This window comes from Lemur catta, chromosome 4 (assembly GCF_020740605.2).
Source record: "Lemur catta isolate mLemCat1 chromosome 4, mLemCat1.pri, whole genome shotgun sequence".
NCBI lineage: Eukaryota > Metazoa > Chordata > Mammalia > Primates > Lemuridae > Lemur > Lemur catta.
In genome coordinates, this window is record NC_059131.1 from 69,109,437 (window position 1) to 69,163,818 (window position 54,382).

General features: G+C 48.8%; 1 protein-coding gene across 1 annotated transcript; it reads right to left on the bottom strand.

The window, feature by feature from the left end:
* Positions 1-9,967: 9,967 nt before the first annotated feature.
* FBLN7 (fibulin 7) lies at positions 9,968-48,149 on the bottom strand. The gene is made up of 8 exons (XM_045548899.1): positions 47,941-48,149; positions 32,161-32,320; positions 27,634-27,804; positions 17,555-17,680; positions 15,289-15,426; positions 14,141-14,278; positions 11,918-12,056; positions 9,968-11,025 (listed from the first exon to the last, which is right to left on the bottom strand). Exons 1-8 carry the CDS (start codon positions 48,022-48,024, stop codon positions 10,653-10,655), a joined length of 1,329 nt encoding a protein of 442 aa, XP_045404855.1. The 5' UTR covers positions 48,025-48,149; the 3' UTR covers positions 9,968-10,652.
* Between the last annotated feature and the right edge of the window lie 6,233 nt (positions 48,150-54,382).

Sequence of the window (54,382 nt, forward strand, 5' to 3'; positions counted from 1 at the left end):
AGGGGTTGGACAAGATCTCTGGGGTCTCTTTTATAAGGGCATTAATTCCATTCATGAGAGCTCTACCTTCATGACCAAATCATCTCCCTAAAGCGCCATCTCCTGATGCCATCACCTTGGGGATCAGGCTTCAACACATGAATTTGGAGGGTGGGGGGACATAAATATTCAGACTATAGCAGGGGTGAGAACAGTGCCACTGTCAGCTGCAGGAACATAGCTGGAGAGGTGGAGGACAGGGTGTTGGGGGAGGAAACGTGGGGAGGAGGTATTTTTGATCCTGCAGATTCTGAGGAGAGAATGCCTTTGATTTTGTTTGCCGTCCTCTAGGCTTATCCAGAGTTGGGATTAGGAGTCAAAAATCCTCCCTTACCCTGGAGTCAATGAATCTCTTTATGAAATATGCTGATTGAGCCCCTTGTTTCATCTTTTACTGCTGAAGTAAGTAGAATTATTTCATTACTAGTTGTAAAATTAGTCAATGTCTCTTTCAGAAAAAACTAAAAGGCCACAATGTTTGAAAATCAGCCTCCTGAATGTCCCAGTGTGACTCTGCAGTCATTGCAAAATCGCTTTCCTCTCTGACTCTATATTTAGCTGCAATTACCCCAATAAAGTCATTTTCTTGCTCCAAGATTATTGGCAAAGAACGGGATGGCTAAGCTGGGATATGGACTCTTGAAGTGAAGTAGGTGTCTGGTTGGAGTTGGTGGCTGTCATGCTCCCCAGAATGGGGACGACTCCCAGTGAGGCGAGGTGACTGGCCTTCAGCTGTCAGAACAAAGTAACGCTGGGTGGCGTTCTCCCACTGTTCTGGAGGCTATAAGTTAGAAATCAAGGCATCTGCAGGGCCACACTTCCTCTGAAGGCTATGAGGGATGAGCCTCCTCTGCCTTTCCCCGGCTTCCCGTGGTGGCCAGCAATCCTTGCTTTCCTTGGCTGGGAAAGCGTGACTCAGTCTCTGCCTCCATCTTCTCTCCCTGTGTGTCTGTCTCTGTTTTCTCTTATGGACGCCAGTCATTGTAAGATGACCTCATCTCAACTAATTACACCTGTAAAGACTCTTTCCACATAAGATCACATTCACAGGTACCATATGTTAGGACTTGAACATATCTTTTGGGGGGACACAATTCAACCCAGAACATAAACCTATTATGCTCCCAAGGCCGGAGGTTGGGATAGAGCTGAGGCTTGGCCTTGAGGACTTCCTCAGACTCGCCCGTAATGCTGGGAAGGTTACTCTAGTCTCTGAGACCAAACCGCTGTAGCCCCAGTTTTGCAATTTAAAAAATAATTTTTTTTGTAAAGCAGGTGTAAGCAGTTGAATGTGTTCCACTCCTCAGTCCATAGCATAATCTCATCAGTGATGGAGAGAGTCTCTTATTTTGTTTATTCCGTTTCTGCCCTGAATCAGTCAGGATAGTTATGCTGGAGTAACCAACAACCCTAAAATCTCTGTAGCTTAAAACAACAAAGGACCATTTTTTGCTTATGCTTCTGTGCATTGCGTGTCAGCCGTTTTGCGTGATCGCTCAGGCACCTGAGCTGACAGGGCAGCCTCCACGCTGAGTGGGGCCAGTTGCCATAGGAGACGAGAGAGAACTCCGGGGTCTCAACATCTGCAAGGCGGCGCTTGGCCGGCAGGAGACCCGCACTTCTTCTGAGCCAGCACTAGTCGCACTGCCACGCCCAACCACAAGGGGGCAGACGCGCCAGTCTACAAAGACGGCGAGGAGGAAGTATTTGGCCAAATTTGCTGTCTGCCACACACGTCAACTGTTTCGTGGCTTGTGCACTGCCTTGCCCGTGGGGCAGGCCGGCGCTGGAGCTGCCTCAGCGAGCATGCAGACAAGATGCCTGCTCTTCTGGAGCTGGGATTCCAGCAGGTCTGGTCCATAAGGATGCTTTTGGCTGCAAATAAGAACTCCCTCTGAAACCCATTTAAACCATACCCACGTTATCTCACCTAACAGGAAGGCCAGGGCAGGAAAGAGTCCAAGCGTATTTCACCTGGGAACCTGGCCTCCTTTCCCTTGGTTCTCCCTTTCACCAGGAGGCTTTTTCCTTACACTGGCTTCCCTCGTCAAAAAAAAATGTCTTCCAGCAGCAACCGTGATGACATATTTCCTCTCATTCAGTGCAAAACAAAGAGACCACTGCAATCATGCAATAAGAAAGCCCTTCCCTTCACTCTGCCTGGGACAATCCCTGACACCTAGCAGTCACCCTAGGAATGCCCTTCATGCTGGCTCTCGTAGCGGGGGTCTCTGCTGCTCTTGGGCCAAGTGTGATTCATTGTAGTGGCCTTTGGCGTCTGGAGGGTGAGGGGTGAGCGGTCACCTTCCTCTGCGACACAGGCTGGAATGAGGTATTAGTTAGCTAGAAGTGCCGTAACAGACTACGGTGGGCCTGGTGATACAAACAACAGAAATTTATTCTCTCACAATTCTGGAGACTGGAAGTTTGAGATCAAGGTGTGGGTGGGGTTGGTTTCTTCTGAAGCCTCTCTCCTTGGCTTGTAGATGGCTGTCTTCTCCCTCCTGTGTCTTCATATAGTCCTCCCTGTGTGTCTGTCTTCTAATTCCTTCTCATATGACACCAGGCATATTGGACTAGGGCCCACGCTAAAACTCATTTTAAAGACCCTGTCCCCACATGCAGTCACATTCTCGGGTACTGGAGGTTAAGACTTCAACATCTCAATTTTCAGGGGGGTGGGTGGGTACAATTCAGCCCATAACAGGGGTAGAAGGGGTATGAGCAAAACAGGCTTCTTTCCAGAAGGTGGAAAAGGGCCACGGATACTGGATGGGCAACCAACAGGGTCCACACCCCGAGGAGAGGGAAAAATCCAGGTAAACAGAAGCAATCGTTGCAGGCAGTGAAAAGTGCTTTTAAGGAAAATGAAGCAGGGTGGGGTCACCAAGAAAGGTGGGGACGGGACAGCAGCAGTGGGGAGGTGGTTGGGGAGGCCTCTCTGAGGAGGGGCATTTGAGCCTCCACCAGGTGGAGAGTTGAGGGAAGAAGTGGCAAATACCAAAGGCCTGAGGTGGGAATGGGCTTGCAGGGCCAGGGACAGGAAGAGGGTCAGTGCATTTGGGCGTGTCATGAATAATGGGGATGAGCTGAGGTCCACAGGGTAGGCCGGGGCCAGGTCACTCAGGGCTCTGGGCATTTGGGGTTGCACTCTGAGACTCAGCTGCACTGGGGAAACACAGAGACTGAGATTGAACGTGAAACGTGTGGAATCACCACACAGCCAGGGAACTGCAGAGATACAGCTGCCCCATGGACACAGACTGCCCAAACCACCAAAAAACCAGCTTTGGCATGAGAGAGACTCCCTAGAGGGCAAGATTCTTGTTTGTACCAGCTTTCAAGGCCCAGTCCCAACCAGGTGTGCCACTCCCCCTGCACTGAAGGCAGGAATGAAGGAAGGCACACAGGAAATGACCTTCCTACTCAGGACCGCAGCAAGGGGTGAGGAGAAAACTCTCCTAATACTGAGCTTGGCCTAAACAGATGAGTCTAAGAAGCAGAGATCTTTGTCCACAGAAATATGCCTGACCACGCAGCCAACTGTGAGGAAGGAAGGCGAGCTATTGTACACATGCCACCGTGCGGCTGCTGTGAATCTTGGCATAAGCGAGCAAGGCATATCACAGAGCCAACTTCCCTCTGAAGAGTGTATCTAAAGAGCTTCCTGGAGATAAGGAACTAGATTGCTAAGATCTAATTTTTCAATAGAAGGCAGTCAGATTCAGAACATTCTGTGAGCTCAAATCTAATTTTTATCAAGTCATACTCTCTTATTTGCAACTCAGCTAACATTTTCGTGGCTTTGCTGATGCAGGATTTTGTAGGAAATCCTCTTTGTGAAAGGGGGTATGCCAGGATGTGGCCCACATTTCCCATCAGGTTTCCTCTACTAGGAGTCATTTCAAGTGCCACCTTCTCCATGAATTGGTCCTGACCCTTGCAGTTGTCCCTGACTTCTGACCTTGGAGAGCCTACAGCACCATGCATGTTGGATTTTAACTCGGTTTCTGCCATTGTCAAAGGTAACGCCTAGTGACATATGTGAAGATCTTACTTCCCAACCTGAGTGTAAATCCTCTCTGAGGCAGGGATCATTTGTCTGAAAAGGACCCAAAAGAGCTTATGCAAGAGGACTAAAGGACACAGGGCTCTCTCATAAAATCCAGAGGCTGATGCCAGATTTCAGGAAGCACTGGAAGCCTAAACAGGAGACCAGGAGCAGCAGTTTGAAAACATGGCCATAAAATCCTTTGAAACCTTTCAACTCATCTCAGCTCAGTGAGTACTCAATGGTCCCTGTCCGCTTCTCTTGACTCAGTGGCTGCTTGTGACTACTTTGACCAAGACAGTATAGCAAGTCTATGTGACTTTCAAGGTTGAGTCATAAGAGACCGTACAGCTTCCCCATTGTTCTCTGGGACACCCATGCTAGGAACCCAAGCCACCATGTCAGAAGTCTGACCACTCTGAGGCCACCCTGGGAAGGCTAAGCCACATGGAGAGCACAAGGGCAGATGTTCTGGCTGTGAGTCCTTTGCTTCAAGTCATCCAGCCCAGGCCAGCCATGAGAGTGAGTGAATGACCCTGAGGTACTGCCAGCCCCCACACATGGAGTCTTCCCAGCAGAGGGAAGCAGAGGCATTGCAGAGCAAATGAAACCATCCCCCGTCCTCTATCTGAAGTCCTGGCCCTCGGAATCCATGATAATCCATAATAAAATAATTGTTTTAAGCTACCAAGGGTTGAGACATTTTATCCAGCAATAATAACCAGGACACAAATTAGGCCTTGTCCCTCCGAGTCCCCATGGCCTGTTGTTTGCTTTCTTCCCACATCAGCATCATTGTTCTGTCTCCACAGACAAGATGTCTTTCCTTTGTGCACATGAGCCCAATATGCTCATTCAAGGCTTTACATCACCACCTCATTCAACACTCAAGTGAGATTCTAAGTCGTAATTCCAAACACTGAGGATGTGGGATGCAACTGTCACTACACATGATTACAGTGTTTGCAACATCCAAGTTACAGAGATGATAAGTAGTCGGCCCCCCATGGCCTCAGGGTCAGCATCCATGGAGTCAATCAACCGCAGATCAAAAATATTCAGAAAAATTATAAAATAATACAAATTTTTAAAACAATACAACTATTTACATGGGATTTACTTTGTATTAGGTATTATAATATAGGGATGATTCAAAGTATACAGGAGGATGTGCTAGGTTATCTGCAAATACTATGTCATTTTATATAAGAGACTTGAGTGTCCATGAATTTTTGTATCCACAGGGGGCTCCTGGAATACCAAGGGACTCTGTGGGATGACTATTTCTACATATAATATGCACTTACTATATACTGACAACCCTCCTCCACTGCTTTTATTTTCATAGCACTCATCCCTCTCTGACATTACATACTTTTCTGTTCACATGTCTATTGTCTGTCCCCTTGCTAAAATGTAAGCCCCATGAGGTCAGTGTCTCTGGCAATCTTATCATCCATTGTATCTTCAGCAACTGGAACAGTGCCTAGAACACAGTAGACATTCAGGAATATTGATGCAGCTTATAAACACTTAGAGATTGTCACATGTACAGGCTAAGAGTTCCAAAAGCTCCTCTTTCCATTCCTGCAGTGAGCACTTGCTAAAGTTGAGGCAGTGGCTTGTGGAAAGTGACTCACTCGAGTTTCTGACTTCCTCACATCTCTCCTTGGGCATATGCTCAGATTCTCAATAAACCCATCAAGTTTACTGTGACTCTGCAGTGGTATTCTGATTTTGGTTTATTTTCCTTTTTGTTTGCTAGCGTTGGAGGTGTAACCCTTTAAAAATAAAGCGATTTTTAAAAGTCACCCCAAATCCTAGCTCACTTTCCATTGTTCAAGAGCTCATGATCCACTTGGCCTGCCTCTCATTACCACCTGGTGGCTGTTGACTGCTGCTCAGAGGCCCAAAGCAGGTAGGTGGACTCTCTGTAGAACAACCTCCCACTTGGGCCTCCGTGTTCTTCCAAAGGAGGGTTGGGTGGGTGGGGCGGATGTGAGAACCAGGGGAACCACTGGGGCCTTCTTTGATTTAGGAACAGGAACTCCCACACATTGCTGCTGGGGATGGAAAGTAATATAATTCTTACAGAGGAAAAACTGTCCCCAGAGATACAAAGGCAAAAATACAAAAGACATAGGTACATTGCTGTAATATTTTTAATAGCAGAGGACTGAAAACAACCCAAATGCCAATCAAGAGTGACTGGTGGCATAAACAATGGTATGTTCTCACAATGGAACATTTTATAATGGAGAATATACTATACGGTTCTATGGATTGATATCCCATATATTAAGCAAGGAAAAAAAACAGATTAAAGGAAAGTGTGACATAGTATGCTCTCATTTATCACTTGTTTATATTTTTTTAAATGTAAAGGCAAAAGGGGAAAAATTGATTATCTACGGCAGAAGGAGGAAATAGGGCACTGGCTCAGAAGATAGACTTCTCTGAATACATCTTGTTGTGTGGATAATTATGTAGCTTACATAATTATCAAACATTTTAAATTAAAAAGCAATCTCTAAAAATGTCAGCAAAATGAAGTAAATAAACATAATCTTGATTATAGTTTGGAGCGTACCACAGAAAGAGTAATTAAAATAGCAAGTTCACTGTGTACCCCTAATGGTGTAAACCTTGGGGGCAAAAAGAGTTGCAAAAGAAACATTTTAACTGTTTTCAGTAATCAGAGTTTTATAGAAGTGTCGGCATTGTGAAGGATTTAAGGATTTTTAAAAATGTGTAATTATTTTGGTGATGTTGAGAAGGAGGTTTTCATAATAAGAGAAAGGAGAACAGATATAGGATCAATGAAGTTATGTTAAAACAAACACAAGAAAACTGTAGTCCTGAATTGAATTGGAAGTATCAGCATAAACTCATGTAATGTTTTATCTTTTTAAAAAATACAAATAATACCATATTTCCTATCTTTAGCCACTAAAGCCAAGAAACAATGACCTAGCTACTAGCAATAAGCACTCCTAGCACCAGATTTTGTTCTCTAATTACCATTCCCCATGAGAAGGAACTAGGGATTCTTGGGAAAAAATGGCTAATTTCAGGGCTGGGGCAAAAACAAACAAGGTAGCTAGAAAACCATCAAGGAAGACTAGGGCCATTTCAAAAGAAATCAGCCAACTTGAAGCAGTGCCCAAGGACCAAAGACAGAACAATATGAGCAACAATAAGGATAATAACTGCAATTATTAATTAGGATAATAGCACATGTCAAATATATTTCAGTCATGAGTTTATAATGCATGCAAAGAAGAAAACAACTCTCACTGCACATCTTGGAAAGATGACAGGGAACCACCTCATTTTGAAAACTGGAAAATAAAGAGGAAGGGAATCAAGAATTCATCCTGCCTCTCATAGACAAACCAAATATCAGGGTAACAAAATAAATGTTGAGAAGAAGTTTCTTTTTATAAACTGTGTCAGCCAGTAAACAAAGAAAAAAACAATAGCACTAGAATATTCATTACAATCCCTAAAAAAGTAATGGATCTATGCAATAATCATCAATGGCTGCTAACATCAGAAAAGAGAGGCAATCAGATATGTGCCTTCTACTGGAAGTCCTTATCAACGCCAGTGAAAGTAGTCCTGCCAAAATAGATCTAACTGGAATCTGATCAAATCTGTGGATTCATAAGAAATAGGAAGGACAGAGGAACATGTTAAAAGACACCAAAGAGATGCACTCAGGAAAACCCAGATTGTGACAAATTCTACAGTATAAACTACACAATACTCTGTCTTCTAACAAACCTCCAGATTATTCCAATATATGCTGAAATGTGAGACCCTCTGCTACAGATTAAAAAACACTTAAGAGGAATGTCAATAAATTACAGTGCATAGACCTAATTTGAGCAAATAAAGAAATCATGAGCCACTCAGAGAAATTTGAACAATGGGTGAATATTTAAAGGTATTAAGGAATTGCTGTTAATTTTTAGATGTGAATGGTATTTAAGTTATCCTCTTTAAAAAGGTCATTATCTCTTAGAGCTACATACTGAAATATTTACAGATGAAAGGATGTGGTGTCCGGGATCTACTTCAAAACCACCTCGACGTGGGGTGAGGGTAGATGAAACAAGATTGCTCCGTGTGTTAATTGCTGAAGCTGGTGATTCAGACATGGGGTTCATTATACTATTCTCTCTACTTTTGTATATGTTTGCAACTTTGCATATTCAAAAGTTTTAATGCCCCCCCCAATAATATGAAACTATATTACTCAGAGCAGCAGTCCCCAACCTTTTTGGCACCAGGACCAGTTTCATGGAAGACAGTTTTTCCATAGACAGAGGGGGCAGAGCTCAGGCAGTGATGCACGTGACGGGGAGCAGCTGTAAACACAGATGAAGCTTCGCTCTCTGGCTCACCACTCACCTCCTGCTGTGCAGCACACAGCTACTAAATTTCATGGAAGACCGTCCCCAACAGATAGTGAGGGTGAGAGAAAAGGGAGGCGGAGCTCAGGCAGTGATACGAAGCCCAGTTCCCAACAGGCCACGGATCAGTACTCGGCCACAGCCCAGGGAGTGAGGACTGCAGACCTAGGGTACAAATTAATTCCTGTCAGCTACTAGCTACTCTGACCTGGGACAGATTGGAGCTATGAAAGGGCAAAGGAGAAGTTGGTTTCCATGGGGGAAAGTGAGGAGAGAGGGTATAGAGAACAAGACACTACTCAGGGGGCAGGGGTCCTAAGCACTCAGGCCTTCATATTTGGAGCCATGGGGACTGGGGCTCAGCGTGTGATTTCATCAATGGGAAGCAGATTTGATGACGGCAGCCCTTGGTGACGAAAACTGTTGATTTAGATTGGGTCTATTTGGCATCAAAGTCATCATCATATACCAGTCTGGGTGGAGTCCCTGCTCTGTAGACTCCCAAATCATTCCTGACCTGCTGGGAAGTAAGAGGCTTGTCCCTCTGAACCACCCCCAGTCCCAGTAGGAAGAGCCCATGGCTGTGACATCTCACACTCAGGAACCTGGCCAGGCCCTTGGACTCTCCCACCTGGTGGCATGCCGGTTTCTGACCCAGCATAGCAACATTTGGAAACGTAAGGCTGTGGATCATGTTTTAATAAAGCCTTGTAACAACCCTTGCAGATGTGCAGGCCCCTGTTCTGTTGTTAGAAACTGAGAACACAGCTGAGCCCATGGGAGAAGAAAATTTTCAAAAACAACTCTTGACCATGTCTCACTCTTTGTCCAAAAAAACAGGATAAGGATAAACCATACTAGAAGCCATGTTGATATGACCTTGATCACTGAACTAGAGACACACTTGCTCTGGCTCCTTCTCATACCAAGACAACTACAAATAATTTTTAAAGAAAATATATGTGATGAAATCTCACCAGTAGATTCACATGTATTTGGATATTGAAACTTCCTCTCTCCAGAACTTACCGAGCCAAAAAAAAAACAAAAAGAAAGAAAGAAAGAAACTTCCTCATAGCTCAGCTACCAGCTACCTCTTAAATTTTAACTTTACCGGGCTGCCCCACCCCACCCCATGCTCAGCCCTGGCCAGTCTTTTCTTTCTTCGGTCACCTGGAGGGCATTACCTGTGGTTCTTCCATTAGAAGTAGGTGGCCCTGGAATCAGTGACGACAACTTGAGCACTTTCCTAAACTCTCCATGGCCAGATGTTGTCCTTACCAATCTCCCAGGTGGCCAAAACAAATTTATATTGGCGGAACAATCCCAAACGTCACTTGTGTCCTGTGTCTTATTCATTTATTCCAGTGTATCCAACCCAGGCAGGAAGACAGCCAGCTCTCCCCTCCTGGAAGGAACTGGGCTATCTCATGCTCAGGGAGAAGTCAGGTGGGCAGGGAGGAGCAACAGACTTTATTTCTTCAGTTATAATATCAGATATGTAGTTGAGATAGGATTTCTCAAAAGGGAGGTAACCCAGGCAGAATCCATGCTTTAATGATGGTTCCTTGGTCTAGAAGGATTGCATGGAGTTTACAGGCCCTCCCGTGACTCTCTGATGAGAAGGCCAGCAGGCGTGTCAGGGGGAAGGCAGACAACATATTGGGTGGGGTCGTGGGAGGAGACGTCACCCCCTATGCCACATGAGCAGAGGCGTGGCTGGACTCTCAGCATAACCAGAACCACCTCATTCAGAGCAAGCTTGGCTGTAACAGTGCAGAAAGGCCAAAAATCACCTGACACACACCGCGAGCTTTTCCCTTCCCAGCTAGTTGAAACTCACACCATTTGCACAGCATTTTGAAAAGCTGCCCATCCCCCAAAAAAGGTTTGAGAAAGTTAGTGCATCATCTAAGGGAAGGGGCTCAAAGCAGAAAAGAATGTGATGGCAGCAGTTTGGGTTTTGTGGCTGCCCTTCTGTGCCCCGCCATGGGACAGTGTGCAGCACTGCCCTAGAAGCCTGGGTGAACAGGCATGTGGGCAGGGACAAGGCAGGAGGGGAGAGATGTCTGTCACAGGCAGTGCCCAAAGTGGAGTCTTCCAGGAAGAGAAATGAGCCAGATCTCCGTACCCCCATGGCACTCTTAGAAGTCATAGGGGGACACGAAGATGGTGACCTTGGACACATGGTTAGCCTGGAAGGAGCGGTCCAGGTATTCTGACATGTCAACGTCCACCTCCAGCGTCTGAGGCCCCGCCAGGGTCTGGACGAGGATCAGCTCCCCCGTCTGCCTGTCTGAGCGCTGCATCACAAAGTGGCCGCGGCTGTTCCCGCCCACGATCCCAAACCGCAGACTGTTGGGCCCGGGTCGGCCAGGAGCTGAGGCCGTGGCCATGCGGAAGAGTGTGATGGGTGGCTTCAGGTTGGAGGGCAGAGACAGGTAATGGAAGGAGATAGTCTTGGGCAGGTGGCGGCAGGGTCTGCTGTCCATGGGGCAGGGGTTTCGCTCGCACTGGCTGGAGCAGAGAGGAGACACAGAGGCAGTCAGCCTTGGGGAGACTCGAGGGGCTGCTCTGACCTGATTGCCCCACCTGCCTGCTCTCAGAGGCCACCTAGGTGACCTTTCCCAGCCACAGGTCCCTCCCCCAGGAGCTACGGAGCTGCAGGCAAATGAATGTGGCTGGAGTCAGGCCAGGGAAGGGGTGTGGCCCGACCCCCTCTGTATGTAGTGTGTGTATGTATATACGCTATCACTATAGTTTTCACAGAAAAATAAAGCCTGGGAATATTAAATATTAAATAGCAATGGCAGTTATATGCTGGTATTCAAACCAGGTGCCCTTTCTACACGTGCTACATGTGCTGAGGTGAAACCCCAGCAGGCAGCTGGCAGCCTCCTGCAACGTGGTGTTGCACAGGTGGTGAACTTTCCAAATGCGACACTGATTCTTAACGCAGGAAACCCTGTCTTCCTTAACCGTTTAGAATCAGGCTCTTATGGAAATGCTTTTGCTAGTTCTCTATCTTATCAAATGTCAAAGACAAATACAATGTTGCGTATTTGGTGATTCTGTACCTCATGATTATGCAGGTCAAATATCACATCTAGCTGTTCATCTAATGGCTGCAACCCCATCATCCTCTACGCAGCAGGGGAGCACTTGGTACATTACTCCCCTCAGAACTAACTGGGTTCTTACTGCATTAGAGCAGCAATGCATTAAATGCAACCACTAAACGAAAATGGAAGCTCAGAGAAGCCAGACTCCCAGTCCCTTGCCTCTTCTCTTTCCTATGACATATTGACCTTCTCTCTAGAGCTTCTAGGAAGAATCCAGCCCTGCCTCACTTGGAGACCTGGGTGAGGGATGTCTGTGCCCAGGCACGGGCAGCCCCGGCTGTACTCACAATGGAGATGTCTTCACATAGCTCACATTGCCGCTGCCCTCGGGGCACTCGGGGCTGACGCACTGGAAGCCTCCACCAGTGTTGATGCACGTGGTCCCCTGGGGACACATGTGCTGTGGGCCCATACACTCATCGACATCTGAAATACAGGACATACGACGAGGTGAGAATCTCCTCAACTGTCCCTCCGTCACAGACAGAACCCGGGAGGGGACCTCATAAGCACTGGAACTTGGTGCTCCACGCATGGGGAACTTTCCAGATACCCAAGGCGTATTCTTAAAGCAGGAAGCCTGTCTTCCTTAACGGTTTGGGATCAGGGTCCAGCGGAAGTACAGCAGAACGGAAGTGCTAGGGAGCACCCTCCCTGCTATCTCATCCTCCTCCCTGGGCACAGCAGGTGGCGGGGTGCCGGAGAGCGTGAGTGTTACCAGTCACAACACTTCCCTCAAACTTGCCTTCTTCTCAGCCCAAGTGCCCTGGAGTCTCCCCTCCATGGTTGTTCCTTGTCATCAATTTTTTTTAAAAAGACTCAAATCTTCTGGAAAGCCTTTCTCTCAGCCTCGCCCCATGCCAAATGCAGATGTCTCTTCTCTGACATTTGTGCAAGTTCTCGACTCCCTTTCCAGGCATCCAATGCGCCTCTGCAGCTGGAGGCTGCCTCTTCCCAGCCCCAGCAATCCTATGTGGGCCTCCATGAATACTGTGGGCGGAGGGATGGGGGGAGGTGGGTGGGTGGCTGTCTGGATGCCTCCCCTACTCCTGTCCATGCTGCCCGCTCCTCTGAGCCCTGCAGTGGAGCCCCAAGAGGAGGTCGCTGGGAGCCAGCCCTCCTCACATAGCCCCACGGCAGCCTGCGGAGAAGCCCTCTGCCCTCCCACCTCCCCCTTCCCCTCAGTGGTTCACAGCCATCATCTGGGGCCAGTGGGGCTCCTCTCTGTGTCCTGTGTCCATGGGGGATGTCCAGCCAGGGGAGGTGGGCCTGCCCATCCTCCTAGTAGGAGCCAGGCCTACATTACAGATCCAGTTCCCCCAAAGGCCCACCGCAGCACCGGGGTTCCAGGGCCTAGAATCAGGATGAACAATAGGAGACTCCACTTGGCCTTCAGGCCTGAGACATGTGTTCTGACTCAGAGCTAATGGGCAGATCTGGTGTGTCTATGTCTATTAGTATCTGTATTTGCCCTAAGAGGAGGTGGGGCGATGGGAGTCCTCCTGCTGGTGTCCCCAGTGTCCCAGGACGTGGCTGGTGGTGATGATGGTCCTTGCTGTGAGGTCCTCAGCCTCTCCACTCTGCCAGCCCATTTTACACACATCCCTTCCTGCCCCCGGCTGCCTCCCCCATCACTGCAGACACTCCTTGCTAAGCAAGCCGCTCTTTCCCTGAGGGACAGGCTTCAGCACTGGGGTGAAACCTGAGCCAGCTATTTTCCATTTGTACCAACCGCTCCCTTCCCCAAAATCCACTCTCTGGTCCGGGGAGGCTGACTGGTCTGGATTTTACCTCCTGGCTCTCAGGCTCCCTGGCTTCCAATCCAGTTTGGCAAATGGGAGGCCTGAGGGGCTGGGGTGTTCATGCCCCTGCACCACCCCTGCCTGGCTGTGTCCTCCACGGCCACAGTCATCAGGCTCTGATAACTGGTCACTCCCCTTGCCCCTCAAGCCCAGGGGCACTTCAGTCTAGTCAGTTCCAGGGGGCTCCACCTCTCTTGTCCTCAGCTAGCCATTAAACAGGGCTGGTGCGGTGTAGCCCAACCTCGCTAAGGGATGTAAGTGCCTGTCAGATGCTGTCCCTTTCAGAGCGGACATGCAGGTGCACACATGGGCTTATGGAGCCTTGTGGGCCCTTCCAGATTATATGACATAGGAGACCACCTGGCCATTCTGCCTTTGGGTCCAGCACTAGCTGAAGGCATTGCTGAGTGAACGGAAGTGACTTGACCTTGGAAAAAACAGTTACTTGCATAGGCTGGAAGAGACTATTTGCCAGGGTGGTTAAGCAATTCATTTTCCTATTTATGTAGATGATGACGTAGCCTGATCTTTGAGAGGCACTTTGGTCAGTGGTTTTTTAAAGATTGAAGGTATCTGAAACTTTGACTCCCCTAACCTCCCCACTCCCGATTGTAAGGTCCTGGGGGGTTCACAGCAGCAGCAGGTGACCTAGTGCAGGAGGCATTCTCCAGCCCCGAGGTCACCTGCCTGTGCTGCGGTCTTACTCACCCTCACAACTCTTCCCGTCGGCCAGGGTCCGGTACCCGCCGGGACAGGTGCAGCGGTAGGAGCCTGGGGTGTTCACACAGGCGTGCATGCAGAGCCGGGGGCGCCCCTCCTGCCCGTAGATCTCACACTCGTTAACATCTGGTGACAGAAGTGCCCACTTTGACTCCAGGAGCCATGTGACGGGTGTCGCTGGCCGTGACCCAGGACAGCCGCGCCTCGATTTCTGGAAGCGATGGCAGCTGCAGCTAAGTGGCTGGGCCTGGTGCAGAGCCCCCAGAAGGGGAGAAGGTATGCTCCCCTTTCTCCCGAGCCTGGGGCCCCGAGGGCTGAGAGGAGGAGAGGGAGCTGATGTGGCAGACCCTGGAAGGGTCCTCGGTCTAAGGCTGAAGGCCATCTAGGGAGGCCCTGCAGAGGCTGGCAGATCAGGTGCCCCATGTGTAGGGCTGGGTTGGCAGCCCCCTTAACTCTCCCTGTCTTTGGGAATGGAGTAAAAGGGTCTGGTTTCTGCTGCTGTAAAATGAGGCTATTAGCACCAACTGCCCAAATCTCAGGTTTGAACTTCTGGTTTGAGTGGGTTTGGGACAGAACTTTGGTAATCGGGAGAGGTGGGCAAAAGTGAGCCTGTCAGTATAGCTAAGCCATTAGGGGACCAGGGAATAAGTCCCCGTCCCCTGCACCGCTGGGGCCCTGGCTGCCAGCGCAGTGATTTAGGTTCCTCCTTGTCACCCTCAGATGTGATTCCCGCCAGGATGGAGGGTAAGAGGGCTCACGGCTCTCCTGGATGAGCGTGCGTGGCTTGGGCAGGGGACAGGCGAGGTTCTGACAAGGGAGTGAGCCTGGCATCCCTGGCTGCTTTCTCTACAGTCTTGGGTTCTTTTGACCGTCCCTGTCCCCGTCCCCAATGTCTGCGCATTAGCTACATCCTGGCAACCATCGGGCCAACACTTACCCGGCCAACACTTACCCGTAAGTAAGGCAAAGTGGCCTGGCTGTCAGAGATGGCGCCCAGGAAGCCGCCCGCCCGCCCCTGTACCCTGGGCGCGGGCTGGGTGCGCCCGTGCAGGCGGCAGCACCGCGAGTGGGAGCCCTTCCCCCGCCTCGATGCCGTCCCTTGCTGTCCCCCGGGCCCCCGCGGAGCCCGCACCTACCCTGGCAGACGCTGTCTCCCGCGGCGCCGCTCAGGTGGAAGCCGGCCTCGCAGCTGCAGTGCTGGGCCCGCTCCACCTGCGCACAGCGCGGCGCGCGGCTGAAGGCGGGGTCGCCGGCCACGCTGCCCTCGGGGGCGGCTGCGGGGAGAAGACACCCTCAGTGCCTGCCCTGGCGCACCTGCTGTGGGCCCAGATCTGGGGAGGGGCCGGGAGGAGAACCAAGACAGGGGCGCGGCCCCTTCCCTAAGAGCTTACTCTGGAGTAGGGAAAGCAAAGACAAGTAATTAACCATAAACCCAACAGCCCCGTCAAAGGCCACCCAAAGGGGGCAGAGGTCGGAGCGCACCCGAATAGAATGTTCATGAAAAAGCCAGCCACGAAGCTGCACACCAAGAAGGACTCCTATGGTAAATGCACGTTTTCACTTAAAAAGCTTTAAACAACCCCCAGATACCAGCGGTGATCACAACAGTTTAAAACTATGGACCACTATTTTGGGGGGGTATTTTTTGTACTTTTCTAAAGTGTCTAAGTTTTGTTTGGTTTTGTTCTTTATCAACAACACACATTACTTTTCTAATCAGAAATAAAAGTGTTTTTGAACGTTTTCAAAGGATTTAGAGCTCTCATATGGTCGGGGGAGATTCAAGGGGAATCAGTAGGAAAACTAGTCAGAGGCACAAGAGGACAAATACTGCACGATTCCACTTAGAGGAGGTACCTGCAGTCACCAGATTCACAGAGGAAGGTAGGATGGTGGTTGCCAGGGCTGGGCAGTGGGGAATTGTGTGATGGGACAGAATTCAGTTTTGAAAGATGGAAAGAGTTCTGGGGCTGGATGGTGGTGATGGGTGCACAAGAATGTGAATGTGCTTAATGCCACTGAACTGTATACTTAATAGTGTTCACCAAATTTTATGTTATGTATATTTTACCACAGTAAAAAATAAAGCGAATGGATTTTTTAAAAAGTAATTGGAGGGACACGCTGCCAGGGAGCAGGACGGCCACAGGCCAGTGAACAGAAGGCAGGCTCCGGGCTGCCGGTCTGGGCAAGCAGGAGCCCAGGGTCTGCTGGGCTGTCCGTGGGTGCTGCGAGGGCAGGGGCTGGCTTCGGCTGTGCCTGCTCACTCCCCTTCCTTCGCCTTCCTGGTGAAGGGTCTGATCATGGGGATACTTCCTACAGTGCCCTGGACCTGAGCAACATTTGCCTGAAGGTCCTACTGTAGGAGAAACCTAACAAGTGGAGTTTAGAACATTTAAGTGACCAGGGCTGGCCTATTTGGGGTGAGAGGGAGCCCATTTCTGTTTCCTTCTGGTTTGTAAACAAGGGGAGAGGCAGTGGGGCTTCCAAGAAGGTCTGCCTCTGGCCTCAGTTTCCACAGAAAGCAGCCCCAGGGACAGGAGCTGGGAGGCCGAAGGCGTCTCATTCTGAGAAAGTGTCCAGCCGCCGACTCAGCTGAACTGAATCAAGGCACATTAAGCAGCAAATCACTTAGGGCATTATTTGACCCTGATCTTAAGCTGGTTCCAATACGAGGACCTCAAGTATTGATAAAGCTCCTATTCCCCACTGCATTAACCACTAATGCCCCCTCCCCCACAGAGATAAAGACAACCAGACAGAGCACACCAGGCTTTTCTGGCAAAGGAATAGGACATCCTTGAGGTTGGACTTTTTTACGGATGAAGCCTTGGTTGCAGCATAGTGTGGGAAGCCCTGTCTATCCTCCATGGATTCCTTATCATTGGACTTTCTTGCCACATGCAACCAGCCACTGTGTGACTTTTTAGACCTTCTGGCTGGGGATACGTTGGGACTTCAGATGTGAGTAATAACCTCATCACCAGTCAAATGTCTAGTTATCCAGCTCTCAGAATACTGAGGCCTGCATTAGTAACTCCTGATTTTGCAGGATGTGATGGGAACATTTGAAAGGAAAGGCGGCGCTGCAGGCCGGAGAAATGCTGATTGAGCAAAGGTGGCCACAGTGAAATGTCTCAAGCCATTTAGGTTGGGAGTCAATTCTACTCCTGTTTCCTTCCACAAGAAGGAGCAAAGCCCTGGCTGCCCAAAAGAGCTAAGCTCTGTCCAAGTGACCATCTTAGGAAGTCTGAGGGATGAAGGGATATGAAATAGAGAGGAAAAGCCTACATCTCCGAGGGGGGCTGAGCTCCCGACATGTCTGCCTCTAGTGACCCATGACCGGGGTCCTCCTCTCCCTGCAGCGGGACATCCCCACCCAGCCCCACAGCAGCTGCATACCAGTCTGGGCCTGGTGCTGACAGCGGCTCCCAGTCCTTCCTGGAGGACACACGCATCTGTACTGGTTGACTCCTTCTACACACGTTCCACCATTTTGACAAGGCTGGCTGGAGCATTCGCTGATATCTAGGAAAATAAATGATTTCCCAATACGAGTGTATGAGTTCTACTTTTAAAACAAATTTAAAATGATGGGTTAACTTTCTTTGCATGGTAGGATGACTCCTGCTTTCTACCTGCCCCCACACCACCCTTGTCACCCTCTCCACCAGCAAGAGCTGCAAGGGGTCCGGCAGAGCTGGATCAGCCCTGCGGCATTCAGCATGCACTGTGCCCACCTGGGACTCTGGTATGCAGGAGCTGGGCCAACACCCGGCCAGGTGCCACCCAGAGACACCATTTTCTAATCTGCAAAGGTGCAGTGTAGACAGGGGTAGCCAGGCAGGGGCGGCCACCTCTGGGCATCTGCCCACATTGCCTTTGAGTCCAGGGATGGGGAAAATGACTTTTCCAAATTCCCACACAGAAGTCTTCCTGTCCTCAACCAGTTAGTAGTTTTTTTTACGTTTCCTTAGTGTTTGCAAACGAAAATGTTCCTTGCTCATATACACAATAGTTCTATAGAAGAGGTGTATGGAGAGAGAGATACATATTTTAAAAGCTCAAAAGATTTTTCTCTGAGTTGTAGGCTTATGGGTGATTTTTCTTTGCTTATTTATACTTTTTATATTCTTCCATATTCCCACAACAAACATTTATAAATTTTTAATTAGAAAAAAATGACTTTTTAAAACCCTCAGGCCATGCATGTTTGTTTTGGATTCCCTAAACCCAGTTTTAGTGAGACACAGGCCATTTCCAACAGAGACAGGAGGTTTGTCAGTTTACTGACTTGACTACAGCGCTTTGGGAAAGAAAATTGAAAACACGTCCTTGCTGGCATCAGAGCACCTTCCTGCTGTGTCTACTAAGGGGAAGAAACAGGTGCTTTGCTTCTAATGAGAACAACAGCCTTGTCTGGGGTGGACTGGAAGGGACTTTGGCTTCCCTGAAGTCTCCCCATGATTGGGGTGTCATGTAGACTATTATGTGGTTTCTCTTCATTGTAAAATGACCCAGACTGTCTAACTGCTGCTTGTCCCTGGAGGAGCTATTTCGGTCTCTCAGTAACCTCAGCCTGGTTGCACTGTCCCTCGTACATTCTGTTTTCAGATGACTGGTTTCCAGGAATGTGTCTGAAATGACACTGTACACCAGTGCCACAGAGCTCGGTATTTCCATTGCTACCTATCGTCTGGGCCTATCATTGCTCACCAGCATGGTCTGAAAGTGGGCAGATCACTAGGTCATGAAGCTGTGGACTAAGAGCCAAAAAATGTGAACACTAGTATCTTTCAGCATGGCCCCAGCGGGACCAGTGCTGTCGTCTCTCCTCTGCTGCCCTCCAGGAGAAGGAAGGCACTGAGCCACCTGCCCCAGACGGTGTGGGTGAGGGGTGGGGGTGTCAACTGGACTCGGCAGAAACATGCATAGGTGCCCCAGTACTGTGGACTGTCTCCTCCTCTGCATCTGCCCAGGGTGCTCATTTCTAGGCAGGCCCCACACAAACACTCTTGATTTCTCACCTTGATATGTGGCCAGGGGCATTCCATGGCCCAATGCCCAGTCCAGCACCCCAGGAGCATCCTGATCAAAGTACAGTGGTTGTCACATTCACATGTGTCCCAGGCTGTGGCATTTAGTTAAGTGCATGGCAGAAACTTCGGGAGGGGTTGCCAAGCCAACCCATGGATGATCACCCTGTTTTAATCTACTGTTTAGTGAGCACTTACTGTTTTCATGAAACCAAGCTAAGTGTTTTACATGTATGGTCTGACTTTTTTCTTTTATTTCTGATTCTTTCCTGGGTTCTGTCATCTTGTTTCAAATTTTCCATTTTTCCAATCACCTCATTTCTGAGGTCTTTCTCATTCTTATTTACACTGTTATTTCATAGTTTTTATCTTTTAAAAATTTCTTTCAGCTTGTTTGGAAATATTAGTTTACAGTTTTCATCTGTTCTATGGGCATTTCTTCATCATCTATACAGACTTATTCTCTTTTTCTTATATTTTGGCTAGGATCTGGAAAGAGTCCTTTTCTATTACTCATATTCAAGTGAAGTAAGTTTTCCCATACAGCTTTGCTAATTTCATGACTCTGAAATTCCCACTTCTGTTGTTTTTTCAATGTGATCAGACACGGGGCCTCACACGTTCTCAGCTCTGCGTCTTGCTCTTTTATCTGAATGGCCGCCTCTTCCATTTGCACTTATTTTCCTTGTTGTCCTCAGTTTGGATGCTCCTTCCATTAGAGTCTCCTCAATGTGAGGGCTTCGACTTGGAAAGTTCTGAAGGTTCCTACGGGCCAGACAACTGCAGCAGCTGAAACTTCCTATTGAAAAGGAAACTGACCCAGAAAGGCTGGCGCTGAGACAGATCCTAGTCAAATGATTGAATTTTAAAGAAAAAGAAAAACATCTTTTGGGCCTCCAGACAAAAAGACCAAGACACTTATGGCGGAAACAACAGCATCAATTTAAAACAGAAGATATAGAGTAACATAGCTAAGATACTCAAGGAAAGAAAAATGTAAGCTAGGTATTTTATATATAATCAAGTTGACACCTGGTAAAAAAAAAAAAGCTGCACATGTTTTGAAAGTGGGAGAACTCAGGGACCTGCCTCGATTGGACAGAGATCAGTATGGGGACAGGGGTGCCATTCACCAAGGCAGAAGAGACATATCAACCAGTTGTGAGTCATGGAACTGATTTGGACCCTAATTCAAACAAAGTGATAAAAGTATGTGAGACAATTGGGGGAATTTTCACCCTAATCAGATATTTGATGAGATTAAGCAATTTGCTGTGTTGATAATTACTGGGTTTTAGGTACATAAGTTCATTCTACTATCCTCTATATTTTTCTGTTTGAAATTTTCCATAATGAAAAAAGTTTTAAGGTGCTTATCTTAGCATTATTTGTGATTATGAAGACCTGGAAACAATAAAGGGATCATTCAGTAAAGCACTGAGTTGCCCTTATGAGGAAGTGCTTCATAATCATGAAAAGTTATGCTTAGAAAGAAGAGGTAATGGAGAATTGCTCATGTTACTAGCTACACACAGATGATACTGAATATGTGAAACTTCGATATATGTGCTTAGCTAAAAGACTGGAAGGAGACTTATAGTTTTTAAACATAGTCTCTCATTCATTCATTCATGTATTCATTCATTCGATCATTTGGTAAATCAGCCAGCCAGCCATTCAGTAACTATTTATTTAGGGACTGCTATGTGAAAGGCAGCTTTTTCTGCTCAAATCCTTTTTTAAAGGTCTCTGAGAACAGGCCTCCAGATACAGAAGGTGAGATGAACTAAAGTTCTGCTCCATTCTGACTGCAAAATAACCTTCCAACACTCCATCCAACACCACCAACTCTGCCTTCCACAGCCTCCCCCAGGTCTGCCTCTGTGGGCCCCTCCTTCTCCATGTGGACTCTCACTGCCCTGCAGCTCTCTGCCCTGAGCACATTTCTGCACCCTCTCCTTGTGGGTGCTCCAACCACTGTCACTGGGTTTAAACACCAGCTTATGCTAATAACTCCCAACCGGGCATCTCCAACCTCCTGCTCCCTTGAGCTCTGGACAATATCCAGCCATCCTCCTGCTGGGGCTGGTATTAATGCATCTCCACTAGGGTGTCTCACAGCCATTGGAACTTAACATGTCCAAAATGGAATTCTAATCAATGACCCACATAGAGGCTGTTTAGAAACAAACCTACATCTGCAGCTCTGTTTCTGTTACCTGTGTAAATGACACCCTGCTCCCCATCATCCAAGCCTGAGTCTGGGAGCCTTGACTTCTCCTGGCTCAGCCCACATGGGATAGCAGCAGGTTCATTGGTTCTGTCTCTAAATTTACCTTGACCTTCCCTGCCATAACCTCTCCCCTGGACCTCTCCAACAGCCATCAATATGGTTTCCCAGCTTCCATTCTTGTCACCCCCAAAGCATTCTCTACACAGCAGTGACATACAAACCTAATCACAACACTCATCTTAAACCTATTTACTGTGCTTAGAACTATTAATATTTAGGGTCATTAAATATGAAATGTCCGATTTCAAATCAATAATGTAGTTTATTATATCTCAAACAAGAAGCAGTACAATTAATCAAAGTATGCACCTAAACTATAGACACAGTTTTGCCATCTTAACGGTAGCTGGTTTATGCCAGCAGTGAAGAAGCCTGGAGAGTGAGTCGCGATGAAATCGAGAAAGGCGTTTCCCACAGCTTGTTGAGAAGTGAATATTTTTCCTTGCAAGTGGTCCAAAGTCTGGAAGAAGTGGTAGTCAGTTGGTGCAAGGTCTGGTGAATACGGTGGATGACAGAGAGTTTCCAAGTCCAGCCTCTGTAGTTTGAGCAACGTTGTTTGTGTGACATGTGGTCGACTGTTGTCTTGCAAGAGGATTGGCCTGTCTCTATTGACCAGTCTCAGCTGCTTAATTGCAAGCATCCTCATCATTTCATCCAATTGGTTGCAGTAGACATCAACTGACCAGGTTTCATGAAGCTGTAGCGGATAATACCAGTGCTGGACCACCAAACACACACCATTAGCTTTTTTGGATGAATAATTGGTTTTGGACTGTGTTTTGGCACTTCATCTTTATCCAACTATTGTGCCAAGTGTTTGCGATTGTCAAGAAGAATCCATTTTTCATTCCATGTAACAATATGGTGTAGAAATGGTTTGACTTTATGTCATGACAGCAAAGAAAGGCAAGCTTTGAGATAATTTCTCTTCTGACACTTGTTTATTTCATGGGGAACCCATCTATCCAGCTTCTTTACCTTGCTAATTTGTTTCAAATGGTCCAATATTGTTGGAATAGTAATGTCAGACCTTGCTGCTAATTCATGCATGGGTTGAGATGGATTCGATTCCACTACAGCTTTCAGCTCATCAATATCCACCTTGGTGTCAGATCACCTATGTGGCTGATTTTCAAGATTAAAATCATCAGAACAAAACTTCTCAAAACATTGACATATTGCGCATTCATTAGCCACATCCTTCCCAAACACTTCGTTGATATTTCGAGCTGTCCACGTAGCACTGGTTCCACAATGGAACTCATATTTGAAAATAACACTAATTTTTGACTTATCCATGGTTTCACAAAAATTGCTCTAAAAAAATTTGAAAGATAATCACAAGCCACAACATGAGTTTGAAAGGCTGAGGATGTGCCCTCACAAACAAAGAAATGTTAAAGTGAAATGTCAGAGATATCAACTGTCAAACTTAGTACTTACGGAAATTGGACATTTCATACTTAATAACCTTAATAAAACCCCACCGCCCACATGGCCCTGTGATCACAATAGCTGGCTTGAGTGTCTCTCATTTGCAGTGCACCTGCTCTCCAGTGGCAAAGTTCTATACTATATTTTCTCATGTCTTCAAAAGTGCCAAATTCTTCCCTTCCTCAGGGTCTTTGTGTATACTACTCCCTCCTCCTGGAGTGGGGTCCCCCCATGCCACCCAGCTGCTGCTCTTCACATGACGAGGTCCCATTCATCCTTTCATCTCAGCGTCACTGTCATCTGCTCAGAGAGTCCCTCACCTTTTCCTCTGCCCCATGTTATTTACTCTCAGTTGTTTGTTAGGTCTCATCAAAGCAGTTACCCCAAATGCTGTGTTTGGCTGCTTTGCTTCGCTTTGTCTCCCGCCTTACAATGTGAGCCCTCCCAGGCTGGGGCAGCATCTGCTGCACTCAGCGTTGAATCCCTACTGTTTGGCACAGTGATTTGTTCATACATGGTGCTCGGGGAACACTGGTTGAACAAAAAAATGAAGGTTAAAAATAAAGGGTGGAGGCCAAGCATGGTGGCTCACACCTGTAATCCTAGCACTCTGCGAGGCCCAGGTGAGAGGATTGCTTGAGGCCAGGAGTTCAAGACCAGCCTGAGCAAGAGCGAGACCCCATCTCTGCAAAGAATAAAAACATTACAAGTGCATGATGGCACACACCTGTAGTCCCAGCTACTTGGGAGGCTGAGACAGGAGGATTGGCTGAGCCCAGGAGTTTGAGGTTGCAGTGAGCTAGGCTGATGTCACTGCACTCTAGCCAGGGTGACAGAAAAAGACCCTGTCTCAGAAAAAAATAAAACAAGATAAAAATAAAGGTTGGAGATGACTGACAAAAAGATTATTTTTCACCAGCATGATGGTAAGTGACAAAGGTATTTATTTCTCTCAAGTTTGTTCTTTGGTTACCTGTGTTGTCAAAGGCACAAGGCCTTCGGCTATGGTCTCCCCAATTTGGAAAGCTTCAAATCGTGAAAACTCTCCCTTCAGAGAAAGAAGGGGGGAAAAGAAAATAATCCAGGAAGCTGATGGCTGTTTTCCATTTGGAGTTCCAGGGCCCATCTCTGCCTGCTGTTTTTAAATGACATAATCATGTGTATTTCCTTCTTCCCCAAATTGGGTTCATCACCCTCTTTCTAAGCAGCTGACTGGGGCTGGGGTGAGCGACAGTTCTTAAAGTGCTGCCAAATTTTTCACTGACACTTTGGGTCTTGAATACTCTGTAATTAAGAAGATTCTTCCCCCCTGTGGTCACAACACACCTGACTACAGACTGGTGACATGGAACAGGAAGGGGCTGTGCTCAGTGGCTGGGGATAAGAGTCTAGGGTTGGTCACTAGATTGTTGAGCTCCAGCCTATATCCCTTCCACACTGATAGTACTGTCACAACTGGTCATCAGACAGCAGACAGAAGCATCATTTTTTCCTCTTGACAGGTCTGGCTGACAGCACTTTGAGGCTCCTACTGGAGACAACATCCATGAACCAGATTCCTGCTGAGAACAGAGGTGCCAGTGCAGGCACAGCCTACTAGCTTGGGACGAGCTGTGTCCAGCCGCTGGTTGGGCAACTGGGTTGTGACATACGAGTATATCTGTTTTCTCATCACCATGGGTGGCCCAGTCTACATTTAAAGAGATGAAAAATATCCAAGATCTCATCATGGACTGACCACCTTGTTCCCTGAGTCAATCCTTCCCAAGTTTTAGAGAGCAAATGTGGCCCTGGGAGAAGCCCAGGGTGGGCTGCACCATGCAGTCCTCTGGTGTGGAGGTCAGGGAAGAAAGATACATGGCCAGAATGGAGGCTGTGGGGAGAGGGGAGATGAAGAACACAAGGTGCATCTAGAATGAGCTGGCAAGTCCAAGGGCAAGACTCAGGACGAGTGCTACACTGGCCCATGGGAAAGGCCCACAGACTTGCTGGCAGCTTGGCAGGTGGGACTGTCTTCTCTGCACAGTGGTCCTGCAGGGAAAGTCTGGCCTCCATGTCTCAGGAAAAGGAAGCCTGCCAGAGGGGTTGAGGGCTCTGATCTTTGTAAGGGCTGGTGTGGCCTTCCCAAAACAGCGGGGCGAGTGGCAGCACGCATGCACAGCTGTCCTCCCTGGCCAGTGCGGACGCACACTCCGTCTGCCTTTTGCCTGTTGCTGGCAGCCATTCAGACTGCTTAGGGCCCAAAATGCAATCATCAGTTTTCCAGAATTTTCAATGTCTTTTCTGCTTCTGGCAGTAGCAAGAAAGAGTAAAGTGGTATTTCTCAAAATTTAGTTAACATCAGTATTACTTAAAAATGCGGATGTCATGGGCCTCATCTATAAAGAGCTTGACTCAGTAGGTCTCTTGAGCAAGTTTTCCAGGTGACTCTGGAGCACCTGAACATTTGAGAACCATGCCGCATCAGTCACGATAACAGCAGGACCCTCCTTTCCGTTGAGGGGGCACTATTGCAGCAAGGCAGGTGCGTGACTAAAGCACCTAAGCTCCAGGAGGCAGCAGACACACACAGGGTCTTCTGGGAAGACAACCTTGTGCAGCTGCTAAGACAGAGCTGTGCTGCGGGGAGCACCTTGGTCCCCACCTTTTGTCAAGCAACTGTGTTCCTTTGCTTGAGCCACTTAAGACTGTTCCTGGGCCTCCCATGTTTTGTATCTATCTGCCTAAAAAGGCATTCTTTCACCGATCTTCTCTGATGAACTTATCTTTTCACTTTAACCCCATGATGCTCCCTGTAAATGTATGTCACCATTGGGGATAGGATATTTGGATAATATCTGAGCAAGATAGAAAAACCAGCATATGGGTAAAATGTGTTTCTGCCCACAGCACCGCTGGGGGGCACGTGGGCCATGCAGCCCTCTGGAGAGTAACACACAGCGCTCAGTTCAAAGTGAGCACGCAGCCAGCAGCCCCCACTCCAGCCGCAGACACGCGGCCCAGAGACAGAGTAGAGGGGTAAGAAGACATTGGCAGCACTGTTCGTGGTGGCCGGAGTAGAGTGTAATCAGGTGCCCAAGACAGGTGGACACATAAGGTATGAGGTGCATCCCATAGAGGATGGGGCAGCCATCAGAGGTGCTGAGGCTGACTGCACATGGCCATGCACGTGTGTCCTGAAAGTGCTGAGTGGACTGAGAAAGAAACCAGCTGGGGTCTGTAACCTCAATCTGTAAGTTAAAAATACAGATACCCAAAGCAATGAGAGCCATGGTTATCACCATGAGGTGCTTAACCTGGATTGAGGGATAAGAGCAAATACCAGGGCCGGGGTGGGGTGGCTCACACCTGTTATCCTAGCACTCTGGGAGGCCGAGGTGGGAGGATCACTCGAGGTCTGGAGGTGGAGACCAGCCTGACCAAGAGCAAGACCCCGTCTTGACTAAAAATAGAAAAATTAGCCAGGCAAGGTGGTGCATGCCTGTAGTCCCAGCTACTCTAGAGGCTGAGGCAGGAGGATCGCTTGAGCCCAGGAGTTTGAGGTTGCTGTGAGCTATGATGATGCCACTATACACTACTGGGTCGACAGAGTGAGACTCTGTCTCAAAAAAAGAAGAGTAACTACCAGATATTGGCATTTCCCCTGGTGTGTTTGCACATTACAGTGACTTATATTTTCTGGCTGGTTCCCAGATAGGTCCGAGAGCTGGCACCTATGATCAATCTTCGAACCATCGTCTCCCAAGGACTCAGGAAATAGAAGCTTAAATCCGTGAATGTGATTCTCGTTGCCCCAAGCTTCTCATGGCCATCCATATTCATCTTTAGAGATGGCATATTTTCTGGGGTTTTCAGTTTATTTATGCATCTGAAATCCTCTCTCTATGCTGTCCTTTGCAATCTATTCACGTAATATCTGTGTTTCTCCTTCAGCTTTTTGGCTGTAATCATGGACATTCTGCCCCAGCAGACATTCACGAACCTTGCTCTGAAAATGAGTGGTATCCATGATTTTTCTGACCATAGGCTTAGGAAAAGCCAACAAATTATGTGTGCCAAGTCTTATTTTCCTGCATATCAAAAAAGTGCTGTTTTCAAACCTAGTGCAGAGAGAAGAGAAATTTTTTCCCTGCCTCCCCTCACCTCAGTGGACTGTCCTGGAGGCTGTGGACACTAAGCGACAATGCAGACAGGAAGTCAGTGTGTTTCCTCACCAACAGCCTTGGGAACAAACTGCAGGCCCAGAATGGAACAGCCGTGGGAGCACTTACCTGTAGTATCTTCCTCTTGTCCCTGTCCCCAACCCACAGGCAGCTTCTTGCCCTCACATTGCTAAGAACCAGTCACCAACATCCCCAGCAAAGTGTGGTGTTGAGGGGCACAGAAGCCAGGGCACAGTGGCCAGGTGTGAATCAGCTCAGCCCATACCCCCTCCCCATCTGCGTGACCTTGGGCAAGTTCCTTAACCTCTGTGTGCCTCAGTTTCCCCACGTGCAAAACAAGACTGAACTGTTCTGAGGGTATAGTGAGCTCATGCAGGTGCAGCCAGCCCAGGCCTGACCCAGAGGTGAGTGATCAGACGCGTTGGCTGCCGTTCTGCAGTTGAGGAATGATGAAAGAATCAGGCAGAAAGTGTCCCAAGAACGACCCCTTCTATCCAGCAGACCCTGCTGCGCTGCACCGGGTCCCGCCCAGTGGGAGGGAAGGAGGGGCGATACCTCTACAGCGGGGCTGCTCCCCCGTCCAGGTGCCATTGGGAAGACACACCACGCTGCTGGGCCCAACCAGCCGGAACCCGGGGTTGCAGGTAAAATGGACTTCGTGATCCACTAAGTACTTGCTTCCAAACTTTTTGCCATCTGGAGGGGCGTTCAGAGCTGGGCAGGAAACTGTAAGGAGAAATGGAAGGATTAAGAGCTCCTTCTCCTGGACCACAGCCAGTGAGACATCACTCGGAATGGCAGGACGTCCCAGCTTTAAGCGCCCCTCTGTTGCGTGCCTCCTGCCGGCTCTGCGCTGTGCTGGCCATTCTGAGTGCCCTGTCTCACCGAGTCCTCAAAGCACTCTTGGAGATGGGTAGTACGGTGCCCGCCTAGTGACAGGCTCAGAGACACTGAGTGTTGTGCACAGGGCCTCGCAGCATGGGAGGGTCAGATGCCCCTCGGTGTGGCTGGCCCAGCCCCTCACTTTGCTTCCTTGAAGCGCCAAGCCCGGTGGGCTCCTGAACAGGCCGGCTCAGCCCCACCTCCAGGCCTGGGCTTTTGCTCTTCTCTCTGCCTGGAATGTTCCTTCCCTACAACTTCCACAGCAGGCTCCCTCTCACTCTTCAGGTCTCCACTCAAACGCCACCACCTCCCGGAGTGTTCCCTGACCACCGTGCCTAGCCGAGACCTCCCCACATACTCTCCGTCCCCTGAGCTCACTTGCTTTCTTCTTAGCATTTGTAACCATTGGAATTTTCTTATTGCTTCTTTCCACATTTGTTGTCACAATGCATCTGGCCTGTGTCCCTGCTGTATCCTCAGCACTAGTCCAGTGCCTGGCACATAGTGAGTGCTCGATGAAAAATTCTTAAAGGAATGAGTGAAACATTATTTTTTGCACTACTGCTATGCACCAGGCACTATGTTAGGCACTTAGGGTATATTAATATCAGTGAACAAAACAGACAAAATCCAGCCCTCAAGACACCCACTATCTAGCAGGGGAGACAGTTGATAAGTGATCAGTAAGCAATGGCAGAGTGGTGTCATGTAGAAGATGAAAGTAGGCAACGGTGCTGGGGGTGCTGGAGGAGGGGCGTGATTTTGAATCTGGTGGTCGGGGTAGGCCTCACTGGAACTGCACTGAAGGCGGAGGCACAGCCATGCAGATATGTGGGGAGGGCAGAGGAAGCAGCTGGTGCAAAGGCCCTGAGGTGGGCGTGTGCCCAGCAGGCCTGCGGCGTGGCAAGGAGGCCACCAGGCTGGAGAGGAGTAGGTGAGGCAGAAGGTGGCTGGGGATGAGTCAGGCAACGGGGAGCAAGAGATACTTACACAGGGCGACCGAAAGGGGGCAAAAAGGCCATACAACTTGTTCTCTGCATGGGACCAGGCCACTGAGGGTGTGAGCCGAGGCATGAAGTGACCTGACTTCCAGCATCACCGCAGCTGCGGCTTAAGCTGGAAGTGCCGGGGCGAGGGAGGAAGAGAGGGCGGCCCAGGCCAGGGTGGTAGCCAGGTGGGGAGAGACGGTGTGAATCCTGGCTGCACTATGAAGACAGAACCGGCCAATTTCCTGAGGGATGTTGTGGATGGAGAGAGACAGGGGCAGCTCGTTCACCCCTCTTCTGTCTGGGGCAGAGCACCGCGCCCATGGGCAGCTCAGGCCACGTTTGTTTAATGAGCAAGTGCCCAAGGTCGGGATGGCGTGGACTTGGATTCAGTGTAGATGGAAATTCAGAGCCACTTCTAAAATGCTTTCAGGTAAACTCCAAGTGTCATTTGTCATTTTAGGATTTTAAACAGATGAAAATAAAACTGTTGCTTCAGCTGTGCAGGTTGAAGCAAGAGACAGAGAGTTACTCAGCACCCACCGTGAGGGGCACATCGGCCAACATGCTTATCAGGGGCGCCCTGGACCTGAGGCCACTGAGGAAGGAGCACGACGGGCCTCCCTGTCCCACAGGACAGCCGGCAGGCCACTGCAGCTCTGCCCCAAATCCCACCTGGGCCAGGCCCAGCCTGGGGTCCCCCATGGAACAGCCATGCCTGGCCCGGGGCGGACGCTCAGAGGCCCATGTGATTGGGGAATGTCTGAACCCAGCTCCGTTGCCTTCCTTGAGTAAAGCCACAAGTTGGCGCCCAGGTGCCAATAACCTTGTGAGAAGCAAGCGAGAGCTCACGTCCCGACATGCGTGGCTCCCAGGGTGACGCCTCGTTCTCTGAAACTTTACAGTTCTTTTTAAAATTCTAGTACTTCGTTGTGTTATTAATAAAAGGGTTGAAATGCTTGGAAGGGAAAGGAGTGGGGTCTCTTTGGGGATGAAAAATCTTTAAAAACCTTGAAAAAGGAAAACTACCTGCTGGAGCAACTCACACGTAAATTGCACCTGAATAGATCAAACAGTATCTGAACATAGAAGGTGCTCCATAAATGTGAATGGAATGAATGAATGGTTACAAATTAATTGAGTGTCAATTTGTAGTCACATTCCAAATGGGAGCGGCAGACCTCGGCCCTGGTGAAAGGATGAGAACCTGTGCCTCGGTTGATTCCTTTCACGCTGAGCACATCCTGTGAGTCTGCAGAGCCACAGCGAAGCGACCTGAGTCTTCCCGAATTAGGTTAATGTATAAGGAATGCGATCAGTAGTTTGGCCACCAGCGACCTGCGGACATGAATGAGGCTGTTCTGGATGAGCCCAGGTGATCGGTTGTGATGCTGTCGGGAAAGAAAGGCCAGGAACATAGAAGGGAGAAACCAGCATGGAAGCCAGAAGAAGGAAGACCAAGAATTCTCCAGAACTAGAAATTATTCTTCCTGACTCCCAGAAAATGCCCTTAAAAAAAAAAAAAAAGCAAAAGCTAATTTTCCCACTACCTGCCATTCGATCTAGACATGTTTCTGCCCTTCCCCCAGGTGCGGGGGGTCCTGCCACCCACTACACTTTGCAGTGGGGTCCTGACAGCTGCCTGCTCTCTGCAGGGTCGTCACAGGATTAGCCTCCGTGCAGGTGACATACCCAGCACAGTGAGAAACACAGTACCTGGTGATGATTTTTTTTTTCAAAGATAATTTGCCACTTTGAAAAATCTAGCACATTTCAGAGATAAAAGACCCCAAATCTGGAGATAAGAAGACTAATAACGTAAAAATAGCTACCTTTCTGTCTGTCTAGGGGACAGGGGCCTCTACCATGGGGAGGGCAGTTGTATAAATTATTCCCTGCAGGCTCTTCACTGAAACTCCCAGGACCACAGGCAGCTCTGATCCCATCAAAACAAGAAGGCTCTGTGGAGTCAAGCCATTAGCAGGAAAAAACAAATCACTAGAGCACGGCCTTCTCACTGCTAACTCACTTCTCTTGGCCTCAGTTTCCCCATCTGTAGCAGGAAGGAAAGATACCCTCCTTGCCTTATGGAGTTTGGGTATGTGGAGCCCCACCGAGGGGTAGGGCCTCACCGTGCCTTGGGAAGTGTGCAGTTTGGCTGGGAGGTCTCATTCTGCACCAGTGGAGCCAAGGAAAACAGGAGTCGACTCGGTGCTGCTGAGATCTGGATTTGCTACCATAACCTCTGGCAAGGTAGGAAATCCAAGCACTTCCCCAGGAAACTCCATCTCGCACAACAAAGAAGGCCCTTGATAAATGTGTCTGCAGCGAGTAGCTGATGTCAGATATTCCATGGGCTCACGGCTTAGACAAACATGACTGCCCCCCTGCCCCCCAACACCCCGAGAGGAGGCCGGAGGAAAACCAGCCACCATCTCTGGGCTTTGGCAGCGTGAAAGCCGTTACCAGGACAACCAGGAGAAAGTGCCCAGTGTCTGGTGGAGACCTACCCTTGGAAGAGAGAGTCCAAGTGCCCACTGTAACCTCACCAGACAAATGGAACTTGTCCTCGGCAGCCCTTCCCTCCCACCCCACTGGTACTAATGGGGACTCACTGGAAGACGTATTTTCCTGTCTGAAAGACTGGAGCCCGTGTTGCGTTCATGGACTGTGACAAGCGTACCACACTGGTACGGGCCAGGGATGGTGGGCATGGTGTGTCGGTGCGTATGTGTGTGTGTGTGTGTGTGTGTGTGTGTGTACAGGGACAGTGTGCGTCAGAACTCTCTGTGCTTTCCAGCCAGTTTCGCTATGCACTTAAAACTGTTCTAAAAATAGTCTATGAAATTAAAATAAAAAATAAAAACAAAAACAAAACTGGTGCCAACTGCTGTCTCCATGGGTGGGGCATGCCCTAAAAGCTACGCCTTTCAATAGTCTGTCAGGATGACATGAAGACGTGATGCCTGTTGGGCATAAGAGGAAATGGGTGACACTCTGACTCGGGGAGAACAGAGAAAGCAGCCACCTGTTGATACGCTGCCCCCAGCCCCACGCCCCCCAGCCAGGGCTAAAAATGGGCAGCAGACGGAGCAAGTCCAGGAAGGGCGAGGGCCAGGGGCCTCAGGCAGGGTGGACGGGCTGGGGAGAGCATCTCAGGGGAAGTGCTAGAGTGTTGTCCTGTGGCCCCAGAGGTGCTGACTTGGGCACCCACCTGGCAGCGCATCCGGGGCCACCCTGCTCACAGAGCTCTGCAGCGCTGCCAGCCGGCTCTTCATGTGGCGGATGCCCTCGGCGAAGCGCGTCTCCTGGCCCTTCAGCAGCTGCTGCAGCTGGCGGATGGCTGAGAGGAGCTGCTGTTTGCTGAGACAGTTCTGGGGAGAGAAGACACCACCACTACCACCACCCATTGTGACTGGCTCAGTCGCACACGCTCACGCTGGGCCTTCAGAAGTCACTCAAGCCACAAAGTCCAAACTGCCCTAGCCGCTCACTAAGCATGACGTGACAGTCACCTCCAGCTGGACAGCCCCAAGCCCACGAATCCTAGTCCCCATTCACCCTTTGACAAAAACAAAGGATGGAAGACTCTAAGTGACTGGGTGGTTGAACAACTGTCTGAATCCGAAGTGCCTCATACTCACTGGTCTGTTACTCCAAAACACACGCTCGCCCATCCTGCACTCTAAGATAATGCCCTGAGACCTGGGCCTTGGTGAACTTTTTCTTTCTTTCCCCTTCGGACATTTTAAAAAGCAAATGGGTGATAGAACATATAGAACAGGCAAAACAGGGATGCCCAGTGGTCCTTATACTTTTAAACATATCAGAGGGCCGATGAGAAAAAAACTCAATGGAGTTAAAGAGGCATTCAATAAAAGTTAACATCTAGTTCTGATGATTTTTTAAAAGCCACAAGAAACAGAAAAAGGAGGATCATGCTTATCATGATAAAAGCAGTCTAACTTAAAGCAGCACCTAGCGTCATACTTAATGATAAAAATCTCACGGTTTCCAATCTCAGTTGCCTTTAAGAGCTGGGACATGAGAAAGAGCAGAGGAGGGGTGAATCCAGTGGGGAGTGATAGGACCTTGGCCTTGTGGGGTGAGCAGGTCTCTGCTCCCCGCGGGCGGCCTGCCTTGTTCTCACACTCACGCTCCTGTGTGGAGAATGGTCTTACTGATGAATGTGCACTTGGGATTGATTGGACCGAACCGAAACATCACACTAGATTTCTAACTGCTGTGCGAGTGTCAGGTGGGGCAGCTTGGCAGGGGGCCAGGCAGCGGGGAGAGAACGTGGAGCAAACATCCCTGACCACGAGGAGCCAGCTGCCTCCCTGTGCTACAAGCCGGCCAGGGCCGTGGCAGCTGGGAGAGGACTTGCCGGGGACAGGAAGGCTCCGTTTTGAAGCTGGGAGAGATCTGTGCCAAGGGCTCTGCTGGGAGGGGCAAGCACACTGCCAGGAACCTGGGGGTGGCGGCATGGGGCTCCAGGAAGTAAAGAAAGAAGGGAGTGTGTGCAGAGGGAAAGGGCCATTCTCCAGTTGGCACTGGGCAGCCAAACATCTCCATCTACAGTCAGTGCAGCTGGCTTGGGGCACAGCTGCCCGCTGCTTCCAGTGACACTTTCTGCACCGTGGACAACAGGCACCAGCTTTCCTCCAGGTGCTCTCTGGGAGTGAGATATGCTCGCCTTGCCAGCTGCAACCAAAAAACTTTAAAAACCTTCAAGACCAAGCAAAAGAAGGCCACATCCCAGGTGGCAGGGAGATGGAAAGGTTGCAGGCCAACTTACTGAGCGGAGGTCTGGGGGCTCTGGCTCATCCCCGCGGCCCACCGCGACGGGGTGATGCTAACAAAACAAAGCACAGTGCAAGGAAGATCCTTGGTGCTCTCAGCAAGCCAGTGTGCTGGGGTCAGGGCCAGGGCGCCAGGGAAGCAGAGGGAATGAGTGCCTTTGACATGAGGTTTCAGGGTCTGTGCTGCAGCTGCTCCTAACAGGGCGGTCCCTTGGTCCCACACTGCTAGAAATGGAGCCCTTGGCCACCATGCTCAGAGTCTGTCGCCTGTCATCAGCACAGGCACAGGCGTCACTGAGCTCATCCGCAGGGCTGGGCGAACAGCTAGAATCCAAGAGACCTGCAGTATGGGGACAAATGGGGTCACTCGAGGGGTACTGAGAACCCAAGTGTCTCCCTTGTTCTAACTGAGAAAGCTTTCTCATTTTGATCATAAAAAGAAAACATATTCCCTGCAAAGCAATTCAAAATACAGAAAAACACAGCAAAACAAAGAGCAAGTCCCATGACCAGAGACACAGACAACCGCTGTTAAGTTTTCATTCAGTTTCAAACTTGGGGTCAGACACAGGTGCACACTGCACAAGCATCGTCACACAGGACTGTAGGACGCAGGTTCTACATCAGCCCTTTGTCCTCAGACTGGCTGTGGCCTCAGCACCAGCTGCAATGTCGTCATGTCAATGAGCAAAGCAACTCACCTGACCCCTGGGCCTCAAGTTCACTTCTGTCCCTCAGGGTGCTCTTTTCAGTCTGGGGAGGGGGCTCCTTGCGCACCCCCACAATTGCCTGCCCGCTCCCCACCCACACCCACCACCACCCCTGCACTGAGCCAAGGGGAGCCAGGCACGGGAACATGTCAGTCCTTCTTTGCAAACGTAGCCCTTGCTGAGGTCAGCCCGAGAGGCTGTGAGAGGCCGCGGGCAGGAAGCTGGCCAGACCCCCAGGGGTTGTCTACCTGCGTTTCAGTGACGGGCTGGCTTTGGGCAGCTCTTTCCCGTCTCAGGGTCCCACACCCTTCCAGAGCTGACCTCCTGCTCCATGGGACCTGCTCCGTGGGAAAGCTCACCAAGGCTGTGATCCGGCCAAGGTCAAATCCGGACAGGATTTCTTCCCCCGGACAGGGCGGAAGAAAAGGGCATGTCCCAAAGGCCGGTACCTCGAAGCTCACTTTCCAGGCCTCTCCCAGGGCTCTCGAGGGGCCCTTGTTGTAAATCTTTTTTTAAAAGGAGATCCCCTCAAGTGACTTCAGTTTTTATCCCTTCAAAACCAGGCTCTTTGCCAGGCTTATGCCATTGACAATAAACAATGAAAAATACTTTCCATTTCTTTAATAACTTATTTGAAATGGAACCAAGAAAAGATATTCAGTGAAACTTCCATCTTTGAGGAGAAAAAGATGAAGGTTTATCGTTTCTGTTATGAAGCCCTATAAAGGGCGGCGGCACCTCATCTAACTTGACACCAGTGGCAGCGTCCGCAGAGAAGACGTGAACCAGCTACAGAAGTGGCAACAGATGTCACCCCATCTGGGCCTTCCCAAGCTACAGTGGAGAGTTTGCCATGGATGGATCTGGAATACACGGGCCAGTGCTGAGAGCTGGGAAGGCAGGGCAGGTGGCCCTAAGGCTGGTGGGAGCAAGAAAGCCCCCGAACACCGTATCCACCCCTGCCGGCCTCAGAGGAATTCTTGTCCTTCTTCCCTCCAAGCCAGCCTCTCACTATTTCCTCTGGTGGCTCTACTGGACGTTCCTCAGAGCCTACAGTGCCCCCCTTTCTCTGAGACTAGCCAGAGCCCCAGGAGAGGTGGCCCTCCAGAGACACTTTATACCCCCAGATCCCATCTGCTGGCCCAGGGGCACAGACAGCCGAGGACTGGTGTGTGTCCCCCCAGCTCACCCCATCTCCCTGCCAAAATGCAGTGAGCCTGACCCCTCCCATCCCATCCAGGCCTCCCTGCTGTCTGGGCTCTAGTTGTAAGTGAGGTCCAAGACACAGCCTGCTGTCACGGCACTGAAGGGCAAGAAGCTTCGGGGGTATGTTGGGGCACCGGGGGGTGGTACTTGAGGCTTTTATTCTCCTGTGACCTGGCTAGATGGGCTTCCTCATAGTGACAGTCTTGGCACGGTGACAACTTCCTAGAGCCACCTTGGTGACAGCAGAGCCCTGAGCCCTTGGCTGGCCACAGATGACCCCTCAGACTTGGAGGGGCCGTTCCTCGTGCTGGTTTCTCCTAAGCCACAGCTATGCGTCCCGTCAGCAATTTGTTAATGGGAACACAGATGTTTTGATGCCTTAGGTCTATGAAAGACAGAGCACACTTGCCAAATGTGTGCCTGCTGGCCAAGGCTCGAAGCCCTCAGCGTCTGAGTCATGTTGAATCTGTGCATGTACTTTATTTTAGACCAAGCCAGAGGCGGGTTATAACTCCTCAACATTTCATCCCAGTGATCTCTTCTTAACACCCACATAGAAGAGGAGGGAAAGTGGGCGCTTCTGGGGAAGTAAGAGAATTTCACTTGGGAAGTTGCTCAAGGTCCTTGTATTGATCAGGACTCTGGAGAAACAGAAGCTGTAGGATAGATGGATAGATAGATATAGATATATATGCACACATATAAAATATGTAATATATAACATATATATTAGAGAGAGAGAGATTTTAAAGAATCGGCTTGCTCAAGTGTGGGGGCTGGCAGGTCCAAAATCTGTAGGGCAGGCCAGCAGGCTGGAGACCCAGGGGAGGGTTGAGGGTGCAGGTCAAGTGCAAAGGCAGTCTGGAGGCAGAATTCCTTCCTTCTCTGGGATCTCAGTCTTTCGGATGAGGCCCACCCACATTATGGAGGTGAATCTGCTTTACTCAGAGGTTGCTGATTGAAACGCTAATCACATCTAAACAATTCCTTCCCAGCAACTCTAGACTGGTGTTTGACCAAATATCTGGATACCCAGCTAACCTTTGTCCAGATGCACATCCACAAGCAGACTAGGTTGTGCCTTAAGGGCACTGGCATTCCACACATGTGGTGTCAGCAGCGGCAGTCCCCTGCTGGGCACACAAGCTTGGTTGTGGCCTTCCTCTCACCTCTCACAACCTGAGGACCTCCTAACGGCAAAAATGACAGTGTGTTTTGCTTATTTCCTTTTGGGATTTAACTCAATTTGAATATAGAAGGAGAGAGAAGGTTTAGGAAATAAAAAGGAATCCAAGAAGGCAGGAATAGGAAACTAATTCATTCTGGCAGCTCCATGATGAGCAGTTTCCCTTTATTCTGGTGGGTGGAGGGCCACTTGGTGGGGCGTAAGCAGGGAAGTGATGCAGTCTGGCCCCACCTGTGCCTTGGGAAACACAGATTATAGGAAAGCAAGCGAGGACACAGAGAGAGGAGGTGGGACTCAAGTGCTGTGGTCCAGGACAGGACAATTTCAGTTCCACCATTGCCTACCCACCAAGAAACACTTGGGATTTTTCTCCACAGAGCGCAGGAAAATCCGAAAGCACACCCTGCATTTTATTTAGCCTTCACCACCCTCCGCGTTCATTACTCCAAGAATAAGGAGTCCAAGGCTCAGGACCCCCATGCCATGCCCAAGCACACACAGTCACTTTATCCCTCTCTTTCCTGTCTGCCCATGCCGTCTGCCAGATCTGCCCTCTCCGCACACCTCGGCAGGCCCACTTCCACCTCAGGGCCTTTGCACTGGCTGGCTCCTCTGTGCAGAGAAGCTGCCTCGGGTTCTCGAAAGTCGGGCTCCTGTCTTTCCGCTTTCATTTTGAAGTCCCTCCTCAGAGAGGCCTTATGTGCTTGCTTCATGTAGGGTAGCCTCTTGGCCACCCTCCACCACAGCACCCCATGTCAGCCGTCAGTCTCTGATACTTTTCTGGTTTATCTGGTTTTTCTCTTCCTGCTTGGTAAGCCACGTGGCACAGACTGTGTCAGCCTCCTCTTTCTCTCCCCTAACACGTACTGAGCATTATTTATGGGCCTGTTCTTTGAATGTCTTTGGTTTTCTCCTACTACAAACCTATGAGATGGGAATGTCTATTATCCCCACTGTTCAGAGGAGGAAACTAATTCACAAGGGACAGGAACTTGCCCCAGATCGCTCAGCCAGGAAAAGTCTAAGCCAGGATGTGGAGCAGGCTCTGGGAGTCTTCCCCACCTGCTACACTGCCTCGGGTTACACTGCCCCGGTCCTGCTGGCTCCCCGGGCCCAGAACAGCACCAGTCCTGAAGGAGGTGCTAGGCTCTCAGGACACAGTTGTAGAATGAGCACATTATCTTATAGTTAGATTCCTTTAGTCATGCAATCAGAGAAAAGGCCTAAATTGCAGGAGCCCTGAGGTGACACTAATATGTTTGGTATGTTTTCACACTGCAGTGTGAATGACTGGTCCGGTGCTTCTCTAGAAGCATTTTTTTTTTTTCTTTTTGCTTCTGATACCGCAGACCCCCTCTCCTGGAGCTCAGCCGGCCATTTCTCTTTCTTCTAATCAACATGGGAATCAGCTGATGCTCTTGGCTCCCTGGGAAGTGCACAGTTGCTGGTCTTGTTTTCCAACCCCAGCCCCTCCTTCCTTCCAGATGGGAAAACAAGCACAGGTGAGCACAGAGACAGGCTCCTCCAGGGCTCACAGCGCCCTCCCCTTCTGTCTAAGGTCTAGAGGCAACTGTGTCTCCAGCAGAGGGGGAAATGTCTGAGTCAGTGGCCAACCAGATGGCAAGAGTAAGACCAAGGATGGCTTGGGGACTTCCCAGTCCCCTCCCAGTCACTACTACATCCCCCATGCCTCCAGTCTTTGATGTAAACAACTGTCATGCCTCAATCTTAGTTCTTGGAAACACTTGGGTGGTCTCACTTCCCACCCTGGTTGTCTTCCTTGGGAGATTCTGGAGCCCAAACTGCCAGAGACGCACACATTTTCCTATATCTGGGGATCAGGGGGGATGATCAGTTCCTTAGATACAGATTTTACTTACTGAAGTGGGTAGCTTTGGGTCCTGTCAAATTATGGGTGCTTATATTTTCTTTAATGAAAATGTATGTCATGTCCTTACTTTAGGTTCCAGGCCGTTATTGAGATGCATGGAAGGCCCTGGAGAGGATTTGAAAGGACACAGAAAGTTCTACCCACCCAGGGGGTCTGCCCTGTTGTCCGCAGGTCCTCGGGGCTGCACAGGACTGGGGAAGGTTGGCAGAAGCCAGGCAGCTGCACTGTCACCCTATGGATCAGGGGAGTGACCAGCAGAGTCAGGCCTCTGTCAACAGCTGTGCCCACCATGGACACTCCTTCAGATTAGCTGGCTGGCAGGTCTGAGCAGGCACGTGGAGAGAGGCCCAGTGCCCAGAGAGCCAGGGGAGCAACTTCACAGGTACCTGGCTTGGTCTGCCTGGAATCAAGTCTGCATCAAATAGGATCCTGTAGGGTGGGCAGACCTGGGAGGATACCCCTTCCTGATTCAAAGACCCCACGCCAGCCCAGGAAGCCACTGAGCTGACTGGCCATGTCTCCTTCCCCAGGTGCCATGGTTCAGTTCATACCCTCAAATCTCACTGCCAAACACCCCCAGGACCAGAAATGAGAGCAAGGTGGCCTCTGTTCTTCTCTGCAATTGGGGCTGCTCTTGACAGGTCGTGCGTCCCATTCCTGAGTGTGCCAGGGAGAGGTGGAGGCCGCCAGAGAAAGTAGTAGATGCCAGGAGGGCCTCCCTGCCGCCACCCTGGCCTGACTCCACCCATTTGTCTAAACAGAGGTGCCTGCAGGGAGCAAGTCTATGGGTCACTATGATGGAAGGTTTGCAAAAATGGCCACAGTCCTTCTCCTTCCCTGTGCCAACGCCATTTGCAGGGAGACTGCTGCTCTTCCCATCAAGAGGGAGTTCTGTTTCGTATCTAGGTTGGCCTTGTGACTTGCTTCAGCCAACAGAATGCAATGGAAGCAAGGTACCAGTTCCAAGGCTGGGTCTCAAGAAGCCTTTGCACTTCTGTTCAGTCTTGGCTGTCTACCACCGCCGCTGCCGTGTGACTAGCCTCAGCCGGCCTGCTGGAGGACGAGGAGCCTCGTGGAGCAGAGCTGAGATGACCAGATGAGTCTCCCTGGACCACTCGGCCCCAGCTAACCTGGCAGCTGACCACAGACGAATTAGCAAGCCCCGACCAGATGAGCTTTGTCTGACCCCGACTGGCAGAACAGCCCCGCTGAGCCCAGCTCAAATTGCTACCCTGGGCTGCCAGCGCCAGACCCAGAGCTGCTCTTTCAAAACCAAAAGCAGCGTCCTTGTCTGTTTTGTTCCCAGTGACTGGGCCATTGTTGGCACCAAATATCTGTTTTCTGAAGTACCCCATTTTAGATCTGAATGATTTACAAGCCCCTGCTATTTCGGCACATCTCCATGTATTGGTATAAAAATCCCTACTGCAGGGTTGGCAAATACTCCTGGTGCTGCGACCAGGGCAGACACCCTAAGCAATCATGACATCCTTTGGTGCCGAGCTCTAAAGTGACCAACGACTCATCTCAACCTGGACTCTAGGCAGTCCCAGGCAATCGATCGGAACTGGCAGATACATTGACAACAATGGGTTGACTTCCCAGGCCACACCCTGCAGGGAAAGAATAAGCTTTGCTTTTCATTTTTCTACCTTCTTCATCCCATTTGTTGTCAGACCAAGGAATAGGTCTTGAATTCTGCCCCCAGCAAGAGGCACTGGTTTTCTCTGGGAGGTCGGTGGGGAGGTGAGCTGGCGTCCAGCCGCCAGGAGAGAGTGTTCAGGGCCAGCTTTCCTCCTCTCACTTCCTCCTCTGGCCCTGCTCCCAAAAGCCAGCGGATTCAGCCGCCACTTTCTTGGCCACATCAGACCCCCCACCTACAACATGGGGATAATGATGCTGCTGTTGGCTGCTTTAAAGGCTCAGTATAGGAAGAGGGTAACATCTATAGTAGGAAAGTGATTTGACAAGCCTACTACTAATGGGTTAAAAATCATAAGGATGTGTTCAAAAAAATAAGGGAGTAAGCCAAAGAAAAAGGAAGACACATGATCTAGAAAACATAGACTCCAGCTCAGGAGAGCAGGGAGGCTCTGTCCCTGGGTAGCCACAGGGCCACATGCCCAGAGGGGTCGGCCAGACGGGAGCAGAAGTCAGAGGGCTGGGAGGGCTGGGAGGACTCCAGGGGGAAGCAGCCTGGGCAGAACATGGGCTGGGAAGGAGATTTGGGAAACAATTGTGTTTGCATAGATGGCAGACTGGGCAAAAGGGGAAAAACTCTAGGAAAATAAAAAAGTTACACAAGAAAGGAAGTTAATCATAGACTGTTTGGCTCTGCAGTGGACAATGGAACAAAGTCTTCATCCGGCATTACAGGAGATAATTTGTTTAGAAATGCAGAGTGGTCTCCAGGGTGTTTAAAAGTAATTGCCTCAAGAGAGAAGAACCAGTTTCTGGAAAGATACAAACTACCAAAACTCAACCAAGGGAGGAAAAAAATGCTAACCTAAATAGTCCTGTAACTATCAAAGAAATTGAATTCATAGTTAAAACTTTCCAGAAAAGAAATCTCCAGGCCCACATGGTTTCATTGGTAAATTCTACCAAACATTTCAAGAACTGGCACCAATTCTACACGATCTCTTCCAGGAAACAGAAAATCCAGCTTATTAATAGACGAAAGAAAAACCACAGGACCAGATCAATTGAAACAGAAAAAAGCATGCAAAAGAAACCTCAACATCCACTCATAATAAATATTCTATCAAACCAGGAGAAGAGGGAAACCTTAACCAGACAAATGGCACCATAAAAAGCCTATAGCTAGCATCATACTTAATGTCAAAAACTGAATCCTTTCTTCCTAAGTTCCAGAACAAGTCAAGAATGTTCACTCTCCTATTAAACACAGTAGTGGAATTTTTAGTCAGTATGATAAGGCTAAATAAATGACACAAAGACTAGAAAGGAAGACATAAAACTGTACCTGTACACAAATGACATGATTGTCTATGTAAACAATCTGAGGAAATCTACTTTTAAAGTTCACTGTAACTAATAATTGTGTTCTGTAAGGTCACAAGATACAAGGTCAACATAGAAAAATCCATTGGCTTTCCATATATTAGGAATATCCAATTGAAAGTAAAAATTTTTCAAAAAACATACCATTTAACATAGCTTGAAAAATGAAATAATTAGGTATAAATCTAACAAAGCCTGTTTATGTTGAAAACTAAAAAATACTGATGAAAGAAATCAAAGAAGACCTAAATAAATGAAAAGACGTACGGTATTTGGAGATTGGAAGACTCAATTCCTTTATGACACCAATTCTTAATCTATAGATTTAATGTGATCCCAATCAAAATTCCAGTAGGATTTTTTGTAGATATAGACAAGCTGATTCTAAAATTTTAAGGCAAAGGCAAAGAAACTAGAATAGTCAAAAGAATTTTAAAAAAGAATAATAAAGTTGGGGGACTCAGTTTACTCAATTTTAAGACTTACTATAAAGTTACAGTAATGAAGATAGTGTTATGTGCAGAAATAGCTCCATACGTGTATGATGAGTTGATTTTTGAGAAAGTTGCTGAAATAATTCAATGGCCAATCAGTAGCCTTTCAACAAATGGTGTTGGAACAATTGGATATCCATATGCAAAAAGGGAGCCTCAACGTAAAACTAACACCTTATTAAAAGAAAAAAAGAACTAAAAATAGATCATAGTAAAAGTGCAAAATTTTTAGAAGAATCTTCTATAAAAATTTTAGAAGAAAACTTTCATGACCTGGGGTTAGGTCAAGAATTCTTAGACTTGACACCAAAACCACTATCCATTAAAATAAAAAATCCATAAATCGGACTTTATTAAAATTTAAAACTTTTGCTCTGCAAAAGACACTGTTAACACAAGCTATAGGGTGGCCATACTGGCTAATGCCTGTTATCCCAGCACTTTAGGAAGCTAAGGTGGGAGGATTGCTTGAGGCCAGGAATTTAAGACCACCCTGGGCAACATAGTGAGATCCCATCTCTACAAAAAATTTAAAACTTGGCCAGGCCTGGTGGCACATGCCTGTAGTCCCTGCTATTCGGGAGGCTGAGGTGGGAGGATCACTTGAGCCCAGGAGTTTGAGGTTACAGTGAGCTGTGATCATGCCGCTGCACTCCAGCCTTGGCAACAGAGTGAAACCCTGTCTCTAAAAAAATTAAAAAATTTTAAAAAGACAAGCTATAAACTGAAAGCAAATATTTGTAACTCACGTATTCAAAAAAGGACTTGTATTTTGGACAATATGAAGAACACTCAAAACTTAACATTAAGAAAGCAAACAATCATTGCTCACCTATAATCCCAGCTACTTGGGAGATTGAGGCAGGAGGATGGCTTGAGCCCAGGAATTTGAGGCCAGCCTGGCCAACATAGCAAGACTCCGTCTCAAAGAAAAGAAAGAAAGAGAGAAAAAGAGAAATAAATAGAGAGAGAGAACAATCCATTTTAAAAGTGGACAGAAGGTTTGAACAGACAAATAAGCACATGAAAAGATGCCCAATATCATTAGTCATTAGGGAAATGGAAATGAAAACCACAATGAGATACCACTACATAGTTATTAGAATGACTTGGAAACAAACCAATCTGACAATTTTAAGTGCTGATGAGGATGCAGAGTAACTGGGTCTTTCCTACGTTCCTGGCAGGAATGTAAAATGATAAAACTAATATGGGATATCATTTGCAATTTCTTACACAGTTAAACATACATTCACCATATGACCCAGTAAACCCACTTCTAGGTATACACCCAAAAGAAATGAAAATTTAATTCACATGAAAAGCTGTATGTGAACGTTTACAGTAGCTCTATTCATAATTGTAAAAAACTGGAAATGACACCATGGGTGTTGTTCAATGAAGAACTGTAGTACATCCATGCAATGGAACACTACTCAGCAATGAAAAGGAACCTAGCGCATGGATGAATCTTAGATGCATTAAACTAAGTTAAAGAAGCCAAACTCACAAAGCTATGCATTCTTTGATTCCATTTTTGTGACGCTGTGGAGAAGACAAAATTGTAGTGATGAAGAATAGATCAGTGTTGCCAGGGGTGGGGTGGGTAGACAGCGTGACTTTCAAGGGCAGCATGACAGTCTTGGGGTAGCGGAATTGTTCTTTATCCTGACTGTGGTGGTGGTTTCCACATATAGTATAGCTTTATGGTTAAAATCATGGAAATGTACACCAAACCCATTTATTTTTATTTGACTGTGAAAAGCAAACATGTCAAACCGTAGGAGGCAACTAAAGGAATGATAACGATGGAATTTGGAGCCCCAAGACATCTTATCACAGGGAGGGGCTTGGGGGCAGGATGCCTGCTGAAACACCCACACAACTCCCGCCACGAGCCAGGTGGTGGCCGGAAGCCTGCAGCCCTGTTCACCCAGAGCCTTGTGGGCAGAAGTGGGGTGAGGTGCAAGGGGTGTTGGATGTTCATTCTGGTCTCCCCAGCAAGGCTGGTTCTATGCCAGTGGGAAGGCCATCAAGCAGGTCAGTGTCAATAAAGGGCTCCTCCTCTGGAGACCCCCACACTGCTCAGCTCCCTTCCTTTCCCACGACCACCTGCTCGTCATCAGCCGGTCACAAAAATCCTACAAAATGACTCAGGACAGATGTGCTGGCAAGAGGGACACAGTGGATGCCCATGGAGGATAGCAGGAGACAGGGATGAGACTGTCTGTCCCCACAGGGTCACTGCTCTGGACCCTGCAGCACACAGCTTCTCCTACCTTGTAACACACACATACACACACACACCGTGACAAACACAATCATACAGTCACACAGACACACGCACACACAATCGCAGGCCCCAATACACAAAGACATATGCACACAATCACACGCCCACCCACCATCACACGTACAATCACATATTCACACAGACACATGCACACACAATCATAGGCACCAATATGTAAAGACACGCGCACACACAATTACACACACCACAGACATACACACACACATACACTCACCATCACATACACACGTTCATACAGACACATGCACACACAATTATAGGCACCAATACAAAAAGACATATGCACACACAACCACACACAGACACACTCACATGCACTAACACATGCACACACACACAGAGATACACACCCATCATGTTATCTTTGGGCTGTCACCTAACACACAAAGTGAACATATTTACCAGCAAACTGAGGAACCCCTGACAAGGTTGTGGACTGCCTGCAGGAGGAGCAGTTGGGGGTCTCTCGCTGTGTCACTGAGCCTTTGCCTGATCTATCCCATCTCCTCTGTGGCAGGGGATGGTCCCATGGAGACAGTTCATTCTCCAAACACTTGCTGAATCTCCACCAGCCAACACCCATTACTCCTGAGTTCAAGAGTCCCAGGGCTCACAGTATTTTTAGCTCAGGACAATGCCAGGTACACCAGGTTACCTCAGGCCCTCATGAGTCCAGTCCTGTGTCCACTGTGAATTTCCCTGCCCTCCACCCTCCTCTAGGTCCACAGCTTTTAACTCTTAAAGCTAGGGCTTCCCTGGGTCTCAGGCACCTACTCTATTAGAATCACTAGAAGCAATTTTAAAAATACTGATGCCCAAGACTCAACCCAAACCAATTGAATCAGAATCTCTGGGGTGAGGCCGGCACTGGGATTTCTAGAAGCTCCTAGGTGCTCTGATGTGCAGCCACAATCCACTCAGAGACCACCTGGTGCTGGCTCTGTTGAGAATAGCACCAGCCCCATTCATTCCTCTGAGTGCCTACTGTGTGCTGGTCCCTGGGTAAAACTCCCAGGTGGGTCCCCACCCTGGGGCCCTATAGTAGGGAAGACAGACAATAAACCTGGCACCTACCAAAATACAGCATTATAAACAGTGATCACCTGTGCCAGAGCCTTCAGGGGACCTGAATAGAAAGTACAGGGGCAATAGAAAGAAGTAAAAGTCATTGGACATCAAGAAGCGGGTAGCGGGGAGGAGGGGAGGGCTAAATACCTACCTAACAAGTACAATGAACACTATTCGGGTGATGGGCACACTAATAGCCCTGACTTAAGCATTATAAAAGCTATCCATGTAACAAAACATTTGTACCCCCTTAATATTTTGAAATTAAAAAACGGGGGGGGAAGTCCCCAGAAAGGGAACTTGTTTACAGCGGGTTCCAGAAGGCCTCTGGGAAGGAGCACTTACTGTAGTGGAGCCAAGAGCTAGAAGGGGCCAGGCAAGGCTTGTTCCAGCATGCACAGAGGCCCCGAGGCCACCTTTATGGTTCACCCCTCAAGCTTGCCCAGTCAGGGGCTGCGGTGGGGAAAGAGAGACCCCCAACACATAGGACTTTGGGTGAAAGACAGTTACACTTGAAATTTTAAATGAACACTTATGGACAATCCCTTTTGTTCTGTTTCCCCTCATGAAGCACTTGAGACAAGTATTTTACAGGTAAAGGCAGCAAGGTGTAGAGGATGAGGAATTTGAGAAAGCCTGGATGTGGCAGGGCAGGAACTGGATCCAGATGTCCAGAAACAGAGCCCAAGCGAGCTCACCTCTGTCTTTGCTGCAGCCACAAGGATTTGACACTGCCTCTGTCTTACCTGTGTTCTGGGTAGCCTCGGGAGACAGGTGTTTGCCTCCTTCCTGAGGTTCTGAGCACCTAAGATAGCGGATGGCAAGGCCAGGCTCCCAAGCGTCTCACCGATGTCCTGTCCACCCTGCCCCCTGGGAGCCCAGGCTGGGGAGCCAGCTTGAGGATGCCCCCACTGTGCTCCCAGCATTGGGCTCTGGGCCTGAGGTTTTGTTTTGATTTGTAATTTGCCAAGTTGGTGGGTGATCCACGGCTCTGTTGGGTGGGTTCAGGGTGGCCCAGACTGGGCCTCTGCTGCCTGTTGCTGAGCAGCTTCCTGTGGTGCCCGCTCACCACCTTCTGCACCAACATCACCATGTTTGGTCTGAACCCAATTCTCCCTGCCTGGAATCCCTTCCTGCACGCCATGGCCTTCGAGCTAGCCATAGGCATGCCTGCCTGGCACAGGAATTTAGTCACAGGGCAGGGAGGATGGCCAAGGGTCTGCAGGAAGGGGGAAAAGGTTGGAGCTCGACAAGAAAGATGATGTACTTCACTCCTTCCTGGCTGTGTGGCCTTGAATAAGTCATAACCTCCCTGGGCCTCAGTTGCCCCATCTGCAAAATGGGGATAACATCATCCCCAAGTGACAGGGTTGCTCTGAGAATTAAGTGTCTGGAGATGCCCAGGAAGGAGCCTGACACACATCAGGCACTCAGTAAGCTGTGCAGGCCTCCTCCTCCTGCGACTGTTATTGCTGTGGCTGGCATTGTTGGGGTAGCTGGTTGGCTGTCCCCAGACCAGGCCCCCCAGTGAGAGAGGGCGGCTCTGGCTGCCCAAGCTAGTGTGGTGGATGCTGGTTCTGAAGTTGGCAATTTCAGTTCTTACCTTAATTTTTAAAATCAGTTCTTAATGGTTAATATCAAAGTGAATCTGGTCAAGTATTAATAAATAAATCCAGTGGAATTCGGACAAATACAAATGGCAAAAAGAGAAACACTAAACAGCAAGCTGCCTGTGTATGTGTGAAAGAAAATTTAGTCCCAAATTCAAGGCCTCGAGGCAAGCTCAGGAGGAGACCGCTTCGGAAATCTCCAAGGGCCACCTCTGCCCGGGAAATGCTAGGAACTGCTAAGAAAGTTCTGTGAGTGGTTAAGGGGTGGCGGTGGTAAGAATATTTCAGTTAGAAATTTAAGTGTTGGAGGTTGGAGAGCGGGGACATTCTCTAACCTATATGGGTGACCCGAAGCTCTCCTGGAAAGCCAGAAAGACCAATGTCTCATAAATCCCGGAGAAATCTTCCTCCTACCTGCGATTCTCACGCGGAGCCCTCCCCCCACCGTAGCCCGGACGCTTTCACACAAACGCTCTGCTAGCTCAGCCCGGTCCCCCGGTGGCCCGCGGTGCATCTGAGATGACAGATGGGGCACCCTGCACCTCTCTCCAAAAACTGCACCCCAGCCCAGGGAGCGCTCCAAGCCCTTAACATGAGCATCCAGGGGGGATGTGGCAAGCCCAGGTCCTCCGGCCTTGGCGTTGGCTCCCCTGCGATCGGGACAGGGGAGAGGCGGGAGGGACACTGACCTGGGAAGCCCGCGACTCGGGACAGGCGAGGAGCAGCAGCAGAAGGAAGAGTGCGGGCAGAGAGTTGGGCACCATCTTGCCCATCGGAATCTCGCTGCCGGGGAGCAGGGAATAACTTCGTCTGCCTCCCCCGCCGAGTGGGTCCCAGCGATGCCGCAGCCGCCCCTGCGGGGTGCGGGCGCCGCGTGGCCCCGGAGCGGCTCGGGCAGGGAGGGAGGCGGGAGGCCCGGAGCGCAGCGCGGCCCGCGGGGATCGGCGCCGCCCGGCCCTCGCTCTGTCCAGGTGCGCCGCGCCCGACCCCGAGCGCCGCGGCCGGAGAGTCCGCAGCCGCCCGCACGAGACAGTCCCGGCGAGGCGGGGCGGCGCCAGCCCCTTGGCCACGGCCGAGGGAGGAGGGGCTGCCCGGCCAGGAATGCGCCTGGGAGCGCGCCCAACCCGCGCGGCTCCCCGAGGAGGCCGGGCGCGACGCCGGGGACGAGCGCGGGCATCCTTAGGGCCCTCGCGGGGAAGGGCCGCCGGGGCCCCGCGCACGTGCGGGTGACTGGGAGCCGACGCCCGACCGGTCCACTCCTGACTGTCCCCATTTCCCAACCGAGGAGACTGAGGCTCACGTACCCAGTGACAAGTGACAGAGCGGAGATCCAAACCTAGGTCTGTCCTACTTCCAAGCCCAGGCACAGACCCTGTCCTCCACCACATTCCGAGAATGGGAACAGTCTGTCCGGGAGATGGACTTCCTAAGTTTGGCATGAGGTAGACTAAGTTCTCCATCTGAGCAGGCTGGTGCCTACTTTTAAATAATGCTATTGGATTGCAAGAACACACATGCACGGTGACTAGGAATCTACAGTCCTCCTAATCTACCGTCCTCCACTTTCCAAAGGGAAGGAGAGGCTTGATTTAAAATGGAGCCCAGGTTACAGAGCGCCGGACGCTTTGCTGAGGTCGTTAGGAAATGGGGCAGGGAAGGGCAGGCAAGGGCGGTCTGAAGTCCCCTGCGTTCAGGGGCTGTGGGAGAAGCAGCGGGCCCAGACCCAACCTCCTGGGAAGCCATTTCCCTGAGTACCAGAGGAAGGTTTTCTGAGGGCAACACTGCCCTGTTACTACACACCAAGTCTGGTCAAACCCCACATCTATTTTTCCCCTCCGCATTTCACTTAGCAGAGCCCGCTCAGAGCTCGAGGAAGGGAACCCAGAAGACTGCAGCCTCAGAGCAGGAGCTGCTTTCCAGTGAGGCCAGAAAGGAAGGTGGAAGGCCTGTCTTAGTCCCTTCGGGCTGCTGTAGAAACCATAAACTGGGTAGCTTATAAACAACAAAACCTTCTTTCTCACAGTTCTGGGCTCTGGAAAAGCCAACATCAAGGTGCCAGCAGATCTGGTGTTTGGTGAGGACCTAAGTTCTCGTTCATAAATGAGCTTCTCGCTGCCTTCATGTGGTGGAAGGGGCAAGGCGGCTCTCTGGGGCCTCCTTTATCAGGGCGCTAATCCCATTCCTGAGGGCTCTGCCCTCACGCCCTATTCACCTCCCACAGGCCCCACCTCCAAATACCACCACCTTGGTGATTAGGTTTCAACATGTGAATTTGTGGGGCGCACAAATATTCAGACCACAGCCAGTCCCCTGGAAAGCACGGGGCCTGGTGCAGCCTGGTCTCCAAAGAATTTGTTGCCCAGGAAATCCTACTGTGCTTCTCCCTTCACCCTCCTGTGTGAGGCGGTAGAGCAGGGCCCGTGTAATCTTATTCTGCATTCCTGGTTTAACACCTCGAGGAGAGACCTGGACAGAACCCTGCTTCTCCCTGTCCAGGCAGAAAGGACAGGACAGCATGGCCCCCTCCAGGGCGGCCTGTGGCGATTGTGGTTTTCGGCCTGAGTCTCTTATGTGTTTGGTGTCTCAGCCAAAAGCCAGCCTCCTCCTCCCTGTCTCCTTGTACTCTCCCCAGTTAATGGAAGGTTTCGTTCCTGTAAGTGTGGCTGTGTTTATTTGGTGTTTTATCCCACCTTGTGTTTACCTGGCGACCTCTGGAAGGCCACGCGTGCTCGGCTCTGTTCCGGCTGTGCACTGGGCATCAGACCCTTCTCTTCTCTTCTCTTCTCTTCCCTGCCCTTTCTATGGAGCCGTAAGGCTGGAAGAGAGTCTTCGTTTCACAAGTGAAGAAACTGAAGCAGAGCATGGTTGAGCGACTCGCTCAAGGAATGCAAACTCTGGTCTCAAGGCCCCTCCCAGAGCCGTGCGGTTTCCAGGACAGACCGCCTTTGACTTTACCCCACCTTTCACTTTTAGGGATACTCTGTTACTTCCGTGAAATATAGGATTGCAGGGATTTTATTGACAGGAATAGGCGGTTTAGGTGTGTGTTTAGGAATACGTGTTTCGTGTGTGTTTTAAGTTTTTACTTTTCAGTTTCAACAGGGATTTCTGTCCCCCCCCTTTTACTAATTTCCATGTGTTCCCCTTGCCCCACGGCTTCCTTCCATCTAGTGCTCCGGCATCTGGTCTGAATTAACCTTCCGAGGTCTGGCTGCCGGAGCACACTGCCCCTTCTCTCTCTCTGCCCTCAACTACCCGGATCTGCAGTAATCGAGGCAGACCCTCCACAGCCCAGAACCTACCAAGGCTGTCTACAAGCAGACAGTCCACGAAAATGAGCCGAGTGCTCTACATTTAGGGGTCCAACACCTCACCTTTGACTTAATAAAATGGGCCAATCAGCTATTTTATTCCTTTTGTTTCCTCTATATATAGTTTTTAAGAGAATATTCTGAAGTGTTGGGGGATTGGTTTGGTGGCAGTCCACACATCTGAAGAAAGTATTTTTGAAGTCTTTTGGTAGGATTAATTGTCAACTCCTGGGATCAGTGCTCTAATACACTCATCATGTTCTCGGTGTAATGTGGGCATTCAAAGTGAGATGGGAAGATTTGTTGTAGAAATCTGTGTTTAAGACATGACCAGAAGTAGCATCCAGTCTGAAACCATCATTCCCAGAGCTATCTGGTCCTCTGGTTGCTCATGGTGTCCCACACCATGTTGCTTACCTTTCTGGGTTCTTGGCTGTCATTGATTCACCTACGGATGAATCTTCTTGTCAGTCACTCACAGCTGCTTCTCTCCCGTTACCCCTTTTATTGCACATCTGTCTGTAGTTCTGAATGCCTTCACATTAGCCCCAATGAAACACCTACAGAGCGTTCCAGGAACAAAGCCCAGTATGTTAGCCTGATCTGGGGTAACAGGGTAGAAACAGGGCAGGAAGAATGGTCTAGCAGGACTGCAGTGACTTCATCCAATTCATTCATTACACAAATATCTATTGAGTGCAAGTGCCAACTCTAGGCATGGCCCTGTGCCAGGCACTACATTATCACATTATATCTAGAGGTTTAGCCAACAAAGCCATGCAGCCCTGTGTTGAACATTGAAGAGATTGTCCACTTATGTATGATGTCAGGACAGCTAGAAGAAATCATTCCTCCCAGAAAACCGTTTCCAATTTTATAGGATGAAAGCCTGTAGAAAAACAGATTTCACTGTGCTATGATTAAAGACCAAACACCAGTTAACATCTGCCAAAAGGAGAAAAACATTGAACATCCATGAATGCCATTCCTCATCGAAGTCCAAATGACTCTGGAAGGGGCAGAGCGGTGGATGCAGTCAAGAACACACAGCTCTTGAAGTCAGATATGCCTGGGCCAAATTTTACCCACCTCATGCTGCCAGTGTAGCCTTGTAACTCTCTTAATCTCTGCAGACCCCAGTTTCCTCATTTATATATGGGAATAAAATTATTTATGGAAGAGTTATTATGAGATTTCAAAATAAATAAGTGCCGCCCTAACACAATGCTTGGGCTAAAGTGGGTGCTCAGCTAAAGGTACATGGCTTACTTATGCTGCCTCTGATTGTTCTTCATACAGGGACAACATGAGAAGGAAACCAGCCAGGTGTGGTGGCCCATGCCTGTAATCCTAGCACTCTGGGAGGCCAAGTCAGGAGGATTAGCTTGAGCTCAGGAGTTGGAGACTAGCCTGAGCGGGAGCAAGACCCCATCTCTACTAAAACCAGAAAAAATTAGCCAGACATGGTGGGCTTGGCTAAGTCCCCACTACAGGTGTGGGACTATAGCTATTCAGGAGGCTGAGGCAAGAGGATCGCTTGAGCCCAGGAGTTGGAGGTTGCTGTGAGCTAGGCTGACGTCATGGCACTCTAGCCCAGGCAACAGAGCGAGACTGTCTCAAAAAAGAAAAAAAAGAAAAAAAAGAAGGAAACCAGTGGCTGACACCTGTAATCCTAGGACTTTGGGAAGCCAAGGTGGAAGGATTGCTTGAGGCCAGGAGTTCAACAGCTGGAGCAAGAGTGAGACCTCATCTCCACAAAAAATAGAAAAATTAAGTGAGCATGGTGGTGCACACCTGTAGTCCCAGCTACTCAGGAGGCTGAGGCAGGAGGATCACTTGAGCCCAGGAGTTAGAGGTTGCAGTGAGCTATGTGATGCCACTGCACTGTAGCCAGGGTGACAGAGCAAGGCCCTGTCTCCAAAAAACAAACAACAACAACAAAAAAAAAACAAAAAAAAAAGAAGAGGGAAACCAACATTTCTTGGTTTTGAAACTGTGCTAGATACATACGCATTGATGGTAATTTTTCTGATGAATTCAGTTTTGTATCATGGAATTTCTCTCTTTATTACTTTACTTTGAAGTCTACTTTATCTGACATTATATAACCATTTCAGTCGTCTTGTGCTTACTGTTTACATAGCACTTTTTTTCAAACTATAAGCCTTCAACCCATCTGTGTCTTTATACTTAAAGTGCGCTTTGTTTAGATACCACATAATGAAGGCTTGAGTCTTCATTTTCATCCACTGTGAAACATCTTTGCCTTTTGAGTGTTTGGTTTATTTGTGTTTAATCTAATTATTAATAGGGTTGAATTTAGGCCCACTATTTTATTGTTTGTTTTCTATTTGTCCTCTTTGTTTTTTTTTTCTTTTTACCAGATCAACAGAAGTGCTAGTCAATCTTTTTTTATCTTTTTACCAGATTCGTCCTCTCTGCTTTCTATTCCTCTGTTCCTCCTTTCTCATCTTCTTTTAGATTAATTGATTAAATGTTAAAAATTCCATTTTGATTCTTTTATTGGCTTTTTATCTATACCTTTGCATTACTGTTGTAATATTTTAATGTTTGTGCTTGGATCACAATATACATCCTTAGTTTATCACAGCATTCTTTAGAATAGACAGTGTATACATCATACAAAATGTAAGAAGTTTGCAATCAAATGGGCCAATTACCATTTATATATATATATATGATATTTGTGTATATATGACAACCATATCATAAACCGTATAGTTTATACCATAGTTAAAACTCTATAATGTGATGTTATAACTTTTTCTTTAAGTAGTCATATGTGTTTTAAACAAATGTACAGCAAGAATACTCTTATATATATTTATAGATGTATTCACTATTTCTGATGCTCTTCATTTTTTTTGAAGATCCAAGTTCCCTTTAGCATGAAGAACATTCATTAGCATGTTTCTTTTTATCATAGGTATGCTGGCAACAAATTCTTTTAAATATGATTTATCTTGAAATATGTTTATTTTGACCTTGTCCTTGAAGAATATTTTTACTAGACATAGAATTCTGGTGTTGATGTTTTTTTACATTCAGCTCTTTGAAGATGTCATTAACCTGTTCTCTGGCATCCATTTTTTCTGATGAGAGGTCAAATTCATTTCTACCATTTCTTTTTTTTTTTTTTTTTGAGACAGAGTCTCGCTGTGTTGCCCGGGCTAGAGTGAGTGCCGTGGCGTCAGCCTAGCTCACAGCAACCTCAAACTCCTGGGCTTAAGCGATCCTACTGCCTCAGCCTCCTGAGTAGCTGGGACTACAGGCATGCACCACCATGCCCGGCTAATTTTTTCTATATATATATTTTAGTTGGCCAGATAATTTCTTTCTATTTTTAGTAGAGACGGGGTCTCGCTCTTGCTAAGGCTGGTCTTGAACTCCTGACCTCGAGCAATCCACCCGCCTCGGCCTCCCAGAGTGCTAGGATTACAGGCGTGAGCCACCGCGCCCGGCCTACCATTTCTTTCCTATATGTAGTATATTGTTTCTTTCTAGCTGGTTTTAATGTTATATATTTGTATGTTTGGATTTCTGCAGGTAAAACATGCTTATGTGTAGCTTTCTGTGTATTCTGATTAGAGTTCACTTAGCTTTTTGACTCTGAATTTGTGTCTTTCACCAAATTTGGGGAGTTTGTGCCATTACTTCATTCAATAATTTTGCTACTTCATTGTCTCCTTCCTCTCCTTTCAGGACTAAGTTCACATTAGAACTTTTAATATTGTCCCACAAGTCCCTGAGGCACTGTTCTTTAATTATTTGTGTGTGTGTGTACTTCAGGCTGGATGTT

Excerpts from the sequence above, each read along its gene's own strand:
- FBLN7 (XM_045548899.1), bottom strand. The coding sequence starts at position 48,024 with ATGGGCAAGATGGTGCCCAACTCTCTGCCCGCACTCTTCCTTCTGCTG. Across the intron at positions 12,057-14,140 it reads CGACGGGAAGAGTTGTGAGG|ATGTCGATGAGTGTATGGGC; the intron begins GTGAGTAAGACC and ends CCTGTATTTCAG. Across the intron at positions 11,026-11,917 it reads TATGTGAAGACATCTCCATT|CCAGTGCGAGCGAAACCCCT; the intron begins GTGAGTACAGCC and ends TCTCTGCTCCAG.